The following is a 72,089-nucleotide window of genomic DNA, read 5'->3' as shown; positions in this document are numbered from 1 at the left end:
ATCAATTTTTTAACGGACGAGCTTGACCTCAGACCTTAATGTCTGAATGTTTATAAGCATGCAGCGTGCTTCATATGATGGAAGAGGAAATACTGTCCAACCTAGTTTCCGAAGAGCATATAATAGAAATTGTTTTTGTACTGATTCTATCCTGTCGATGTGCGTTATTCTGAAAGGGGACCAGATAACGCTGCAATATTCCAGAATTGACCTCACATAAGAAATGTACAGAGTTTTTATTTTATACGGGTCTTCAAAATTGTAGCTGAAGCGTTTTATAAACCCAAGCATATTATTTGCTCTATGGATGATCGTATTGTAATGGTCTGTGAAAGCTAGTTTAGAATCCAAAATAACTCCTAGATCCCTAACTCTTTCACACGTTTCTACTTCTTGGTTTCCTAGAGTAATTGCGCTAGTAGGTGTACTTAGTTTTCTGCTAAAAGTTATTAAATTACACTTTTTAACATTCAGCTCCAATAAGCTTTTAGAGCACCATTTGTAAAAAATATGAATTTCCTTCTGAAATATACTTATATCTTGGTTATTCCTGATATCCAAAAAGAGCTTCATGTCATCAGCATAGATAAGTAATTTGACTTTTTCAAGAATGAAGGAAATGTCATTTACGTACAGTATGAATAAAAGGGGACCTAGATGGGAACCTTGAGGAACTCCAGATGTGACTTGAATTGGATTAGATTGTTTTCCATTGAATTTTATTATTTGTTCTCGGTTCGTGAGATACGACTCAAGCCACTTTAGAAGCCCGAGTTCTATTCCATTTTTCTGCAATTTGAAGAGTAACCATGGAATATCAATCCCATCGAAAGCTTTACTAAAGTCGGTGTATAGAGCTTCTACGTGGTTGCCATTATTCATGGCATTCAACGTGTAGTTAATGAATTCTATAAGGTTTGTAGCAGTAGAACGTCCCTTAAAGAATCCATGCTGCTTATCTGTAATTCTGTGTTTTAATTGAATAAATATTTTTTCGTTAATTATTGCTTCAAACAGCTTAGGAATGCAAGAAATAATGGCTATTCCACGATAATTACGTACCGTAATCCGGGGTATCATTGATCAGCGGGGTAACATTGATCGGCTTGACCCACCTCATGAAATGTTCAAACAAGCATTTTACATTGAATCAGTTTCTACTATGGAATGGTATATCGTAATCTGCTATCATTTAGCTATTAAATGACATGCAATTAATGAATATTGAATTTCATAAACATTGAATTAAATCGATTTTTCCATAACTGTGTTTCGTAACGCAATGAGATACACTGTCAAACATTCATGCTTGGCGTGAATAATAGATATAATATGAGGTTCGAAATCACTGTATTACTTCAATATGATATCCTAGAGTTGGATTTAATAAACGAAACTTTTATGAAAATGCTATTTTTCAGTAAAATTTACGATTTATTAAAAGTCGACTATCAATTCCTTAAGCCATTGCCTACCTTTAGGCGTTATTCGTGGTTTAGAGGATTTTAATCCTAAAATAACTTAAAAAGTACATTATTTGTAAGAATTTAGACAACATATTCGAAATCAGCGACCTTGAATTTAGTAAGTAAGGGTATTTTCAACACAAATGAACATTGATCACTGACATGATCAATGTTACCCCAAATCAACACAATCAAAAAATTAGATTTAAAAACCCTTTTAAACATGTTTAAAAGTTTTACAATACTTTTTCGAGTAGCTTAACACAAACTCAGAGGGCCAGTACTTCTTTTAAAAATATAAAACATGTAACATTTGCTTTGACAAGAGAATTATTCAAGAAAGATAGAAAATTCTGATCAATGTTACCCCGGATTACGGTACGTCTGATTTTTTTCCTGATTTAAAGATGGGCACTAAATATGAATTCTTCCATGCTTTTGGAAAGGTGCGGGACTCAATAGATATTTCAATGAGCCAGAATAATGGAGCAGTAAGCTCAGTCGCTAGAGTTTTCATAAATATTGGCGGGATTCCGTCAGGTCCAGCACCTTTAGAAGCATCTAATTTTTGTAGGCCGTGTAGTATTTCGTGTACCTTGACGTGATTGACACCTACATCCGCTGGGTATTCAGGTATGTATTCAAAAAAATCACGGTCACGAACCTCTTCGGAATAAGAAGTATATATTTCCTGGAAAAATGATGCGACGAGATTACAAATATCTTCCGAGTTATTGCCAACGCATTGGTCCAAATACATTGAAGATGGAAAATTATTAGATTTAAGTTTCGTAATTAAAGTACGTAATTAAAGAAGTTCTTCGGACACAACTTTATCTCTTTTTCAGTGTTCGTGTTGTACTCTTCAAATGCAACGTCGATGGCTAAGTTGAGTTGATCGCAGATGTCTAGATATTTTTCCAAATTTTCGTTAGTTTGGTTATTTTTGTAATTCTTATGTGCTTTCTGTTTTCGGTTTTTTTAAATTTTTTATTTGTCTATTGTACCAAGCTGGAAATTTTGAGTTGCGGTTCCGTCTTTTTTTCTTGACAGGTACCTCTTCAAGAATAATTCTAAAAATAATGTTGTAAAATAATTCAACTGCAGCATCGACGCATCCTTCATTCTTTAACAATAAAGCCTGTATCCGCAATAATCGGGACACCGAAATACACCTGTAACTCTTCAATAGATACATTGAAATTGCTCAAATTTGGCCTCATAACATCTTGAGATGTGTTCATTTCACCTACAAAATTTCATGTGGATCGTTGCAGTACTTTTTGTTGTAGCGATGAAAGGGTAGAATGTGCGCCATTGAATTTTGTACAGACTCTAGTTTTGCTTTCCAGCGCTGTAACTTTTGAATTTGGCGAAGAAAATGGCTGAAATTTTGAACACAAACCTCTCAATCTACATTTGTTGCATAGGCAAAATTTCAAGAAAATCGATGCACTATCAACAATTTCATAGTCGAAACATGTATTGGGACTGAACGTGATTTTAGCCCCTCAGACATCAATCAGTCAGCACCCTTTATTGTTTCGATTGTACTATTGAAAGTACTATACCAATAATCATCAAATTTTGCAGGCATAATGTACACGTAATCAACTATCTTCTGTAAAAATTTCATGAAAATTGTCAGAGAAATTCAAAAGTTTTGAATAGGCAAACATCACACATGAAAAACACGAAAAATTTTCACTAACACTCACCCCTATCAACACCAGTACGTTTCAAACCAATTGATCAAAGTTGATGAAATTTTGCAAGAAAGTGTCTCTATAAGTATCATAACTGCTAACGAAATTTTATTATTATCATCACAGAACTTTGATTTGTAGCGTAAAAGAACCATCTATTATGCGAATGAAAATTGGTCATGATTGTACAAAATGCTTAAAACCACGTCTGTTTGTTTTTCATCCACAGTTAAAAGTAATGCGTCGATTTTTATGAAATTTGGCACACATAATAAACATACACCAAAGAGTTCTCGGTCAATGATTTGGCCAATTTTACCGATTCATTACAGAGCTACAGCCATACTTCTGTGTCCCGATTATTGCGGATACAGGCTTTAGTTGCCAATTTATACTATTAAGTTTATGTCTAATGTTATCGTAGTTTGCTTTATGGTATTCAAAGACTTCCTCGTACTCACAATCGTTGGGTCTATGATTTTCATGAACAAACAATGAGTATTCGATTGCTGTGTGAAATGCTTCATTCTTCCATAGAGGTTGTAATAAAGCAGCAACACAGAAATCTTCCTGAATATTCGTGAGAAGAAAATCAAGATAGCAATTTTGTTGATTTTTTATATGATTAATTTGATTCAAAGATAAAGCAGCAGATCTGTCAAAAATTAATTGCAATGTTTCGTTTTCACCAACGATTGGAAGTAGAATTTGGTCATGGATAAAATCGGCGTTGCGTTGGTTAAAGTCCCCATAAATGTGAACTTTAACCTCCGGTGGATGTTCTGATAATATTTTTTCAGCAATTTCAAAGAAATTTTCATAACTGCTTTTGTTAGTGCGGTCTGGGGGAAAATATACAGAGGCAAAAACATGAGTTTCACCTGCAATGTATGTTTTCACCCAAACATGTTCAAATGCATTATTTTTTGTAGAGTGTAGAAGTTCAGAATTAAATTTTGTCGAAATAGCAACAAGAACTTCACCTCCAGACTTTTTTCCAGACTCGAGAGAGTCTCGGTCATCTCTGTATACATTAAAGCTATTTCCGAAAATTTCTTCGCTTCTCACGCTTTCATCCCAGCTAGTTTCAGTTGCCAAAAGTATAGAAAAGGATGAGCTAATAATTTTTTTTCATGTATTTCCTTCATTTTTGCTGGGCTTTTCATGCGGTTGAAATTATGACAGTACACCAAAATTTCATATGCATTCTGTTTGAACTGCGAAGAGATTTCCGGAAGAATGTTGGTTGGGGAATTAAAGCCATTTTCTTCCGAAGAAGAAGGCGTCCTTACTTCGGAAAATTTCGTCCAGTAGAGGGGGAATAGAACTTGTTAGCACTCTCCCGTAATTGTTGCAATCGGTGCGTGCGTTCGCTGGAGAGATATTGTCGATACGACAATAAGTCCGATGCGGCTTCAGCTGGACCAACTCCGTACTCCTGATGAACATCGTTGAAGATACGTAGAAGGTGCGTAGGATCCGTAGGTAAACCTTCAGAAGCTAGCAGTATGCGAATACTAGTGGTTGTCATCCCATCAATACAGACAGTTGCTGGTTGATCTTTCATATATGCAAGCAACAACCGAACAACCCTCATAATACCAGGATCACGTAGCCTTGCCTTTAAGAAGCGACCGTCTCCCTCAGCAGATTGTTCAGTAAGGCGGACGATGGGTGGGCGCATTGGGTCGAGCTGCATTTCACTATCATGTTGCTGTTGAACTTGTTGCTGCTGCTGTTGTTGTTGCAAGATTGTTGTAAGAAGATAGGTTATCCAGATCGCCAATGTTGCATGGCGGCCATCTTCGATTTTTTTGTTGTTGCAACACAACGCTGCCCGTTGTTGGGTTGCGGTGTTGTGGTGTTGTGGCACTTTTCACGTTGTGATATTGTTAGCGTTGCCGGGTTGCAACACTAAAACAACACCAAACAACACCAAAAAAACGCCAAACAACACCAAATAATACCAAAACAACACCAAACGTCACCTAAACACCACCAAACAACACTAAACAACACCGAACAACTCCAACAACATCTAACAACACCAAGCAACAACAACAAACAACAGCAACAACCTACCTCCCCTACCACCCTCCCCCGCGCGTCCCTCGCCTATAAAATGACCAACTCATACACCCTATATTCTTACAACAATCTTGTTGCAACCCGGCATCGCTAACAATATCACAACGTGAAAAGTGCCACAACACCACAACACCGCAACCCAACAACGGGCAGCGTTGTGTTGCAACAACAAAAAAATCGAAGATGGCCGCCATGCAACATTGGCGATCTGGATAACCTATCTTCTTACAACAATCTTGGTTTTTGGTTCTGTTGTTGTTGGTTGTTTTGGGGTTGAAGTTGAGCATGATTTGGTATGTTTTGCTGCAGTTGTTGTGTTTGTTGGATTCGATAAGGGTTGATCGTTTCACCTTTTTTAAAAGTGATGAAACTTGATTTTGCAGCAGTCGTTGAAAGTCCTGCAATTGGATGCTCAGTAGATTCCGGTGGGCCAGAGAATTGATTTTTTGCCATTACTAAAAGTTGTTTATCTGTAGGTTTGTTGGTCGCATTGTTATTGTAGTCTTGGTGTACATTTTGCCTTCGATGCTTTTTATTTCGTGTCACCTTCTTAGTTGTGTTTCCGAGGGTGGCATCATATTTCGACCAACTTTGACACCAACGCCATTTATTGACTAAAAATCGCCAACCAGGAGAATAGTGATGTTTTAGTTGTTCGCGTTGCTTGCCAGTCGATTCTGCTTGTTCAGCTAATTCTTCAGCTAAGGTAAGGTTCTTTCCTGGAGGGTAATTTTTTGTCTTGCTGGTAATGTTCGAAACCGCATCTGCAACCGATTTGATCTCTACGAATATTTCCTCCAGCATTTTTGTATTGGGGGTGGCTGAGTTTGGTTCCGTTATTGGAGTCAACTGAGATAGCTCATTTTTAAGGCCCAACAGTTGTTTGTTTAGTGATTCAGCACTTGTTGTATTTGCATCGTTAACGTCTTTTACAGCTTGGTTGAAGATTTTTTCGCATGATTGCATGTGCTGGACTAAATCTTTCTGAAGTTTGTAATTTTTCGCGGAGTTGGCAATTAACGATTGCTCCGTCTTGACAAGAAGATGATCTAAATTATCAACGATGTCGCCTACCATTGACATCTTTTTTAGACCGTCAGCAATTCTATGGTATGCATCCGTTTGTTTTTGGATTGATTCCAATAGACTTTCCTGCTTGCAAAGCAGCTTCCGCGTGTCGATTCCAGCGTTTAAATGTTCTTGACAGTTGTCACATAGTGGTACCATGAATGCTCTAATAAAGTGTAACCGATCGCGTAGCGAAGCCATTGAAGTAATTCAAAGCTTTCAGTTTGATATGCTTCATAATTCAATATGGATTAGGCAAGCGTTACACCACGTAACGTTTCAATTAGTCTGACTGAAATTCTAGCCCGGACAAGAACCAAACCACGTGAAACGTATAAATTTAGATTTGAGCACAAAAAATCCACTCTCAAATTTCTCTGATATTAAATAACTGGATTAACCAATCAGGAGGTGACACATGTTGGCGCAATTTCCACCCAACAGTTCGAGGGTCTTGATGCCTCAAATGTGCAAGACAGATGATTCCCAAATTGATCTTAAAGTGAGACAGTTCGTTAGCCAAAGTTAAGCCGAAAGATTAACTACCAAGTAGTGAGAGAAGTTCGCAGTGAAAGATTGTTAAACCACAACGTGTCGTAATTGCTAAGTTGAACGAAAAGCGAAGCCAAATCTAGTTGCCCCAAAAAGCTGTGTAATACAGGTCAAAGCCTTCGAACGAAGGTTTTAATTGCGGGCAGATTTGTAGTGGCCATAACCGTGGCAAAACGGCGTGCAAACCACCGCAGCCTTTGTGTTCCATCGACCGGCCTACGTGATCGCCGCCCTCCCACGTGCTTGGTGGTAAACGCCTATTGTTGAAGAACAATACCCACTCGGATCATCACGAGTGCAGCGCGTCCTTCGTAAGCGCCCGTGCAAACGCCCTGAGCAACTGAAGCCCGCTGCGCAATAGTGTTCTTCTTTGAGCGCCGTCAAATCATCCCAAGGTTCACCACACGTGACTAGCCCGACGCGAGCATTCACCGGCGCCTTCGCGCTAGCCCCACTGCAAACAGTCGTGCAGTGAGAAGTGTGAATCACAGCGTTCTATTTTTCGTCGCTGGGCCATCCTAGTCCGGTTCAACAACCAAACCGCTGAAACACACTGCGCACACGTGTTCTACCCCGATTGCCAAAAGCAAACCGCCGTAAGTTTCATCACACGTGACTGGCCCGACGCGATCATTCACCGGCGCCCTCGCGCTAGCCCCGCTGCCAACAGGTGTGCAGTGTGACGTGTGAATCACAGCTTTCCGTCTCCGTTGCTGGGCCGCTCTAGCCTGGTTCGTCGACAACACCAGCTTGCCGCCAGACATCCAGTTCACGTGCACGTTCATCATCCTTCGGTTCACCGATCCGAATCCACGATCATTCGCCACGCCTTCATCGTCGACGATCGTCAAGTCGTTCTCCAGCATCACCAAACCTTCTGAGTTGAAGATCAAGGTCAGACCTCTTAGCTTGTAATCTAAAACCATTGTACACACACTACTAACCTCCTAACGCCAATATTCCGGATAAATTATATTATCCAACCATTTTGCAAACCATGCAACCTATTGTAGTAAGTGAAGTACTGTAAAGATTTGGTGACGTCAGTTAGTTTGATATTTTGAGATTTTTGAGTTTGGTTCCGCGATCGGTAGACCCGCCCTGGGGAGTTAGCTGGGCATCCTTGAAACGCGCATTTCCGCATCACGCTGTAAAGCGTGTTGGCGCTTAAGCGGATTTGTTACTTCCATCTCTTAGGGTATTGGTCAATCTCGTCCGTTACAGAAGATCAGTCTTCGGTAAGTTGAGTTCCATTTCGTCTGAAAGCTGAGAACCGCTTCACTTCTGCTATCGAACCCGGTGATCAGGATACCTACGGCACAGGCGTACCGAAACATAAGGTTCCGTATCGTATCGTTTAGTTTTGACGTTTCGGTTGGTCTGCCCCGTAAGTATCTTGTTACATATTGGCGCCCAACTCAAAAGCTCGCTCCCGATCTTTGGTATCGAAGTTATATGCATGGTCAAATCCAATCAATTGAAATAAGATTTTAAGCTCCTATTTTTTTGTAATTTTTTTTCTTCACAAATTAGAAATCAAATAGCTTAAATTTCATTTCCATCCTCTCAATCATAGAAGTCTATCAGTCATTATTATTTTTTCTGCTACAGCCGCTCGTAAACTAATCACTTCAGCATGGGCATGTACAATTGGCTTCTTTAGTGGTGTTGAGATAATTCCATATTCTGAATCTGCATGCCAAACTGAGCCGAAATCCAAATTTTCATCAATTTTGGAGCCCGGGAACCTATTTAAAAATCAATTTGAAATTTGTATGGGAGCGATTTGTCGAATCACCCCTCGTCGCATTTTGTACTGAGCGGAGCTGTCAAGCAGTTGCCCAGCTGTCAAAAGGTGATTTAAAAAAATCTCTTTGAAATTGATTTTAGATACCAAAATAAAGTTCTAAAAATCTGAAAAAAATCATAGCGGCTCAGAAAAAGGTGCTCTTTTGTTTAAAAATAAAAAATCAGTGAATTTTTCTTAATTTAAAAACCCAATTACCATGCCGACGATCTAGAAGAAGACGAAGTAGATTATGAACTCGGAATTCGCGGTATCGTGTCCGACGAAAATATAGAAAACAAACGCCGCGAACTTAGATTATTAATCAACGATGATAGGAAGAATCCGAAATTATATACGACCACTGTCACACTCGAACAAGAAGCGGAATGGATTGCCGGTAGAATTCGATCGATTCAAGATGAATTGAAACGTAAAATATCATTGAAGGCTCAATCAAGATTAATTAGTTTGAGAAATAGGGTACTCAGGGCACCATCTTCGGATGCACTCACAATTACATTGCACATCATATGGAATCTGGTGTTTTCCTATGCCTCAGCTAAGCTTAGGAAGCGCAAAATCACCTGAAAATACATTCAGGTTACATTACACATCATATAGAATCTAGAGCAATCCTAAGCCTGAGCTATGCTTAGGAAGCGAAAAATCACTCGAAAATACATTCGGGTTACATTGCGCATCATATGGAATCTAGAGCAATCCTAAGCCTGAGCTAAGCTTAGGAAGCGCAAAATCACCCGAAAATGCATTCAGGTTACATTGCGCATCAAATGGAATCTAGAGCAATTCTTAGCCTGAGCTAAGCTCAGGAAGCGCAAAATCACCCGAAAATACATTCAGGTTATATTTCGCATCATATGGAATCTAGAGCAATTCTTAGCCTCAGCTAAGCTCAGGAAGCGCAAAATCACCCGAAAATGCATTCAGGTTACATTGTGCATCATATGAAATCTGATGTTTTCCTAAGCCTGAGCTATGCTTAGGAAGCGCAAAATCACCCGAAAATATATTCCAGTTACAATTGCGCATAATATGGAATCTAGATTCAATATGATGCGCAATGTATTCTGAATGCATTTTCGGGTGATTTTGCGCTTCCTAAGCATAGCTCAGGCTTAGGAAAACCATATGATGCGCAATGTAACCTGAATGCATTTTCGGGTGATTTTGCGCTTCTTGAGCTTAGCTCAGGCTAAGAATTGCTCTAGATTCCATACGATGCGCAATATAACCTGAATGCATTTTCGGGTGATTTTGCGCTTCCTGAGCTTAGCTCAGGCTAAGAATTGCTCTAGATTCCATATGATGCGCAATGTAACCTGAATGCATTTTCGGGTGATTTTGCGCTTCCTAAGCTTAGCTCAGGCATATTATATCGAATCTGGTGTTTTCCTAAGCCTGAGCTAAGCTTAGGAATCGCAAAATCACCTGAAAATGCATTCAGGTTACATTGCACATCATATAGAATCTAGGGCAATCCCAAGCCTAAGCTATGCTTAGGAAACGCAAAATCACCCGCAAATACATTCAGGTTACATTGCACATCATATGGAATCTGGTGTTTTCCTAAGCCTCAGCTAAGCTTAGGAAGCGCAAAATCACCTGAAAATGCATTCAGGTTACATTGCGCATCATATAGAATCTAGAGCAATCCTAAGCCTGAGCTAAGCTTAGGAAGCGCAAAATCACCTGAAAATACATTCAGGTTACACTGCCCATCATATCGAATTTAGTGTTTTCCTAAGCCTGGGATAAGCTTAGGAAGCGCAAAATCACACGAAAATGCATTCAGGTTACATTGCGCATCATATGGATTCAAGAGCAATTCTTAGCCTGAGCTAAGCTCAGGAAGCGCAAAATCACCCGAAAATGCATTCAGGTTATATTTCGCATCATATGGAATCTGGTGTTTTCCTAAGCCTGAGCTAAGCTTAGGAAGCGCAAAATCACCCGAAAATGCATTTAGGTTATATTGCGCATCATATGGAATCTAGAGCAATCCTAAGCCTGAGCTAAGCTTAGGAAGCGCAAAATCACCTGGAAATGCATTCAGGTTACATTGCACATCATATAGAATCTAGGACAATCCCAAGCCTGAGCTATGCTAAGGAAACGCAAAATCACCCGCAAATACATTCAGGTTACATTGCACATCATATGGAATCTGGTGTTTTCCTAAGCCTCAGCTAAGCTTAGGAAGCGCAAAATCACCTGAAAATACATTCAGGTTACATTGCACATCATTTAGAATCTAGAGCAATTCTAAGCCTGAGCTATGCTTAGGAAGCGAAAAATCACCCGAAAATACATTCGGGTTACATTGCGCATCATATGGAATCTAGAGCTATCCTAAGCCTGAGCTAAGCTTAGGAAGCGCAAAATCACCCGAAAATGCATTCAGGTTATATTTCGCATCATATGGAATCCAGAGCAATTCTTAGCCTCAGCTAAGCTCAGGAAGCGCAAAATCATCCGAAAATGCATTCAGGTTACATTGTGCATCACATGAAATCTGATGTTTTCCTAAGCCTGAGCTATGCTTAGGAAGCGCAAAATCACCCGAAAATACATTCCAGTTACAATTGCGCATAATATGGAATCTAGATTCAATATGATGCGCAATGTATTCTGAATGCATTTTCAGGTGATTTTGCGCTTCCTAAGCATAGCTCAGGCTTAGGAAAACCATATGATGCGCAATGTAACCTGAATGCATTTTCGGGTGATTTTGCGCTTCTTGAGCTTAGCTGAGTCTTAGAATTGCTCTAGATTCCATATGATGCGCAATATAACCTGAATGCATTTTCGGGTGATTTTGCGCTTCCGGAGCTTAGCTCAGGCTAAGAATTGCTCTAGATTCCATATGATGCGCAATGTAACCTGAATGCATTTTCGGGTGATTTTGCGCTTCCTAAGCTTAGCTCAGGCACATTATATCGAATCTGGTGTTTTCCTAAGCCTGAACTAAGCTTAGGAAGCGCAAAATCATCTGAAAATGCATTCAGGTTACATTGCACATCATATAGAATCTAGGGCAATCCCAAGCCTGAGCTATGCTTAGGAAACGCAAAATCACCCGCAAATACATTCAGGTTACATTGCACATCATATGGAATCTGGTGTTTTCCTAAGCCTCAGCTAAGCTTAGGAAGCGTAAAATCACCTGAAAATGCATTCAGGTTACATTGCACATCATATAGAATCTAAGCCTGAGCTAAGCTTAGGAAGCGCAAAATCACCCGAAAATACATTCGGGTTATATTGCGCATCATATGGAATCTAGAGCAATCCTAAGCCTGAGCTAAGCTTAGGAAGCACAAAATCACCTGAAAATACATTCAGGTTACACTGCACATCATATCGAGTTTGGTTTTTTCCTAAGCCTGAGCTAAGCTTAGGAAGCGCAAAATCACCTGAAAATGCATTCAGGTTACATTGCGCATCATATGGAATCTAGAGCAATTCTTAGCCTGAGCTAAACTTAGAAAGCGCAAAATCACCTGAAAATGCATTCAGAATACATTGCGCATCATATTGAATCTAGATTCCATATGATGCGCAATTGTAACTGGAATGTATCTTCGGGTGATTTTGCGCTTCCTAAGCATAGCTCAGGCTTAGGAAAACACCAGATACCATATGATGCACAATGTAACCTGAATGCATTTTCGGTTGATTCAGCGCTTCCTGAGCTTAACTAAGGCTAAGAATTGCTCTAGATTCCATATTGTGCGTTCAGCACTAAATTGATTTCCGAAAAATCTTCATTGACTTCCGCTGCCTTTACTATGCGTTAAACATAACGTCGGAAGTAGTGCGCTGTACAGTAGATCTGAATTTCTATACAGCGCACTACTTCCGACGTTATGTTTAACGCATAGGAAAAGCAGCGGAAGTCAATGAAGTTTTTTCGGAAATCAATTTAGTGCTAAACGCACAATATGATGTGCAATTCTAAATTGTATCTCATCGTGGTGTGATAGGGAAGGATTGAATGTAAATCCTTCAAAAACTACTATTGTACCATTTACAAAGAGGTATAAATAATTTATACCTGAAAGGCATATCTATAGATCTTTCAAATACAGTCAAGTACCTCGGAGTAGTCCTTGACAGCAAACTGAATTGGAATTCACACCTAGAGCAGATAATCACAAAAGCGACAAATGCTCTTTGGATAAGCAAAAAAACATTTGGTAAGCAGTGGGGATTGAAACCGAAAATGATTTATTGGATCTTTTCGGCAATCGTGAGACCCAGGATCACCTATGCCTCACTGGTCTGGTGGCAGAAAACCACAGAATCCGTCGCTCAGAGAAAACTAGGAAGATTACAAAGACTAGCGACTCTCTCAATAACTGGAGCATTGAGAAGCACTCCTTCATTGGCATTGGATGCTTTATTACACATGCTTCCATTACATCAATTTATACAATTTGAAGCTGAAAAGAGCGCTCTAAGAATCAAAAGATCTACGAACCTCTTGGAAGGTGACCTTAATGGGCATCTTAGTATTCTAAAAACTTTTGGCATAAACTCCATAGTTATGAACAACGAAGACTGGATGGAGAAAAAGTACAATTTTGACCGTATGTTTAAAGTTTATGACCCTGATCGAAGTTCGTGGCGAGTCGGTGGTCCAGAATTTCGACCAGGATCGATTATTTTTTATACAGACGGTTCAAAATTGAACAACAAAGCGGGAGCAGGAGTAACTGGCCCAGGGATAAACCTGTCGATACCCATGGGAAAGTATCAAACTGTATTCCAGCCAGAAATTCAAGCAATTTTAGAATGCTCTAATATATGTTTGCAAAGAAACTATAGGCATTCAAATATATGCATATTGTCTGACAGTCAAGCAGCACTAAATGCTTTGAAGTCAGTGGTATGTACATCAAAACATGTTTGGGAGTGCATTAAATCACTTCAAGATCTGTCCTGTCGTAATCAGGTCAACTTATATTGGGTTCCTGGCCATTGTGGAATTGATGAAAATGAAAGAGCCGATGAATTAGCAAGGCTTGGATCATCTCTTCAGTTCATAGGACCCGAACCTTTTTGTGGGCTATCTGCCTGTGCTTTGCGAATGGAGCTCAAAATAAGAGAACATTCGAAAGTGACGAACAATTGGAAAACACTTGTATTGCAAGACAAGCAAAGCGATTTATTATTCCAAATGTTTCTAAGACTTGTAAAATACTGGATCTTTCCAAAAAAGATCTAAGCGTATATACTGGGCTTATAACAGGTCATTGTCCGAGCCGATATCACTTGAAGCTTATGGGAAAACTTCAAGATGATATGTGTCGCTTTTGCGGCACAGATAAAGAAGACTCGGAACATCTACTGTGCCACTGTCCGGCACTCTTTACAACAAGACGTAAGTTCTTCGTCAAAGGGCTGTTAGAACCCTCTGACATTTGGAGAATAACACCCAGTACGGTAGTGCAGTTCATTCGAAATGTCGAACCGTGCTGGGTTAATGCTATTAATCAAACGATGGCGATCACTCACAATAGTGGTACGTCATCTTGATATCCATAGCTATAATAAAACTTATCAGGGGCATATGTCACAATAGATCAAAAAACTGGTCGCAGTGATGGAAATACCCGACACGGATTAAAAAAAAAAAACAAACAATGATGTGCAATGTAACCTGAATGCATTTTCGGGTGATTTTGCGCTTCCTAAGCTTAGCTCAGGCCTAGAAAAACACCAAATTCGATATGATGTGCAATGTAACCTGAATGTATTTTCAGGTGATTTTGCGCTTCCTAAGCTTAGCTCAGGCTTAGGATTGCTCTAGATTCCATATGATGCGCAATATAACCTGAATGTATTTTCGGGTGAATTTGCGCTTCCTAAGCATAGCTCAGGCTTAGGATTGCTCTAGATTCCATATGATGCACAATGTAACCTGAATGCATTTTGGGTGATTTTCCACTTCCTGAGCTTAGCTCGGCTAAGAATTGCTCTGAATTCCATATGATGCGCAATGTATCCTGAATGCATTTTCGTGTGATTTTGCGCTTCCTAAGCTTAGCTCAGGCTAATGCGCAATATAACCTGAATGTATTTTCGGGTGATTTTGCGCTTCCTAAGCATAGCTCAGGCTTAGGATTGCTCTAGTTTCTATGTGATGTGCAATGTAACCTGAATGCATTTTTAGGTGATTTTGCGCTTCCTAAGCTTAGCTCAGGCTTAGGAAAACACCAGATTCGATATGATTCCATAACCTGATTGTATTTGCGGGTGATTTTGCGTATCCTAAGCATAGCTCAGGCTTAGGATTGCTCTAGATTCCATATGATGCGCAATATAACCTGAATGTATTTTCGGGTGATTTTGCGCTTCCTAAGCAAAGCTCAGGCTTAGGAAAACACCAGATTCCATATAATGTGCAATGTAACCTGAATGTATTTTCAGGTGATTTTGCGCTTCTTAAGCTTAGCTCAATCTTAGGATTGCTCTAGATTCCATATGATGCGCAATATAACCTGAATGTATTTTCGGGTGAATTTGCGCTTCCCAAGCATAGCTCAGGCTTAGGATTGCTCTAGATTCCATATGATGCGCAATATAACCTGAATGTATTTTCGGGTGATTTTGCGCTTCCTAAGCAAAGCTCAGGCTTAGGAAAACACCAGATTCCATAAAATGTGCAATGTAACCTGAATGTATTTGCGGGTGATTTTGCGCTTCCTGAGCTTAGCTAAGGCTAAGAATTGCTCTAGATTCCATATGATGCACAATGTAACCTGAATGCATTTTCGGGTGATTTTGCGCTTTCTGAGCTTAGCTGAGGCTAAGAATTGCTCTAGATTCAATATGATGCGAAAGCGAAAAATCAGCCGAAAATACATTCAGGTTATATTGCGCATCATAGGAAATCTAGAGCAATCCTAAGCCTGAGCTAAGCTCAGGAAGCGCAAAATCACCCGAAAATGCATTCAGATTATATTTCGCATCATATGGAATCTAGAGCAATTCTTAGCCTCAGCTAAGCTCAGGAAGCGCAAAATCACCCGAAAATGCATTCAGGTTGATTTTGCGCTTCCTAAGTGTAGCTCAGGCTAAGAATTGCTCTAGATTCCGTTGCGCAATGTAACCTGAATGCATTTTCGGGTGATTTTGCGCTTCCTGAGCTAATCTGAGTCTAAGATTTGCTCTAGATTCCATATGATGCGCAATATACCTGAATGCATTTTCGGGTGATTTTGCGCTTCCTGAGCTTAGCTCAGGCTAAGAACTGTTAAGAATATGATGCGCAATGTAACCTGAATGCATTTTCGGGTGATTTTGCGCTTCCTAAGCTTAGCTCAGGCTTAGGAAAACACCAAATTCGATATGATGTGCAATGTAACCTGAATGTATTTTCAGGTGATTTTGCGCTTCCTAAGCTTAGCTCAGGCTTAGGATTGCTCTAGATTCCATATGATGCGCAATATAACCTGAATGTATTTTCGAGTAATTTTGCGCTTACTAAGCATAGCTCAGGTTAAGGAAAACACCAAATTCCATATGATGCACAATGTAACCTGAATGCATTTTCGGGTGATTTTGCGCTTCCTGAGCTTAGCTGAGTCTAAGAATTGCTCTAGATTCCATATGATGCGCAATATAACCTGAATGCATTTTCGGGTGATTTTGCGCTTCCTGAGCTTAGCTCAGGATAAGAATTGCTCTAGATTCTATATGATGCGCAATGTAACCTGAATGCATTTTCGGGTGATTTTGCGCTTCCTAAGCTTAGCTCAGGCCTAGAAAAACACCAAATTCGATATGATGTGCAATGTAATCTGAATATATTTTCAGGTGATTTTGCGCTTCCTAAGCTTAGCTCAGGTTTAGGATTGCTATAGATTCCATATGATGCGCAATATAACCTGAATGTATTTTCGGGTGATTTTTCGCTTCCTAAGCATAGCTCAGGCTTAGGATTGCTCTAGATTCTATATGATGTGCAATGTAACCTGAATGCATTTTTAGGTGATTTTGCGCTTCCTAAGCTTAGCTGAGGCTTAGGGAAACACCAGATTTCATATGATTCCATAACCTGAATGTATTTGCGGGCTGATTTTGCGTTTCCTAAGCATAGCTCAGGCTTAATATCGCTCTAGATTCTATATGATGTGCAATGTAACCTGAATGTATTTTCAGGTGATTTTGCGCTTCCTAAGCTTAGCTCAGGCTTAGGAAAACACCAGATTCGATATAATGGGCAATGTAACCTGAATATATTTTCAGGTGATTTTGCGCTTCCTAAGCTTAGCTCAGGCTTAGGAAAACACCAGATTCGATATAAATGTGCAATGTAACCTGAATGTATTTTCAGGTGATTTTGCGCTTCCTAAGCTTAGCTCAGGCTTAGGATTGCTCTAGATTCCATATGATGCGCAATATAACCTGAATGTATTTTCGGGTGATTTTGCGCTTCCTAAGCATAGCTCTGGCTTGAGATTGCTCTAGATTCCATATGATGCGCAATGTAACCTGAATGTATTTTCGGATGATTTTGCGCATCATATGGAATCTAGAGAAATTCTTAGCCTGAGCTAAGCTTAGGAAGCGCAAAATCACCCGAAAATGCATTCGCATAATATTGAATCTAGAGCAATTCTTAGCCTCAGCTAAGCTCAGGAAGCGCGAAATCACCAGAAAATGCATTCAGGTTACATTGTGCATAATATGGAATCTGGGTTTCGCATCATATGGAATCTAGAGCAATTCTTAGCCTCAGCTAAGCTCAGGAAGCGCAAAATCACCCGAAAATGCTTTCAGGTTACATTGTGCACCATATGGAATCTTTTGTTTTCCTAAGCCTGAGCTATGCTTAGGAAGCGCAAAATTACCCGAAAATGCATTCCAGTTACAATTGCGCATCATATGTAATCTAGATTCAATATGATGCGCAATGTATTCTGAATGCATTTTCGGATGATTTTGCGCTTCCTAAGTGTAGCTCAGGCTAAGAATTGCTCTAGATTCCATATGATGCGCAATGTAACCTGAATGCATTTTCGGGTGATTTTGCGCTTCCTAAGCTTAGCTCAGGCTTAGGAAAACCATATGATGCGCAATGTAACCTGAATGCATTTTCGGGTGATTTTGCGCTTCCTGAGCTTAGCTGAGTCTAAGAATTGCTCTAGATTCCATATGATGTGCAATATAACCTGAATGTATTTTCGGGTGATTTTGCGCTTCCTAAGCATAGCACAGGCTTAGGATTGCTCTAGATTCCATATGATGCGCAATATAACCTGAATGTATTTTCGGGTAATTTTGCGCATCATATGGAATCTAGAGAAATTCGTAGCCTGAGCTAAGCTTAGGAAGCGCAAAATCACCCGAAAATATATTCGCATCATATGGAATCTAGAGGATTTCTTAGCCTCAGCTAAGCTCAGGAAGCGCAAAATCACCCGAAAATGCATTCAGGTTACATTGTGCATCATATGGAAACTGGTGTTTTACTAAGCCTGAGCTATGCTTAGGAAGCGCAAATTCACCCGAAAATACATTCAGGCTATATTGCGCATCATATGGAATCTAGAGCAATCCTAAGTCTGAGCTAAGCTTAGGAAGCGCAAAATCACCTGAAAATACGTTCATGTTACATTGCACATCAAATCGAATTTGGTGTTTTCCTAAGCCTGAGCTAAGCTTAGGAAGCGCAAAATCACCCGAAAATGCATTCATATAGAATCTAGAGCAATCCCAAGCCTGAGCTATGCTTAGGAAGCGCAAAATCACCCGCAAATACGTTCAGGTTACATTGCACATTATATGGAATCTGGTGTTTTCCTAAGCTTGAGCTATGCTTATTAAGCGCAAAATCACCCGCAAATACATTCAGGTTATATTGCGCATCATATGGAATCTAGAGCAATCCTAAGTCTGAGCTAAGCTTAGGAAGCGCAAAATCACCCGAAAATGCATTCAGGTTACATTGCGCATCATATTGCATTCAGGTTACATTGCGCATCATATTGCATTCAGGTTACATTGCGCATCATATGGAATCTGGTGTTTTCCTAAGCCTGAGCTATGCTTAGGAAGCGCAAAATCACCCGAAAATATATTCAGGTTATATTGCGCATCATATGGAATCTAGAGCAATCCTAAGCCTGAGCTATGCTTAGGAAGCGCCAAATCACCCGCAAATACATTCAGGTTCAGTATAGCAGAATATGCCACCGCAAGCGAAAAATAGGCAACAAAGAAGGCACGGCAACAACGCTTTGTTTTTTCGTTAGCAGATAATGAAAAAATCGCTCCCGAGTTTGTTCACAACAAAAACGGTAAGAATATTTGTCTCGTTCTATTCACATCGGGATTTTCGCATTTTTTTACAACTGAAACTCGACACTCAGGTTTGCAAGAGTCTTATTTCGTCCAAATGCTTATGAATTCGATAATGTGGGCCGAAAATTTCAGCAGAAAAGTCGCAATATCAGCACACGCACGGCAAGCGATGTTTGTTTTATTGCTCTCATCGCCTGACATGCGTTTGTTGCGGAGCGCCTTTGTTACCAACATGCACCGCTTAGGACAAAGCGTTTGTTTTTCGGCGTGATCCGTTTTTCGTACCCTGAATCAGGTTACATTGCACATCATAAGCTTGGGAAGCGCAAAATCACCTGAAAATACATTCAGGTTACATTGCACATCATATCGAATTTAGTGTGTTCCTAAGCCTGAGCTAAGCTTAGGAAGCGTAAAATCACCTGAAAATGTATTCAGGTTACATTGCACATCATATAGAATCTAGAGCAATCCCAAGCCTGAGCTAAGCTTAGGAAGCGCAAAATCACCCGCAAATACATTCAGGTTACATTGCACATTATATGGAATCTGGTGTTTTCCTAAGCCTGAGCTATGCTTAGGAAGCGCAAAATCACCCGAAAATACATTCAGGTTATATTGCGCATCATATGGAATCTAGAGCAATTCTTAGCCAGAGCTAAGCTCAGGAAACGCAAAATCTCCCGAAAATGCATTCGGGTTATATTTCGCATCATATGGAATCTAGATCAATTCTAAGCCTCAACTAAGCTTAGGAAGCGCAAAATCACCCGAAACGCATCATATGGAATCAAGAGCAATCCTAAGCTTGAGCTAAGCATAGGAAGCGGAAAATCACCCGAAAATGCATTCAGGTTACATTGTGCATCATATGGAATCTGGTGTTTTCCTAAGCCTGAGCTTAGTTTAGGAAGCGCAATTCATAGCCTGAGCTAAGCTTAGGCAGCGCAAAATCACCCGAAAATGCATTCGCATCATATGGAATCTAGAGCAATTCTTAGCCTCAGCTAAGCTCAGGAAGCACAAAATCACCCGAAAATGCATTCAGGTTACATTGTGCATCATATGGAATCTGGTGTTTTCCTAAGCCTGAGCTTAGTTTAGGAAGCGCAATTCTTAGCCTGAGCTAAGCTTAGGAAGCGCAAAATCACCCGAAAATGCATTCGCATCATATGGAATCTATAGCAATTCTTAGCCTCATCTAAGCTCAGGAAGCGCAAAATCATCCGAAAATACATTCAGGTTATATTGCGCATCATATGGAATCTAGAGCAATCCTAAGCCTGAGCTAAGCTTATGAAGCGCAAAATCACCTGAAAATACATTCAGGTTACATTGCACATCATATCGAATTTGGTGTTTTCCTAAGCCTGAGCTCAGCTAAGGAAGCGCAAAATCACCCGAAAATGCATTCAGGTTACATTGCGCATCATATGGAATCTAGAGCAATTTTTAGCCTCAGCTAAACTTAGGAAGCGCAAAATCAACACCAGATTCGATATAATGTGCAATGTAACCTGAATGTATTTTCAGGTGATTTTGCGCTTCCTAAGCTTAGCTCAGGCTTAGGATTGCTCTAGATTCCATATGATGCACAATGTAACCTGAATGCATTTTCGGGTGATTTTGCGCTTCCTGAGCATAGCTGAGGCTAAGAATTGCTCTAGATTCCATATGATGCGCAAAATCAACCGAAAATACATTCAGGTTATATTGCGCATCATATGGAATCTAGAGCAATCCTAAGCCTGAGCTAAGTTTAAGAAGCGCAAAATCACCTGAAAATACATTCAGGTTACATTGCACATTATATCGAATCTGGTGTTGATTTTGCGCTTCCTAAGTTTATTCGATATAATATCTGGTGTTTTCCTAAGCCTGAGCTAAGCTTAGGAAGCGCAAAATCACCTGAAAATGCATTCAGGTTACATTGCACATCATATAGAATCTAGAGCAATCCTTAGCCTGAGCTATGGTTAGGAAACGCAAAATCACCCGCAAGTACATTCAGGTTACATTGCGCATTATTTGGAATCTATACTTAGGAAACGCAAAATCACCCGCAAATGCATTCAGGTTACATTGCGCATCATATGGAATCTGGTGTTTTCCTAAGCCTGAGCTATGCTTAGGAAGCGCAAAATCACCCGAAAATGTATTCAGGTTACATTGCGCATCATAAGGAATCAAGAGCGATCCTAAGCCTGAGCTAAGCTTAGGAAACGCAAAATCACCCGCAAGTAACCCGCAGGTTACATTGCGCATCATAAGGAATCTATGCTTAGGAAACGCAAAATCACCCGCAAATGCATTCAGGTTACATTGCGCATCATATGGAATCTGGTGTTTTCCTAAGCCTGAGCTATGCTTAGGAAGCGCAAAATCACCCGAAAATTCATTCAGGTTATATTGCGCATCATAAGGAATCAAGAGCAATCCTAAGCCTGAGCTAAGCTTAGGAAGCGCAAAATCTCCCGAAAATGCATTCAGGTTACATTGCGCATCATATGGAATCTAGAGCAATTCTTAGCCACAGCTAAGCTCAGGAAGCGCAAAATCACCCGAAAATGCTTTCAGGTTACATTGTGCATCATATGGAATCTGGTGTTTTCCTTAGCCTGCACACTCAATCCTGAATTGCCTGTTCGGTACTCTTTTGACGAAAATAGAACAGCAGAACGTTTTCGGTAGCTACGGTAATCGGTTTTACTGAGGCTCAGTACACCAACTGTCAAAAACGGGTGCAAAAGTTAAACAATCCGTTATTGATGTATTCAGCTGTTCTATTTTCGTCAAAAATTTGCCGAACACGGTATTCAAAATTAAGTGTGTGAGCTATGCTTAGGAAGCGCAAAATCACCCGAAGATACATTCCAGTTACAATTGCGCATCATTCCTTGCTGAGCGCTTGAACGAGTCGGTCAACACAGTCCCGTGGCACTTTTGCAAGGTGTTTTTTGGTCTTTTTCCCCCACCACCCGAGTGGGTTTTTGATCAGTTAGTTTTAACTAGTAGCCAAATAGTGCAATCAGTGCCCAAGGTGATTATTGCGCTTCGTGAAGGAAGCGAATTAGCTGATTAAATCAGTCTAATATCGTGCCACCGTTATCATCGTCGTCACAAACAGCCATCAGTGAACGATAATCTTCCGCATCTGTATAGCAGCAGAGCAGTAGGAGACACGGTTGCTGTATACCTACCTAAAGTGCGGTCGGCTAACAGCTGCAGTCGAATCGAGGATAGAAGGCTAAGTAGCATTGTTTTGTTCGTACCTTTTCCCCACTGCATTGTAATAATTTATTTTGCTCCGCCGAACCAAAGTTGTTTTTTTTTACTTCACTTCTGTCTCTCTCCCGGTGTGCCCCGTAGAAAGGGGTATAAATCAGTTTGAAATAAAAGTACCCGTGGGATTTACTTTTTGTTTTTTTTTTCTCTCTATAACGCTTCACACAGGGTGCGTCAAATTTGAAATTAATTTTTGAGTTGAATTGCAACCGTTTTTTTTTTTTGTTTTCTCTACTTTTGGTATATATTTTTTTTGTCTACTCTTTGAGGATTGAATTGGATCCCTTATGGGGGAATCCAATGGAGGCGAATCGCCTCCTAAAGATATTATTGCTCGAAGGCGGTTTTACCAGCCATCTTCGCCTGAGCCTTGGGTTGTCTATTTCCGGCGCGAATGCAAACCTTTGAATGTGCTCTCAATTTCTCGAGAGCTGACGCGTAAGTATCCCGGGACTGTTATTCACCAAGTGAAACAGTCCAAGCTGCGTGTAACCGCACCTAGTTACAAAGCAGCAAATGAAATTGTCCAGCACGAGTTGTTTTCATGTGAATACGCCCTATACATAAATGCACGAGAAGTGGAGGTGGAGGGGAAGATCCTCGACGAAACGCTGACCTGCGACGACATCAAGACCGGTGTAGGCCGGTTCAATAATAGGTCGATCGCTGATGTGAGTATTCTTGATTGCAAACCTCTTCAAAAGGCATCCATGGAAGGTGACAAGAAAGTTTACTCACCGTCAGGGTCTTTTCGAGTGACATTCCCAGGCTCCGTCCTCCCGGAATTTGTTGTAATTGATAATGCTTTTTACGCCCGCTAATATGTCTGAGTCAGCTGTCCCAGTTGAAAATCCCTATCAGGAGCTGTCTTCCGATGATCAGGACGATTGCGAAACTGATGAGGGTGGATCCTTTTCGGAGGTACACGCATCCGGAAAAAGGAAGTCACCATCTTCCCCGGGATTGCGCCGAAAGGTTTTCTTAAAGTCTTCCCTCATAAGTTTGACAACTACTAAAGGAGGCGGAGGGAATTTAAAAACTCCGAAGAAGCAGGTCTCTGATGGTGCAGTTCCTGATGGTGCAAGGACCTAGAACCTCCGCCTCCAACTGTTAAGTATACTTCAAAAAGAAATACTCGACAAGGTGGCAAGAAAAAAGCCACAAAAGCTCCTCGAATTTCAGCAAAATCTATCAAGCCCAATCGAGGACTGTTCACTTTTAGGGCCCTTGTGGATCGCTTATATGATGCCCTCGGACTTTCCGACTCCTTCAGAGGCATACTAGACATTTTTCTCCAAGCAGTAGAAGAGTATCTTCGGAATTTGACACAATCATGGCCCCTCCTTGCTTCGATCATATCTTTTGATGGATAATTCATCAATCGAGGTTCAAGATATGATCACTGTTCTACAGTGGAACTGTCATAGTTTAAAACCTAAATTGGACCTGTTTAAATTTTTGGTTCACAACTCTGATTGTGATATATTTGCACTTTGTGAAACATGGCTTTCTTCTGAAGACGAACTCAACTTCCACGATTTCAACATTATTCGCCAGGACCGAGATGATCATTATGTACGGGTACTTTTTGGGATAAAAAAAAGTTACGCATTTTATAAAATTCCAATCCCAACTCATCTTGGCGTAGAAATCGTCGCTTGCCAAATAAACGTAAAGGGTAAAGATCTTTGCGTAGCTTCCGTTTACATTCCTCCAAGAATTTCAATTAACCGCCGTCATCTTTGGAATGCGGTTTCTTCACTATCACATCCAGTTTTAATTCTGGGTAATATGAACGCACATGGTACAGGGTGGGGCGAACCATATGACGATAATAGAGCGGTCATTTTCTATGATTTGTGCGACGATTTCAATTTGAACATTTTAAATACAGGTGAAGTGACACGTATTGCATCTGAACGGCAAAGAAAGTCGTCTTGACCTATCACTGGGATCAAGTTCACTATCATTCGATTGCTTGTGGAAGGTAATCGAGGATCCTCATGGTAGTGATCACTTGCCCATTATAACCACCATAAAGCATAATAGTGAAAGGTCAGACCAACCAATTCAGGTTCCTTTTGACCTCACTAGGAATATCGATTGGCAAAAATATGCAGAAGCGGTATCTTTTGGCATCAAATCATTCGATCCCCTCCCACCTTTGGATGAATATCGATTCCTGTCAGAACTGATATACAAGAGTGCATTAGAATCACAAAAACGACGAGTTCCAAGTGCAACCTTCAAAAGAAGACCAGCCACACTAGGCTGGGATGATGATTGCACCCAGTTGTATCTTAAAAAATCTGATGCTTTCAAAGCTTTTCGTAGGTATGGTCCTTCAGATCTTTATCAAGAGTATGCTAAGCTCGAAAGACAGCTGAAGAACCTGCTGAAAGCGAAGAAGCGTAGTTATTGGCGACACTTCATTGAGGGTCTCTCTAGAGAAACTTCAATGACAACGCTTTGGAGAGTGGCTCGCAACATGCGAAAACGCTCTTCTTCTAATGAGAGTGACGAATACTCCAACCGTTGGATATTTAGCTTCGCGAAAAAGGTCTGCCCAGACTCAGTCCCAGCACAACCGATTTCTTGGGAAACATCCTCAGGAGACGGTTCTCTGGACAGACCCTTCACTATGCTGGAATTTTCTATGGCTCTTCTTTCATCAAACAATTCCGCTCCGGGACGCGATATGATCAAGTTCAATCTTCTAAAAAACCTCCCAGATATCGCGAAAAGACGATTACTGGACCTGTTCAACTCATTGATGGAGAATAACATTGTTCCGCCAGAATGGAGACAGGTCAAAGTAATAGCTACTCAAAAGCCTAGTAAACCAGCGTCTGATCATAATTCATACCGCCCAATTGCTATGTTATCATGTTTAAGGAAATTGTTAGAAAAAATGATCCTATCACGACTCGACCATTGGGTTGAATCGAATGATTTGCTTTCAAATACACAGTTCGGGTTTCGCAAGGGCAAAGGAACAAACGATTGTCTAGCGTTGCTTTCAACAGATATTCAACTGGCCTTTGCGGAAAAGGAGCAACTGGCTTCAGTTTTCTTGGATATTAAGGGCGCCTTTGATTTAGTTTCCATAGGAATATTGTCAGAAAAACTGCACAATAGTGGACTTCCAGGAATTTTAAATAATTTCTTGTATAATTTGTTGTCAGAAAAACATATGAGCTTCAATCTCGGACAACTGACAACTTCCAGAATTAGTTACATGGGCCTACCCCAAGGCTCATGTTTAAGTCCTTTGCTTTATAATTTTACGTGAAAGACATTGATAGTTGCTTGGAAGGACAATGCACGCTAAGACAACTTGCAGATGATGCTGTGGTTTCTCTAAAAGGCCCACATGCAGAAATGTTGCAAAGACCATTGCAAAATTCTCTAAATAATCTGTCAATCTGGGCAAGAGATTTGGGGATCGAGTTTGCTCCGCAAAAAACTCAATTGGTTGTGTTTTCAAAAAAACGGAACCCAGCCCAACTGAAACTCAATCTTTTGGGAATGGAAATCGACCAATCTTTGACTTCGAAATACTTTGGGATCTGGTTTGATTCAAAAGGCACTTGGGGTACCCAAATCAAGTATTTGGTGCAAAAATGTCAACAAAGGATCAATTTTCTACGCACAATTACCGGAACATGGTAGGGTGGTCACCCGGAAGACCTCATAAAACTTTACAAAACGACTATTCTCTCTGTTATTGAGTATGGCTCTTTCTGCTTCCACTCAGCAGCAAACTGTCACCTAATAAAGCTGGAACGAATTCAATACCGTTGTTAGCGTATTGCCCTCGGCTGTATGCACTCAACTCATAATGCGAGCCTAGAGGTCCTGGCAGGGGTGAAACCTCTCCAGAACCGCTTCTGGGAGCTCTCGCTAAGGTTACTTATCAAGTGTGGAGTGAGCAACACACTTGTTATTGAAAACTTCGAAGAAATGCTCAGTCTGAACGCTCAGTCAAAATTCATGAGAATCTATCTATTCTACATGTCATCTGATATAAGCCTCCCAGGTTATAATCCTCCTCGTGTACACTTCACCAATGACAGTCCCTTTTTTTTCCTTCTAAACCATAGGGGGATAAATCTGCTCATCAAACACCCTAACAGGAAGGTTAGGGTAGTGTGGGGTTAAGGCCGTCTTCTACAATGCCGGTAGAAGCCAGGACTACTCTCTCCTCGACCCACTAAAACACATTCCTATGGTCGCCAAACCCTACGTCTCTCCGGAACCACCAAGAAGGTATTGCTTCAGAGAGGGGCTAGTGCATATCGCACCCTCAAGGTTAGCTGCCGTAGCCTAGCAGCAACGAACATCGATGACTCGCTCTGGAGAGTCCATCACGGTAGCGTGCTGGCGCTTAGCCAGTTTCCCGAGTGGTCCTCGCCACTCCCTTTGTCCTCGGAAGGCGGGCAGGGTCAACCCCGCCCGCGCCCTACTGCTGAGCGGACATCAAGAACTGATGCCCACATGCAACCCGATCTGACCTGCCCGCAAAGGAAGGGTATTACTACCCTTCAGGCCCTATCAGATGCATCCGTAGGTTGCAGACAGCAGGGTCTCACCTACCCCGACCCTTGCCGGGGACCCCTTTCCAACCGCGGGCTCAGATCCAACCCAGTTGACTGACGCCACGACAGCACCGCTACCGGGACTTCCTCTCCGCGGCCACTTAATCGCTGTAAGGGTCGATCTCGACCGCAGGGCACCGGTATGACCTACGAAGCCGACTTCGAACCCCTGGACCACCTCTTATACTGCATCTGGGCTAGCCATTCTCCGAGTCCACGCGCCACCTCCTCTGTAGCTCCCAGACGATATGGGTGATAGCCGTTGAAACGGCATTCCAGCTAATCTCATCCCTACACATTCTCTGGACCAAGTTGTCCGGAGTTGTGTCCTCCCCGCATGTGGCAAGCATGCGGTCACGCATTGTGCGAAAACGCGGGCACACGAACAAAACGTGTTCCGCCGTTTCCTCTAAACCATTGCACACTGGGCATTCGGGAGAATCCGCATGCCCGAAACGGTGTAGATACTGTCGGAAGCAACCATGACCTGTAAGGACCTGTGTCAGGTGGAATGAAACTTCCCCATGGCGCCTATCAATCCAACTATCTACCCTCGGTATCAGCCTATGGGTCCACCTTCCTTTGGTGGAACTGTCCCACGCGCGCTGCCATTTGACCATAGAGGCCATCCTGACAGTCTTGCGTATGCCTCTTGTGCCGCGCATTTCGAAGCACTCCATGTCCTCACTGATAAGAATGCTGATAGGCACCATACCAGTAATGACACAGAGAGCGTCGTGTGACACGGTACGTTACGCGCTTGCAACCCTCAGACACATAAGCCTGTAAGTACTTTCCAGCTTCCGTCGGTAGCATTCAGTACTTAGCGCGGTACCCCACGCCGGGCCGCCATACCTAAGTATGGACGTAGCAACACTAGCCAGAAGCTTGCGCTTACTGGCGTACACCGCTGAGCTATTGGACATCATCCGGGACAGTGCCGCAATAGCTGTGGAGGCTCTTTTACAGGCATAATCGACGTGGCTACCGAAGGTAAGCTTATCGTCGATCATCACGCCCAAGTGCTTGACAGAGCGCTTTGACAGGATAGTGCACTCTCCTACACTGATCTCCGTCTGCTGCGCCGACTGCATGTTGTTAACAACCGTCACCTCTGTCTTGTGGTGAGCTAGCTCCAGTTTCCTGGATCGCATCCACGCCTCCACAACCTTGATCGAGTGGTTGGTAGTCAACTTTACCTCCTCGATCGTTTCACCGTAGACTTCGAGCGTAATATCGTCGGCAAATCCGACAATCACCACTCCCACTGGGTACTCTAACCTCAATACCTCGTCGTACATGACATTCCATAACACCGGACCCAGGATGGAACCTTGCGGGACTCCTGAGGTTATGTGAAAGCACTTCCGACCCACCTCCGTGTCGTAAACTAGTACGCGATTCTGGAAGTAGCTTCCGAGAATCTTGTACAAGTACTCCGGTATCCCCAGACACAAGAGCGCATCGGCAATAGCAGCCCTGGCGCTATTAAATGCATTCCTTACATCCAGAGTCACTACCCCGCAGAAGCGAATTCCCCTCCTCTTATGCTCGAGTGCTTTCTCGGCGGTTTTTGTAACCGACAAGATAGCGTCTACGGTGGACCTCCCCTTCCGGAAGCCATACTGGTTGCTCGAAAGACCATTTACGCCCTCAGTGAACCTCAACATTCTATTGAGGATGATCTTTTCGAGCACCTTCCCCGCCGTGTCAATCAAGCATATTGGTCTATATGCCGACGGGTCTCCGGGTGGTTTCCCCGCCTTTGGCAATAGTACCAGGCTCTGCCTCTTCCAAGCTTCTGGGAAAACTCCCTCGTCCAGGTATTTCTGCATAGCAGACCTGAACATCTCGGGAGCCTCTGCAATAGCTACTTTTAAGGCCAGGTTCGGAACTCCGTCCGGACCTGGGGCCTTACCTACGCTAAGGGACTTAGCTATCCCCGCAAGTTCCACATCGGTGACCCTTTCCTCATCGCCAGCCTCAGTCCCCGGCTGTCCTACGAAAGGAGGCCAAGGACTAGGATCATGACGCGGAAAAAGTCCTCCAATGATCCCCTCCAACATCTCTGGAGATTGCTCTGTAGGAGTCATCACACCTCTCGTCTTGGCCATAAAAATCCTGTAGGCGTCACCCCACGGGTTCGTATTGGCACTCTGACAGAGACCCTCAAAGCAGGCCTTTTTGCTTGCTCTTATCTCGGTCTTGAGCGCGGCTTTTGCAGTGGCGAACACCACCCGCCGTTCGTTTCGCTCTTCCTCTGATCGTGCTCGCTGCATCCGCCGCCTAGCCCGTAGGCAGGCGCGGCGCAGGTCCGGAATCGCGTCGGTCCACCAGTAAGCCGGTGGCCTCCCATTTCTAGGGTGGACTCACCTAGGCATGGTCGCATCACACGCACGTGAGAGCACCGCTACCAGCTCGTCGCCGTCTAAACCGATTAAGTTTCGCTCACGGCGGAGCGCTTCCCTAAATACCTCTTCGTCGAAGTATGATGTCTTCTACCTACGAGGGCTTGGCCTTGGCCTAGCCGCCTCTTCTTCTATCCGCTGTCTGCTGTTGTTGTAGTCGATACTATAGCGAACCGCCAGGTGGTCGCTGTGAGTGTAGCCATCATCTACTCTCCAGTTCGAACTACTTGTTAGGCCAGGACTACAAAAGGTCACGTAAATAATTGACTCCGCTCCATTTCGACTATAGGTACTCTTGGTACCGACGTTAGCCAAGTCGACATCTAAGATGGCCAGTGTTTCTAGCAGGATCTGACCCCGCTGGTTCGTGAAACGGCTTCCGCATTCCACAGCCCAAGCATTAAAGTCACCCGCTATTACCACCGGCCTTCGCCCTGTTAGCACGGTCGTTAAGCGGTTCAGCATTTGCGTGAACCGCTCGATCGGCCACCACGGAGGCGCATAACAGCTACAGAAGAAGACCCCGTTTACTTTGGCGACCACGAAGCCCTCGTGGGTAGTAGACACCAACTCCTGCACGGGGTATTTACCCGTTGTCCATATCGCCGCCATTTTCCTGGTCCCATCCGAGGCCCAGTTGCCGTTGCCGGCGGGTACTCGGTATGGGTCCGAAATGATGGCGATATCCGTCTCCCACTCAGAAACCGCCTGACAAAGCAGTTGCTGAGCCGCATCACAGTGGTTCAGGTTCAGCTGCGTTACCTGCACTGTAATTTGTTGTTCACTGCGGCTTTCTTAAAGGCCGGGCACCCTGGACCACCCGTTGGATGTCTGTTTTTCGAGGTTTTCCCGGTACAGATCATGCAGATGGGCGGACTCGTGCAGCTTTGGACCTTATGACCTTCAGCGCCGCATCGCCTACACAGTTTGCGCCTGTCGGGGCCTTTGCAGTCCCACGACTTGTGTCCTGGTTCCAGACACCTAAAGCAAACCTCAGGTGGCTCGTGGAATGTCAGGTGACATACACACCAGCCCACCTTTATACTCCCTACTTTAACGGACTTTTTAACGGCTTTAGGACATTTGGTCGAATGACATTTGGTCGAATGACGTTTGGTCGAATGAAATTTGGTCGAAAGTACATTTGGTCGAACGGACATTTGGTCGAATGGACATTTGGTCGAAATCCATTTTTTGGAAGCAGAAGCATATGACATTTAGTCGAATGGACAATTCGTCGAATGGACATTTGGTCGAAAGGCACTAACTGATGAAGAGCTTTGAATGGAAAATAATTTTATTGATTTCGGTATAATAATTTATATGTTACTGAACTTATTCGGTTGAAAGTACGTTTGGTCGAATGGACGCTAAGTCGTATAGCAATTTGGCCGTGTTTAGTTATATCAAACATAAAAAAGAAAACATTGTAGTGCAGTGTAGGTTTCGGCTCTTCTTTCCAGTTTCACAATTTCATTGCGTTTTTGTGTATAACATACTGGCTTTTCCATCAAATATTTTTCCTTCTTTTCAACATACTCTGTTCTTTCAAGTGTATTAGGGAATGTCCATAAATTACGTCACGCTTTGAAGGGGGAGGGGGGGGGGGGGGGTTTAGCAAAGTGTGACGACTCATACAAAAATTTTAGAGGTCCCATACAAAAAGTGTGACTAGGGGGGGAGGGGGGGGTTGAAAATGGTCAATTTTTGCGTGACGTAATTTATGGACGTTCCCTTATTTGTGCTGAGAGTGAAGAGTGGACATTATGGTTGTGATTTTTTCATCTATGTTTTTCCTTCTTTTGAACATAGGCTATTCTTTCAAAATTCGTATTTGTACTATGTTTGCTGTCATTTTATCATGAATTTTTCCTTCTTTGAAACATAGGCTATTCTTTCACGTTTATTTATTTCATTGCGTTTTCCTGTACCAACTACTGAATGTTTCAGAAGCAATTTCTCCTTTTAAATACAAGCTGTTCTTCCGTTTGATATTTGGATGTTATTGCTGCAGACTTTTTCATCGGATATTTTTCCTTCTTTTAAGGACAGATTGGTTAGGATCTAAAACTCGCGACTTCGAGCGTACACATCTCTTCGTAAACAAAACCAATGCACCTGATCTTCTTGTTTCAAGCTTATTATAAGTGAGCGAAAACAGCATTATACAATGCACTGTTGTTTGAAGCTTGCTTCTTGAGAATTGTGCGTCTGAAGTTCTGATGCACTGTTGAAGTGGGATTTCAAGACGTTTGTCCTTAAGGCTTTTTACGGCATCATCAGCATCGGCAGCCATGTTGGATATGAGCCTGAAAATTTCAAAGTGATAATTCTCTGCCACCAAAGCGAATATTTGTATGAAAAAGTATCATCAAATATGCTCACTCGCAGTGATTGCGATGATACTTTTTCTGCTGCGTTGCTGCAGAATTGACAGTTTTTTATCACTTCAAAAATGCGAGGCAAACAATCATTGAAAAGCAAAAAGTCAATGAATCGTTTGAAAACTTAGTGATGCAGTAAGACACTTTAAACATAGGCTATTCTTTGACGCAGTGTTGCATATGAACTGAACGCGAGCCAAAATGGTCATTTATGCAACAAGTTGCAAAATGATGATTTTTTTTCAGCACGAGTCGTACATTTATTCAACGAGGCTTGCTTGTTCAATAACATATAAAAAATTATGATACCGAAATCCACATCTCTTTTCATCAGTTAGTGCCTTTCGACCAAATATCCATTCGACGAATCGTCCATTCGACTAAATGTCATATGCTTCTTTTTCCAAAAAATGGCTTTCGACCAAATGTCCATTCGACCAAATGTCCGTTCGACCAAATGTACTTTCGACTAAATGTCATTCGACCAAACGTCATTCGACTAAATGTCTTTCGACCAAATGTCATAGATTCGCGGCGGCCACTTACACATCGCACTGTTGCCGCAGCGCCGTGACGAGCTCTTCCACTTCGGTGATCTCGTCGATGTCTTTGACCTTCAGAGTCGCCTCATGTGTCAGAGCCCTCGCCTGCACACCTTCACCAAGGACCTCTTCTGCCAGCCTTTTGTAGGCGGCGCCCTTGTGTTCCTTCTGGCGCTTCAGCTCCAGGATCATCTCGCCCGTACGAGTACGTCTAATACTGCGTACGTCGGCTTCAAGACCCTCAAGCTTGGCATCGCTTCGCATCGTCTTCAAGACGTCCGAGTACCTGGACTGTTCCGTCTTGATGACGATAGCGTCGCCTTTCTCGCGCCTGGCACCTGCCCTCCTACGCCTTGGCTTGGCGTCCTGCACTTCTACCTGCGGATTCACCTTCTTCTTCCTCTTCCGCTCTACCTTTGTACAAGGAGGGTCCTCTCCTTGGATTGCCCTGCTCTGTGGCTGCTGAGGGCCCACCATTGGTCGCAACCACTTGTTCCCACCATTCCGGGACGGGCCAGCCTTTTCAGGCCCACCCTTCACAGCTTTCCGGGAACCCTGGCTGGGGTCCGACTTTCCGGCGTTACCACCGGCTATCGGGGTTATTATACGCCTGGCCTTGCGGGCGCCGCCAGACAGCTCCTCACCTGACGGCTGCCTCGCCCGCTTCTGCGAATGCTTGTCACGTTTGTCACGAGCATTCGCTTCCACACTCCTCGGACTACCTGCGAAGGAGAAGGCCGCCGTTTGTGTAAACTTCGACACATTCTCCTTTGCGGGTTCCGCTGCTGCAGCAGCCAGCAACGCGACCGCGTGCTCCTGCTTGGCCTCATCGACCGACACTCTAAGTCTAAGCAAGGCCGTTTTCAGGTCCTTGCTTATATTCGACTTAGTTGTCGCAAAGTCGATGATTTTGCCAAGCTGGTGCTCAGCAACCTCTAATGCGGGCCGTCCTTTTCCTACTACTTGGCTGATGGCCCTCAGCAGCCACGCTCCGTCCATGACCTCCACCGGCTGGCTTGCCGTGGAGTGGACAGGAGGTCCCACGCTTGAGCTACGTAAGCAGCTTCCAGCACCTGACTCCTCGCTTCTCCTTGTCGGAGACCTCATCAACCCGCTTCTTGCGAAGGGGTTGATCGCACCACTACTTCCACCTATGTTATTATTTTTTGAATTTTTGCTCATACTTATTCCCACGAGTTGCACGAGAAAGAATGTCCACCACGCCAGAGCTCTGCATTAACGCGGTAAGGGACAGCTTACTGTGGGGGTGCCCAGGTACCCCACAGGTTCCGTTAAAGATCGAGCATCTTTTTCACCCCCTCGATCACTCATTCCTCGGCACGGGTCGCTTGACACCTTGAATTGGGGTTAGTAGTCCTATTCTTAGCCGGCAACTACGCGGTTGACTCGCAAGCGGGGGGGGGGGGGGATGCGTCAGGCCCCCAGGACATCCGTCCCTGCTGACAGTTCCTCTGTTAAATACGATCTGTCCATGAAACAAGCTGTTCAGGGAATACCAGATCAACTTCGATGTATATCTATTCCTCGCATTTTTAACGAAAAGTACCAAAATGTCAATTCCTGTAAGAGATTCTTCACTTATGGGTCTCGCATAAATGGATCCACTGGTTTCGGTGTCTTCAATGAAAACTCCACCGCCTTCCGCAAACTTCAGGAACCTTGTTCGGTTTATGTTGCTGAGCTGGCAGCAATCGGCTTCGCCTTGGGGATGATCTCAAACATGCCCGCAGACCATTTCTTCATCTTCTCGGATAGTCTTAGTTCTATTGAAGCACTCCGGTTGTTAATCTGAAGTTCAATATTTCCAATAATTTTTCAGCTAGCATTCAATCACTTTCACCGTGAATCATCACATTTCTCTTCGTTGTCATCTCCAACGTTGACGTTAACAGCATTCATCGCTGTATCTCGTAACGCCGTGTTGCCAAATAAATCGAAGTATTGGAACACGGAGCGAAGACCGGTTGATGAAACCTGTAAGGCATTCATCTTACTTTCTTACAAAAATAAGGGAGCAGATGGGTGCACTGGTCGAAAGATCATACAAGATTACCTTTGTATGGGTCCCCTCACATTGCTCAATTTATGGCAATGAGAAGGCGGACTCTCTCGCAAAGGTGGGCGCACAGGAAGGCGAGACCTATGATAGAAGAATTTCACACGATGAATTTTTCCATTTAGTTCGTCAGAGTTCTCTTCAAAGTTGGCAACGTGATTGGCGAGATGGTCAACTGGGACGGTGGTTACATTCCATTATTCCTAATGTTTCTTTGCGAGCGTGGCATTACGGTTTGGACGTAGGCCGAGACTTCATACGCGTGATGTCAAGACTCATGTCCAACCATTACTCGCTAGGCGCGCATTTGCATAGAATAAACCTCGCGCTCGACAAGCTTTGTACTAAATGCGGTTCCGGTTATGATGACATCGACCACGTAGTTTGGCAATGCCCGGATAACGACGCCTCCAGAGCGCTACTATTGGATACCCTTGAGGCCCGAGGTAGACAACCCTTTGTTCCAGTAAGAGATGTGTTGGGAACCCGCGATCTAATATATATGCGGTCCATTTATGAGTTTCTTCGCATGTGTTGTATAAAGGTATAATCTTCTGTTTTTTTTCGCTTCAGTTTTTTTTTCTTTGTGTTTTGTCTTTTTTGTGTTATGTTCCTGGCCACCCGGCAGACGAAAACCCGTGACAAGCCCGTGCAAACACCAGAGGTGACGCCAAAAGCCAAGATACCTCCCGGATGTGCTACAGAGAACCCTGAAACCTTATCCTCACCATGCCTTTCCTTAAAATGGTGTGACCCGCTAACCTCGAGAAGCCACGAGTACCCTGGCCTCCTCTCAGTACTAACCTCGAGTACCTAAGAAAGTCAGAAAATTGTATGTAACTGAATACAAATAATGAATTGCGGCTCCGTAAAGCGTTACACGCGATTGAGCCATAAATAAATGAACTAGACAAAAAAACAATTGCGCATCATATGGAATCTGGATTCAATATGATGGGCAATGTATTCTGAATGCATTCTCAGGATATTTTGCGCTTTCTAAGTTTAGCTCAGGCTAAGAATTACTCTAGATTCCATATGATGCGCAATGTAACCTGAATGCATTTTCAGGTGATTTTGCGCTTCCTAAGCTTAGCTCAGGCTTAGGAAAACATCAGATTCCATATGATGCGCAATATAACCTGAATGCATTTTCGGGTGATTTTGCGCTTCCTAAGCTTAGCCCAGGCTTAGGAAAACACCAGATTCCATTTGATGTGCAATGTAACCTGAATGCATTTTCAGGTGATTTTGCGCTTTCTGAGCTTAGCTCAGGCTAAGAATTGCTCTAGATTCCATATGATGCGCAATGTAACCTGAATGCATTTTCGGGTGATTTTGCGCTTCCTAAGCTTAGCTCAGGCTTAGGAAAACGCCAAATTCGATATGATGTGCAGTGTAACCTGAATGTATTTTCAGGTGATTTTGCGCTTCCTAAGCTTAGCTCAGGCTTAGGATTGCTCTAGATTCCATATGATGCGCAATATAACCCGAATGTATTTTCGGGTGATTTTGCGCTTCATAAGCATAGCTCAGGCTTAGGATTGCTCTAGATTCTATATGATGTGCAATATAACCTGAATGCATTTTCAGGTGATTTTGCGCTTCCTAAGCTAAGCTCAGGCTTAAGAAAACTCTAAATTCGATATGATGTGCAATGTAACCTGAATGTATTTTCAGGTGATTTTGCGATTCGAAGAATTCATACAGGTATTCCTGGATAAATTACTTACGAAGTTTCTGGAGGAATCCTTGAAGGAATTTCTGGAGGAGTTCCTGGAAGAATTTCTGGCGGATTACTAGAGGCATTCCTGGAGGAACTTTAAGGGTAATTCTGGAGAAATTCCTAGAAGAATTCCTGCACGAAATTTTGCTGGAACTCCTGGAGGAATCCGTGAAAGAATCCATGTAGAAATCCGTAAAGAAATTGCTGGAGGAATCCTTTGCGAAATTCCTAGAGAATTTCCTAAAGGAATATTTAAGGAAATTCTGGAGGAATTCCTGGAGGAAGTTTTGCAGGAATTCCTGGAGGAAATTCTGCAGGAATTCCTGGACTAAACCCTGGAGAAAAAAATCTCATAGAATCCCTGGAGAAATTCTTGGAGGAATCTCTAGAGGTATTCCGGGGGAAGCTTTCAGTTGAATTCTGGAGGAATCCCTAGACGTATTTCTGGAGAAAATTTTGCAGGAATTCCTGGAGAAAATTCTTCAGGAATTCCTGTAGTAATCCCTAAAGAAATTGCTGGTCCTTTGGAGTCCTTTGAGAAATTCTTGGAGGAATCCCTAGAGGAATCTCTGGAGAAGTTTCTGGAGGATTCTCTGGAGGAAATCTGGAACAATCTCCGAAGTTATTTTAGAGGTATCTCTGAAGGAATTCCTGTAGCAATCTTTTGAAGGAATTCCTGAAAGAATTTCCGGAGAAACTCCTGTGGGAATTCCTCCAAAGAAGCTAATAAAATTATTTTTGTAGATACTTTCGGGGAAACTTCTGCAGAATTTATCAAATGATTTCAGGATAAATTTTCTTAAAACTCTTAAAAAACAATTCCGAAGGATGTTCTGCAAGAAATTCCTAATTCCTTCTACATGAATTCACAGATGAACATCCAACTGATTTTCCTGAAAAATGTTCTCAGAAAAGAAACCCTGACTAAACTTCAAATGGACTCACGGAATAATTCTTTGTGGAATCTCTAAAAACCCCTTATAAAAATTCCTAAGTAATTTTTGGATGAATTCTCGAAGAAACTGCTGAAGAAATCGTTGAAGGAACTCCTGTTAGAATTACTGAAAGATCCCATACAGAAATTTCCAACCATTAGCTACCTCAATTGCGACTGTGAATACTTGAGCGAGGTCTAAACAGATGTTCGCAGAGCAGCTCATGAATAAGTTTGGTAAACACTCTCAGACTATGATCTGCACAAATTCTTCTGAAAGAAATCGAGAAATTTCTGGAGGCACTTCATTTAAAACAACCAAAATCAGTAATTTTCCACTTCGAGTTTCTCGAAGTACTCCCAAAATCTTAATTTCATTCCGAAATCCTAAATGAGCATTGCTTAGTTGTTTTTGAAACTTGACCAAAACTTTAAGGTCCCGAGTAGAGAAGGAGCACAAATTGCTGCGAATATTCATCATGTTTAATGAGATAGATTGAACATGATCGAAGATGCTACATCCTGCTCTTACCTGTTTGTTTGACGAATGAGTTAGAGCAGGAAGCAGCAACTTCGATCAAGATCAACCTACTTCATCAAAAAGGAGTATTGTGAAACGAATAAATTACGGCAGACTTCAGTGGGCTGGGAACGTAGTGCGAATGTCAAAAGAAAAAATAATAACGAAAACAATATTCAACATGGAACCAGGTAATGGTCGGTGACTACATGGACGTCTGCGACCGTGCTGGCTACACGTGGTTGAAGAAGATCTGAGAATTATTAAATGTTCGGGGAAACAGGAGCAACAGAGTCCAAGACCGACGAAGATTGTGCTGTACTATGCGCTCATTGCTGGAGTACAGTTACAGGTATTGCCAACAACAGATTTATTCTGATGTTTCTCATCCTCCAAAAGGATGCTGGAATAATAACACAGCCTAACCAAGCCTCTCAGTTACTGTCTATCAAAATCCAACACTCGTCCCGAAATTATCATGAGCTTCCCAGAATCATCGGGACTACAAAAACCATTCAACTGATTCAACTGAACACCTTGCCGAACACACAGCGGCGTCGTTCTTTTCACTCATGCGCCAGCGCGCCATGCTGTTGTTGTTCGGCGCGGGGAATCAAGTAGCCGTGTGCGGGAAGTAAACATGACGCTAGTTTCGCTGCCACAGTGGGGTCAAGAGAGCTAAATTCTGATGCACTTGCTGAAGCAAATTTATGATGCAAAACTGTGCATTCAAATCAAAATTGCGGGGAAACGCCAAGAGTTAGGAGTTTGGTGTCAAAGAACGAATTGTAGGGCATTTCAAGGCGCTCAACTTTGTCTAAGGAAAAAAATAAGTTATTTACGCATTTTTTAGAGTAAATCGACAAAAACAGTTGAAAATTCACTTACTTTTCACTTATTTGCTCTTAAAAAGTGAGTAAGTAACAAAAACTTGCATGTTCGAAGATGACGTTCAATAGCAAATTTCATAATCTTTCGAACGGCGCTGAGAGATCTTGAATAAGTTAAACCGTTTTCATGTTATTGTCGTTTTATTTAAAGCATTGTCAAAATCGTGAAAAGTTCAATAACTCCGTAATGGTTGAGATTTGACCATATGCGTAGAACATTTTTTTTTCATCAAATATCATCCTTAATCACCTCCTGAAATATTCTGGGTAAGGAACCCAACACCCTGTATACCAACGCAGCAGAAGAGAAAAAAAATGACACTCCCGGCTAAATCCAGTGGATGCACGCGAATGAGAGAACAATAGAGCAGGGTATCAACAAATGCCGTCCTGGCAGGTTGGGTGCGTTTGGTAGCTGCTGAATAACCTAGTTGTTATGAAAATGATTTCGTGCTGTTCGAGCAAGTTGCTCGAATACTCCATCGATGATTAGCAGCAATGCATTGATTTGCATTCATTACACTGCATTTATTGCATGAATTTGCATGAAGAACTTAATAAAAAATTAAGAGAAAGTGAACTAAATCTTCACAATACTTAAACAAAATACAAACAAATTTAATTTTTTTTTATTAAAATTCATATAACTTCATCGAAGTACATAGAGAAAATAAAAACTGCTCGAAAGCTCTATAGTCGTCTGTAAGTGTCAATTCTTAGGAAGGCTCCAAATTTCTTAAGAATCTTTTAAGCCATGCCCGGCGATTCTGGAAGGATCGGAGAATATTTCTTGATTTTTAGGAAAAATTCCTGAAGAATATTTGAGTTTTCTATGAAAATATTTGAAACATTTGTAAAAATTTCTTAGTTTTCTTATGTGGTTCGAAGGTTTTTGAAAAGTCAAGGAATAATGTTTGATTTTTAGAAATACTAGAAATTCCTCGCCCACATCTGGGTCGGCTAAGGTTTATTTGAGAACATTCAAAAAGTCTAGGGAAAATCCTTGATTTTTTTAAATACTTGGAATTCCTTGTCCACATCAAGGTCCGCTAAGGTAGCTCGAGGATTTCCGAAGAATCTATGTGAAATTTTTGAGTTTCAGACATAGTAGGAATTTCTTGTCCACATCTGGGTCCGCTCAGGTCGTTTTCACTCAGCAGTGATCCATTTGTTTTATTACAAATTTATAACAGTTCTAAAAATTTGGAACGGCTCAGTTCCACCGGTGATTGTCTCATACACGATGTTTTGAAAGTGAAGGAGTTTGTCCTCGTAAATAAATCGAATTCACGAAGATCCTCTTGAAGACCATCGTGAAGATAGCTAATGGTTATGGAAAGAATTTAGGGATTCTGGAAAAAGAAATTCCTTCAAACGTTACCCCTGGAGTTTCTTTAGAAGTTTTCTAGGAGGCTTTCTAAGAGTTCCTCTAGGCTGTCCTCCAAGAGTTCTTCCAGGAATCCTTTTAGAAGTTTCTTCAAGAATTCGTCAGGAGTTCCTCCGGGAATTTCTCTAGAAGTTCCTGCAGGAATTCCTCTAGGGAGTCCTCCAGGAATTCCTTGAGAAGTTCCTCCGGAAATTCCTCAAGAAGTTCCTCAAAAAAATCCTCTAGGATCTCCTCTAGGAGTTCTTCTAGAAGTTCCTCCGGGGATCTCTCTAGGCGGTCCTTTGGGGATCCTCTGGGAGTAGTTTTATTGGGAATTTTCCTATGGGATTTTTTTCTACAAGTTCCTCCGGGAAATCCTCTAAGAGTTCCTCCAAAAAATCCTCCAGAAGAACCCCCGGGTATTTCTCTAGAGGTGCCTTCAGGAATTTCTTTAGTAGCCCCTCCGGACATTTCTCTAGAAGTTTCAAAGGATTTTTTTTCTAGGTGTTCCTCTATGATGTCCTCCAGGAGTTCCCCTCAGAATTCTTTCAGAAGTTCCTCTACAAATTCCTCTAGCAGTTCCCCTGGGAATTCCTCTTAGAATTCCTTCAGGAATTTCTTCAGGAGTTCCTCTAGAAGTTACTACGGGAACTATCGTAGGATTTCCAATGGGATTTTTTCCTTGGAGTTCCTCCAGGAATTCATTTAGTTCTAATGGAATTGTGGGGAACCAGAGAAACGCCGTTGAATCTTGTGTAGCGAATGCTTCAAGCTAAAAGGATTGTATTTATTATAAGTATCGGTATGAATTCTGAGGCAAAGGACTTACAATTTCAGTTAGGCTATTGTAGCTCTGTTCCCGAACAAACAGTTTCAAAGTGCCCCTAAATCGCCTATTAATAAAGGTTATTTTATTTGTATATCTAATTCACTGTGGTATTATTACTCACTTCACGTGTAATGAATGAACTCTTCTATCTCACGTAGCAGGGGATAAACAAAAATCAATCGTAGGTGTTATCTACTCTATGGAAATGAGGAAAAGGATCATCTTTAATTACCTAGCACAGGGAAAATTATTCACTCCTAAAGCCCATACTTATCGAAAAATGGTACAAATTGGTTTCATCTAATAAACACGCGTTATTGATTCAGGCATATGATGAGGCACCTTTGTTCTTCTACTGCATGACGTTGTTTTCGTCGTTCTGCCGTTTCGATGTCATTTTACGAGTCATTGTTTGATCTGGCGGGGTTGCCAGTTTAGCAACATCCTCCCCCCTGGTGGAACCCACGATGTTCTCGGTTCCAGCAACCTTCGATACATCCAGGACCGCCAGTTTCGAAACAGGTTTCCTAGTCAGAGCGCTTCCTGCAGTCTGGACCATAGCTTGACGTACACGTCCGTCCGCTGCAGTCAATACTTCTAGCACCCGTCCACGTATCCACCCGTTTCGCTTAGTATCATCGATTATCAGTACCAGGTCGCCGGGTTTGACAGGTTTTACATCGCCGAACCATTTCGTGCGTTTCGTTAGAGTAGGGAGATATTCCCTAGTCCACCGTTTCCAGAATGCATCTAGGTATCTTTGAATGGCTGTCCACGAACCTTTCATAAGAGAAACTTCGTTGACTGTTGGCACAACTGGCAAACGAACCCCCGACGAACTGCCCAATAAAAAGTGGTTTGGGGTTAGTGCCTCCTGTTCCACCGAATCCAGAGGCAGATATGTTAGTGGTCTGCTGTTGACAATACCTTCCGCTTCCGCTAAAAAGGTCACCAAAGATTCGTCGTCCAGTTTTTGGCTTCCGTCCTGGATTGCGGCCAGAGCAACCTTAATCGACCTGACGAGTCTCTCCCAGGCTCTCCCCATGTGCGGAGTGCCTGGGGGAATGAACTTCCACTCGGTTTGCGTGCTTGTAAACTCCGCAGCAAGTCCTTTGTTGATCTGCTCTCTCAAAAGACGGTCTGCCCCGTGGAAACTGGTATTCTATTAGGAGTTCCTTCGAGAATTCCTAAATATGTTCCTCCGGAAATCCCTCTATGAGTTCTTCCAGGAATTTCTCTAGAAATTCTTCAAGGAGTTCCTTGGTGAATTCTTCTAGGAGTTTCAATAAAAAAATTTCTAGGATTCCTCCGGGAATTTCTCGAGGAGTTCCTCCTGACATTCCTGTAGGAGTTCCTCCAAAGATTCCTCAAGGAGTTCCTCCGGAAATTTCTTGAGAAGTTCCTCCGAGAATTCCACAAAGGGTACCCGCTGGAACTTCTCTAGGAGTTTCTCCAGAAAATCCTCTTGGAGTTCCTCCAGAAATTTCTCTAGTAGTTTCTCTAGTAGTGTCCCCCAGGAACTTCTCTTGTACTGTCTCCGGGAATTTCTTTAGGGTTTCCTCTGAAAAATCTTCTTGGAGAACCTCCGGGAATACCTCTAGGAGTACCTACAGGTTATTATTTATTTATTCACTTATTTACTTATATACTTATTTTTTTCTTATTTTTTTATTTATTTGTTTGTTTATTTATTTATTTATTTAGTTATTTAATTATTTAGTTATTTAGTTATTTAGTTATTTAGTTATTTAGTTATTTAGTTATTTAGTTATTTAGTTATTTAGTTATTTAGTTATTTAGTTATCTAGTTATTTAGTTATTTAGTTATTTAGTTATTTAGTTATTTAGTTATTTAGTTATTTAGTTATTTAGTTATTTAGTTATTTAGTTATTTAGTTATTTAGTTATTTAGTTATTTAGTTATTTAGTTATTTAGTTATTTAGTTATTTAGTTATTTAGTTATTTAGTTACTTAGTTATTTAGTTATTTAGTTATTTAGTTATTTAGTTATTTAGTTATTTAATTATTTAGTTATTTAGTTATTTAGTTATTTAGTTATTTAGTTATTTAGTTATTTAGTTATTTAGTTATTTAGTTATTTAGTTATTTAGTTATTTAGTTATTTAGTTATTTAGTTATTTAGTTATTTAGTTATTTAGTTATTTAGTTATTTAGTTATTTAGTTATTTAGTTATTTAGTTATTTAGTTATTTAGTTATTTAGTTATTTAGTTATTCAGTTATTTAGTTATTTAGTTATTTAGTTATTTAGTTATTTAGGAACTCCTGTTAGAATTACTGAAAGATCCCATACAGAAATTTCCAACCATTAGCTACCTCAATTGCGACTGTGAATACTTGAGCGAGGTCTAAACAGATGTTCGCAGAGCAGCTCATGAATAAGTTTGGTAAACACTCTCAGACTATGATCTGCACAAATTCTTCTGAAAGAAATCGAGAAATTTCTGGAGGCACTTCATTTAAAACAACCAAAATCAGTAATTTTCCACTTCGAGTTTCTCGAAGTACTCCCAAAATCTTAATTTCATTCCGAAATCCTAAATGAGCATTGCTTAGTTGTTTTTGAAACTTGACCAAAACTTTAAGGTCCCGAGTAGAGAAGGAGCACAAATTGCTGCGAATATTCATCATGTTTAATGAGATAGATTGAACATGATCGAAGATGCTACATCCTGCTCTTACCTGTTTGTTTGACGAATGAGTTAGAGCAGGAAGCAGCAACTTCGATCAAGATCAACCTACTTCATCAAAAAGGAGTATTGTGAAACGAATAAATTACGGCAGACTTCAGTGGGCTGGGAACGTAGTGCGAATGTCAAAAGAAAAAATAATAACGAAAACAATATTCAACATGGAACCAGGTAATGGTCGGTGACTACATGGACGTCTGCGACCGTGCTGGCTACACGTGGTTGAAGAAGATCTGAGAATTATTAAATGTTCGGGGAAACAGGAGCAACAGCGTCCAAGACCGACGAAGATTGTGCTGTACTATGCGCTCATTGCTGGAGTACAGTTACAGGTATTGCCAACAACAGATTTATTCTGATGTTTCTCATCCTCCAAAAGGATGCTGGAATAATAACACAGCCTAACCAAGCCTCTCAGTTACTGTCTATCAAAATCCAACACTCGTCCCGAAATTATCATGAGCTTCCCAGAATCATCGGGACTACAAAAACCATTCAACTGATTCAACTGAACACCTTGCCGAACACACAGCGGCGTCGTTCTTTTCACTCATGCGCCAGCGCGCCATGCTGTTGTTGTTCGGCGCGGGGAATCAAGTAGCCGTGTGCGGGAAGTAAACATGACGCTAGTTTCGCTGCCACAGTGGGGTCAAGAGAGCTAAATTCTGATGCACTTGCTGAAGCAAATTTATGATGCAAAACTGTGCATTCAAATCAAAATTGCGGGGAAACGCCAAGAGTTAGGAGTTTGGTGTCAAAGAACGAATTGTAGGGCATTTCAAGGCGCTCAACTTTGTCTAAGGAAAAAAATAAGTTATTTACGCATTTTTTAGAGTAAATCGACAAAAACAGTTGAAAATTCACTTACTTTTCACTTATTTGCTCTTAAAAAGTGAGTAAGTAACAAAAACTTGCATGTTCGAAGATGACGTTCAATAGCAAATTTCATAATCTTTTTATTTATTCACTTATTTACTTATATACTTATTTTTTTCTTATTTTTTTTATTTATTTGTTTGTTTATTTATTTATTTATTTAGTTATTTAGTTATTTAGTTATTTAGTTATTTAGTTATTTAGTTATTTAGTTATTTAGTTATTTAGTTATTTAGTTATTTAGTTATTTAGTTATTTAGTTATTTAGTTATTTAGTTATTTAGTTATTTAGTTATTTAGTTATTTAGTTATTTAGTTATTTAGTTATTTAGTTATTTAGTTATTTAGTTATTTAGTTATTTAGTTATTTAGTTATTTAGTTATTTAGTTATTTAGTTATTTAGTTATTTAGTTATTTAGTTATTTAGTTATTAAGTTATTCAGTTATTTAGTTATTTAGTTATTTAGTTATTTAGTTATTTAGTTATTTAGTTATTTAGTTATTTAGTTATTTAGTTATTTAGTTATTTAGTTATTTAGTTATTTAGTTATTTAGTTATTTAGTTATTTAGTTATTTAGTTATTTAGTTATTTAGTTATTTAGTTATTTAGTTATTTAGTTATTTAGTTATTTAGTTATTTAGTTATTTAGTTATTTAGTTATTTAGTTATTTAGTTATTTAGTTATTTAGTTATTTAGTTATTTAGTTATTTAGTTATTTAGTTATTTAGTTATTTAGTTATTTAGTTATTTAGTTATTTAGTTATTTAGTTATTTAGTTATTTAGTTATTTAGTTATTTAGTTATTCAGTTATTTAGTTATTCAGTTATTTAGTTATTTAGTTGTTTAGTTATTTAGTTATTTAGTTATTTAGTTATTTAGTTATTTAGTTATTTAGTTATTTAGTTATTTAGTTATTTAGTTATTTAGTTATTTAGTTATTTAGTTATTTAGTTATTTAGTTATTTAGTTATTTAGTTATTTAGTTATTTAGTTATTTAGTTATTTAGTTATTTAGTTATTTAGTTATTTAGTTATTTAGTTATTTAGTTATTTAGTTATTTAGTTATTTAGTTATTTAGTTATTTAGTTATTTAGTTATTTAGTTATTTAGTTATTTAGTTATTTAGTTATTTAGTTATTTAGTTATTTAGTTATCTAGTTATTTAGTTATTTAGTTATTTAGTTATTTAGTTATTTAGTTATTTAGTTATTTAGTTATTTAGTTATTTAGTTATTTAGTTATTTAGTTATTTAGTTATTTAGTTATTTAGTTATTTAGTTATTTAGTTATTTAGTTATTTAGTTATTTAGTTATTTAGTTATTTAGTTATTTAGTTATTTAGTTATTTAGTTATTTAGTTATTTAGTTATTTAGTTATTTAGTTATTTAGTTATTTAGTTATTTAGTTATTTAGTTATTTAGTTATTTAGTTATTTAGTTATTTAGTTATTTAGTTATTTAGTTATTTAGTTATTTAGTTATTCAGTTATTTAGTTATTCAGTTATTTAGTTATTTAGTTATTTAGTTATTTAGTTATTTAGTTATTTAGTTATTTAGTTATTTAGTTATTTAGTTATTTAGTTATTTAGTTATTTAGTTATTTAGTTATTTAGTTATTTAGTTATTTGGTTATTTAGTTATTTAGTTATTTAGTTATTTAGTTAGTTTTTCTTGGAGTTCCTCCAGGAATTCTTCTAGGAGTTCCTCCGGGAATTTCTCTAGGCTCTCTTCTGATACTTTCTCAAGGAGTTCCTCCAGGAAATTCCTCTATGAGTTCTTCCGCAAATAGCTCTACGAGTTCCAAAGAGATTGCTTTCTAGGTGTTCTTCCGGAATCATCTTCGGGGAGTTCTCCCGGGAATTTCTCTAGGTGGTTCTCCGCGATTTCCTCTAAAAGTTTCAATGGCATTTTTCTAGGAGTTCCTGCAGAAATTCCTAGAGGAGTTCTCCCGGGATTTCCTATAGGAGTTCTTCCAGGAACAGAGAGGAGTTCTCCTGGGAATTCCTATAGGAGTTCTTCCAGGAAATTCTCTAGCAGTTCCTCCGAGAATTCCTGGAGGAGTTCCTCCGGAATTTCTTCTAGACGTTCATCCGAAAATTCTTTTTGAAAGTTCTTCCAAGAATTCTCCAGTTCCTCCAGGAATTACTCTAGGAGTTTCAATGGGATTTCTCAGACCTTCGGAAAATTCTCTAGGAGTCCCTTTGGGTAATCTATTAGAAATGTCTTTGAGAATTCCTGAAGGAGTTCCACCCAAGGTTCCTCCGGAAATTCCTCTTAGAGTTCTTCCAGAAGTTCTTCTAAGAGTAGTGTTCCTCCGGAAATTAATCCAGGAGTTTCTCCGCTGGAAATGCCTCTAGGAATTCCTCCAGAAATACATTTAGGGATACCCCCAGGAATTTCGCTAAGAGTTCCTCCGGGATTTCCTTGAGGAGTTTCTCCGGGAATTCCTCGACGAGTTTCTCCGGAAATTCCTCTAGGAGTACCAAAAGGATTTTTTCCTGTTATTCTTCTAGGAATTTATCCGGGAAACTCTCTAGGAATTCTTCCGGGAATTTTACTATGAGTTCCTCCGGAAATTTCTGTAGGGGTTTCTTCTTCTTTTTGGCGTAACGTCCTCACTGGGACAAAGCCTGCTTCTCAAGTGTTCTATGAGCACTTCCACAGTTATTAACTGAGAGCTTCCTCTGCCAATGACCATTTTGCATGTGTATATCGTGTGGCAGGCACGAAGATACTCTATGCCCAAGGAAGTCAAGGAAATTTCCTTTACGGAAAGATCCTGGACCGACCAGGAATCGAACCCATCACCCTCAGCATGGTCATGCTGAATACCCGTGCGTTTACAGCCTCGGCTATATGGGCCCTTATTGAATTTTTCAAGGAGTTTCTTTAGCAAACTCTCTGGAAGTTCCTCCAAGTTCAATTATTCTATGAGTTCCTCTCAAAATTCCTTTTCAAGTTTCTCCCGAAATTCATTTTGGAGTTGCTCCACTCCAATTCCTCTAGGAGTACCTCCAAAAGTTTCTCTTGGAGTGCCTCCAGGAATTCTTTTTTTTCTAGGAATTTCCTCCGAGAAATACTTTCGGAGTTTCTCCAATAATTTTTCAGGAGTTCCTCTGGGAATCGCCGTAGTTCCTCCGGAAATCACTCTACGGGTTGCAATGGGATTTCTTTCTAGGAGTTCCTCTGGGAATTCCTCGAGCAGTTCCTCCGGGAATTCCTCTGGAAGTTCCTTTATGAGTACCTCCAATTATTCTCCAGGAGTTCCTCCGAGAATTCCTCTAGGAGTTCCTCCGAAAATTGCTCTAGGAGATTCAATGGGATTTCTTAGATTCTACGAAAAATCCTTCAGAAGTTCGTTTGGGTATTCTATTAGGAGAATTTGAGAAGTCGATAATTCCTCAAGAGTTCCTCCGGGAATTCCTCTAGGAGTATGTTCAGGAATTTCTTTACGAGTTCTTCCAGGAATTCCTCTTGAAGTTTCAAAAATATTTTTTTTATGAGTTCCTCCATGATTTCCCCGAGGACATAAGAATTTTTTCCTACAAGCTTCAAAAATCCTCAAATAACTTTGGCTTACCCAGATGAGGACAAGGAATTCCTAGTGTTTCTAAAAGTCGAAGATTCTACATAGATTCTTCAAAAATTCTTGAATTACTTTAGCAGACCAAGATGTGGACAAGGAGTTCCTTGTATTTCTTAGCCAAGAATTTTACAAGGATTCTTTAAACATCTTCGAACTACATTGGGGAATCCAGATGTGGATAAGGAATTTCTAGTATGTATTTCTTAAAATCAAGAATTTAACATAGATTCTTCAAAAATCCTTGAACCACTTTAGCGGACCCAGATGTGGGCAAGCAATTTCTAGTATTACAAAAAAATAAGGAATTTTCTCGGGACTCAAATAGCTTCCACTGACCCAGATGGGGACAAGGAAATCCTAGTATTTCTAAGAATCAAGAGTATTGCTTAAATTCCTTGTAAACCCTCGAACTACCTGATATTTTAAGAAATAAAGAATTTCTCCTAGACACTTAGAAAATCCTGAAAAAACCTTAGCGAACCCAGATGTGCACAAGGAGTTCCTAGTATTTCTCAAAGTCTAGAATTTCGCATAGATTCTTCAAAAATTCTCGAACTACCTTAGCGGACCTAGCTATAGACAACAAATACAATCAGATATCATATTAGACGCTGCCAACTTTACGCCCACCGCGTTTTGCAAGCTGTTTTCTAACCAATTTAGTTTATATTTTGTTTGTGATTAGTCAATAGAAAGCAATAACTGCACTAAAAAAATCAGGTGGATTAGATGCAAGACCGCTGAGAAATTGCGGTTGGCGTAAGCGACTGTAGTTGGTATTTCTAAAAGTCAAGAATTATTCCCAGACTCTTGGGAAATTCCTCAAATAACCTTAGCGGACCCAGATATGGGCAAGGAATTCCTAGTCTTTCTAAAAGTCTAGGTGGTCTAGAATGGTGGTCAGTCCCCCTTCGAGCCCGAGTTCGAGTCATAAAATGTTCGTTAGGGAAATGTTCTCTACATTCGTGTGCTCCGTGTATGTTCGTGACTACCAACGATATACAAGAGCAGCTTGATCATTGGCAGAGAAATGTCAAAGTTTATTACTATGGATGAAAAGACAATTACACCGTCTTCGACCTTGCGGCCTCTACAGACTGAAAACAGTACAAACATTCGACAACGGACAACACATATAACACCCAGTGGCCCAGTGGGGAATTTTCCGTTTGACGAAAAGTTTTCCCCGACTGGAGCGGGAATCGAACCCACACTCCGAGGCTGACGAGACACCTAAACGACTGACGCCGCTAACCGCTCGGCCACGCAGCCCACAGGATGAGTTCTTGGACTTATGCACGTTTTCACTAATTAGACGTTGGAGCATCCCCCCGTTTTTCTTTTATTTATTAACACAACAGCAATGAAACAGAAGAATTGAAACAGTATTTCACTGTCATTTGTTACAAATTTAATAAAATAAAATGACTCACTTGAAGTGCAAATTTTCGGTAATACCAATCCGTGTGGTCAAATTATGAAATTGTGTTGGCAATGTTTTGGGACTGGTCCTTACCTGCCTTCCGATGTGGACTGTATTGGGCTGTCTTGTGTAGACTCCTGGGCTTGTGGTGGCGGTCACGCTCAACGGTTGACTTAAACCGATGACGGGTGGGTTACTTGGCGATATTGGAGTAGTTTTCGAGTTTATTACAAATACAACACAACATTCACAATCTTTCACCATTTATTCTATGCTCATTACACATTCTTCACTGGTAAAACATTTATTAGCACACAAACTTAACTCAACGTACATATGTACAGATGGGTAAATTATTGGTTAAATTGGGAAAAAATCCACAGCTCAGGTGAGATTTGAACTCACGACCCTTATTCGCTAGACAAGTGCTTTACCAACTAAGCTACCGAGCCAATTAATGACCCGGCAACTTAGTTGTCATAAGGTTCAATTCTAATCTCATCGATCTATATCATCTTCCCCTAAACCGCAAATATAACCATCTCTGTTGTACATATGTACGAAGAGCGAAAGCGATTTATTTATTGTTTGAAACTGTTTGCCTATCGTACAGGCAACGCTTCCTCAACCACTTGTAGAGGAAGAACAATGCTACCTGGAAGGCGATCAAACGCGTCGTTCGCATTCTATTTGATACGACGGATAACTACGTAGAGGTAGATGCTCGAAAACGACTCACTTGAAGTGCAAATTTTCGGTAATTCTTCATTACACCAACGAACCTAACCTCAAAATGACTGACAATTCTCACGTCATTTTGACAGATGTAACATGAGCATGAAAAGGACGGCAACAATATCGATAAAGTAGAATATATGATCCGTCTTTTTCGTGCATGTGTGTGGTCTGTCAAAATGACGTGAGAATTGTCAAACATTTTCATGGCTAGCTTTGTTGGTGTAATGAAGAATACCAATCCGTGTGGTCAAATTATGAAATTCAAATAACTCAACGTACATATGTACAGATGGGTAAATTACACAGCGTAACAAAAAATAACTTTTTGTCTGTCTCAAGAGCAAACTTATGTGTCTCAGAAGGATTTTGGGCCGCTGAATCCAAATCCGGGCTCAGATTTGCTCTAACACGTCACAATTTTGAGCTATACCTCAATTTATAGGGCAAAATATGCGATTTTGGGCTTTTTTGACTGCAAGCCATTAAGCTTGGAAAATTTTTTTTTAAGCAATCAAAAGGTTAACTGGTCAATTAACATCTAAACTAACGACTCATGCAAAATATTTCGTTTTACCAAATTGAATTTGATAGTTTCAAGCGATTTATGTTAGGTACGATATTTCCCATACAAGTCACCCTCCAAAAGTTGCATGCAAGTTTTCATACTAACATAAAATGCTTAAATCTATCAAACTTGATTAGGTAAAACGAAATATTTTGCATGAGTCGTTAATTTAGATGTTAATTGACCAATTAACCTTTTGATTGTTTAAAAAAAATATTTCCAAGCTTAATGGCTTGCAGTCAAAAAAGCCCAAAATCGCATATTTTGCCCTAAAGATTGAGGTATAGCTCAAAATTGTGACGTGTTAGAACAAATCTGAGCCCGGATTCAGATTCAGCGGCCCAAAAACCTTCGGAGACACATAAGTTTGCTCTTGAGACAAAAAAATGTTGCGCTGTGTAACCAATAACACAGCGCAACAAAAATCCACAGCGGGAAAAAATCCACAGCTCAGGTGAGATTTGAACTCACGACCCTTATTCGCTAGACAAGTGCTTTACCAACTAAGCTACCGAGCCAATTAATGACCCGGCAACTTAGTTGTCATAAGGTTCAATTCTAATCTCATCGATCTATATCATCTTCCCCTAAACCGCAAATATAACCATCTCTGTTGTACATATGTACGAAGAGCGAAAGCGATTTATTTATTGTTTGAAACTGTTTGCCTATCGTACAGGCAACGCTTCCTCAACCACTTGTAGAGGAAGAACAATGCTACCTGGAAGGCGATCAAACGCGTCGTTCGCATTCTATTTAATACGACGGATAACTACGTAGAGGTAGATGCTCGAAAACGACTCACTTGAAGTGCAAATGTTCGGTAATACCAATCCATGTGGTCAAATTATGAAATTCAAATAACTCAACGTACATATGTACAGATGGGTAAATTATTGGTTAAATTGGGAAAAAATCCACAGCTCAGATGAGATTTGAACTCACGACCCTTATTCGCTAGACAAGTGCTTTACCAACTAAGCTACCGAGCCAATTAATGACCCGGCAACTTAGTTGTCATAAGGTTCAATTCTAATCTCATCGATCTATATCATCTTCCCCTAAACCGCAAATACAACCATCTCTGTTGTACATATGTACGAAGAGCGAAAGCGATTTATTTATTGTTTGAAACTGTTTGCCTATCGTACAGGCAACGCTTCCTCAACCACTTGTAGAGGAAGAACAATGCTACCTGGAAGGCGATCAAACGCGTCGTTCGCATTCTATTTGATACGACGGATAACTACGTAGAGGTAGAATTCCTCCAAGGATTGTAACAGGGATTATTCCATGAATTCCTCCAGAGACTCCTGCAGAGTTAGCTCCAGGGTCTGCTTCAAGATTTTTTCCTGGAATTACAAATGTTCTTCCACGCATTATTCCAAAGATTCCTAAAAAAATCCTCTAGGAATTATGTTATCTATTTCGCCAGAGGCTCTTCTAGGAATTTCACCAGGGATTTTTTTTTCAGGGATTCCTCCATGGATTTCTCCAGAGATTCGTCCAGGGATTCCTCCAAGCATTTCGCCAGAGATTCGTCCAGGGATTCCTTCTAATATTTTTCTAGGGAAATTTTCAGACATTCCTTCTGAGTTTCCTTCAGAAGTTTTTTCAGGGATTCTTCCAGAAAGTGCTTTAGAGATTACTAGATTACTTCGGTTATTCCTCCAGAAGAGATTCTTCCAGGAATTCCTTCAAAGAGTCCTCCAGAGTTTCCTCCAGAGATAACTCAAAGAACTTCTCTTGGTATTTCTCCAGGAATTATTTCAGGGATAACTGTGGAAATATGATTTGGAGAAATTCCTCATTGAATCCCTGGAGGAATTCCTAGAAGATTTCCTTGAGAGATCCATGGAAAAATTAGTGAAGGATCCTTGATGGAGGAATTTCCGTAGAAATCTGGAGAAATTCTAAGAGAAATTCCCATAGCAATCGTCAAAGAATTCCTGAGTGAACTCCTGAAGTAACCCCTAGGAGAGTTGCTGGAGAAATCATTTAAGGAATTTTCAGAAGAATGCTTGGAAGAGTTACTGACAAAATCTCTGGAGCAATCTCTGGACGAATACCTCGAAGTATCACTGTAGAAATTGATGTAGGAATTGCTGAAAAATCACTGTTAAATTTCTGGGGCAATCCTTGCAGGAGCCTTTAGAGAAATTTTCAATGGATTCCTGGGAAGGGAATTTCTTGAAAAATTCGTGCAGGTATTCCTGGAGGAATCTCTTGTACTCACTGGAGGAATCCTCGAAGGAATTCCTGGAAGAGTTCCTAGAGGCATTCCTGGAGGAACTTTAAGGGGAATTCTGGAAGTATCCCTAGAAAAATCTCCAAAGAAATTACTAGAGGAATGCTTGGAGGAATTCCTTAGAGGCATTCCTGAAAGAGCTTTTAGACTATTTATGGAGGAATATGTAGACGTATTTTCGGAGGAAATTCTGCAGGAATTCCTGGAAAAAAATCTGCAGGAATTCCTGGAGAGGAAATTCTGCAGGAATTAAAAGAACAATTTCTGCAGGAATTCCTGTTGTAATTTCTGTAGACATTGCTCCTTTGGAGTTCTTCGGAGTTTTCTCTAGGGATTATGTAAAGAATCCCTGTAGGAATTTCTGTGTAATCACTGGCGAAATGCCTGGAGAAACCCTTGAAGGAATACCTGGAGAATTCCCCGGAATTCTTAGAAGAATCCATGGAGGAATCGGTGGAGGAAACCCAGATGGTATTCCTGGAGAAATTCGTGAAGAAAGCCTTGGGAGAATTTGTGGAGGAAACTTTGGAATTCCTGTTGGAATTCCTAAAGGAATCTCAGGAGGCATCCTTGGTGTAATTTCTGGAGGAATCCCTGGACGAATTATTCGAAAAACTCGTGAGGAAATCTCTGGACGAATTACTGGAGAAACTCCTAAAGATATGAATCAAGGAATCTAGGGAGGAAACTTGGAGAAATCTCTGGAGCACTTTCTGTAGGAATCCCTGAAGAAATTCTTGAAGAAATTACTGGAGGAATTTGTAAACGAAACTTTGGAGGAATTTCTGGAGGAATCCCAGGAGAAGTGTACTGTACTTCGCGAACATTAATGGAGAAGGCGCACGGGTCTGTCATCAGGACACGATGTATACACTTTGCTTGTTGGACATTGAATGAATGATTTTTATTAGTTAGAAAAGTTACACATTACCTGAGGAAAGAATAAAGCATGTTCACACGAATTAACGCTGCGTGGTCAATTCGAGCCGCGCATGGGGTGTTAGATGACATCGGCCGGTCAGGTAACCAAAAGTCGGCACGTTGTCGTTAAGCTAAGCATAATTCATTATTTCTCGTGGGAAATAATAAATTTGCGATGCAGAAAAAGATGTTGTGGAAAATTCCACTACACCTTCCCCCTAAAAGAAAATTATGGTATACAATAATAAATTTTCCGTTTATGCTTTGTTCTTACCTTTACAAATAATTTTCAGTATACAAATCATTTTTGTTTTGAGGGCTCTCTTCCCCTTTTTTTTAAGGAACGATAATTTTGAGTGTAATAAACAATGTATTTGTTGTCATTATCTTTTTTGTTCTAAAGGTTTAAATTTCGTAAGGCGCGTTTTATGAACTTGAAGTTTTTGTTGATTATTCTGGTTAAAGATTACTGCATTACAGTCCATTAGTTCTTTTATTGTGAATGGTCCGGAGTTCACTGCATCTAGTTTTTGTCTATTTTCATTTCTTAGATAAACTGTATCGCCAATTTGTAAATCTGTATTTTCAATTTTAGCGTTGAGTTGTGTAGTTCTTTTTGTTTTTGCTCGTACAATTGCTTCACGTATTCTTAAATGTGTGGTTTGAAGTTTGAATTTCAATTCTTTCTCATAAGCTTCGTAGTTATACAAAGGATCTGGTTTAATACAATAAGCTATATCAAATAAATTGCATGTTTTTCCAAATACTAATTGAAATGGCGTATATCCATTAGGCCTGTCCAGCTTTTCAAAAATGTTCTCTGATTCTCAAGTCCACCCCCATATTTTGATTGACATCCTAAAAGAAGTAACTGGTCAAAATTTCAGCCAAATCCATTAAAATTAAGAGGTGCATCAAATCAATTTTGTGTTTTTCGACTATTTTTGAACTTCAAAAAATCATAACTACACTAAAACATGTCAAAACTTAATTCTTTCGGCAGAAATTGAAAGCTATACTTGTTTGCTACAACTTCTTCGAACAACGTGTGCCAATAAAATTGAAGAAAACATGTGTAATTATCACATTTGTAATCAGAAAAACCTTAAAAAGTTGATTTTTTGATAGATTTTGTTCTGGAATACCCTAATATACGTAATAAGTTGGATTTTTCAAGACGGCATCATATTCTCCAATGTTTTTTGGTTATTTGCTTCTTTGGCACCAATGCTGTAGGAGTTGAGCAAAAATTACTAAAATTCGTGAAAGTCAAATGTGGCCTAAAAACTTGCTTTTTGGAGGCAATGGTCCAACTGTATCAATTGAAAGTATATCAAATGATTTTGTAGGGGTAGTAGTTTGAACAAATTTTGTTTGAACTTGAGAATAATGTTTGTTTGTTTTACATAGTGTGCATGCTTTTACATACTCAGCTATGCGTTTTTTCATGTGGGGCCATGAGTATAACGGTCTAAGCTTTCTGTACAATCGATTTGTACCTAAATGTCCTCCGATAGGAGTTTCATGATGTAGATTAAGAATTCTCAATATATCATCTTCATGTGTCACTAGTTTTGGTCTTTCGTATATCAATATGGTGGCATCCCTAAGGATGTTATTACCAATGCACAATGGTCCCAGGTCCGAATCTAGCTAGACAAAATTATTTACGGCGAAACTATTGATTTTAGCTATATGGTGTCTTTGGGAAAGTTTTTCCAAAATTTGTGTCCTATTTAGTCAATAAATTGAAATTAGGGTGGTCCAAATGGTTTAAAAGATTTGTATATCAACTTTTTTGTTTTTCCAAATACACCTATACAATGTTCTACAAAGTTTTAGAACAATTAATTTGGAGCAACTTTGCCGAAGAAACCAACCTCCTAACTATTACGGTTGACGAGTTATGATTTTTTGAAGCTTGGATGTTAGGGTGGATCTTAAAAAATCAGTTTTTTGCTTATAACTTTTCATAGGGACATTTCTCGCAAAAACGTTGTTCCGAGCACTTTTAGATCTTTTGATTTTACACTTTTTCTCCGAAGAGGGCAATGTTATATCTCTTGAAATAAGAAAGTTATGCAAGATTTTCTCTTAAAAAATCGCTTTTCTTACATGTAAATATTTCAGAATGGCGCAAACCGATTTTCAATCTTTTAAATCCATTCAAAAGATCTCACTTTCATTGTTCGATGGTGAAAAAATAAAAGAAGTGTTTTTTGTTTAAAGCGCTTAATTAATTTTTGAAAATATGTCATTTTTCATCAAAAAATGGCCATAACTTCAAGAATATACAAAATACAGGTATGATGTCTTCGGCAAAAAGGTGCGCAATTGAATGCTTTAAAATTGTCTAGAACTAAGTTTTTTTGAAGAATCAACACATAAAAACATATTTAAAAAAAATTGGATTTTTAACTAAAAAATAAACACTATCAACGTTTCAAAGAACCTTCTGTCAATGCTACCCTAATGAAAGGTTCCATACTTTTCTTTCTATGTTGGATTTCTAAAAACAATCGATTAGTATGCATATACTTAATATTTTGGTTTATTGAGCTTAGAACAAATAAAAATTAAAACTACATATCTTTTCAATTCAATTCAAAATAACAAGTTCTTGAGCTTTGGCTGGAAGAGAGTTTAAAGGAGAATCGCTGCTTTTCCTATTCATCAAGGAAATCACTGGATCGGATGTTAGAAGCAAACGTTGGAAGACGTCTTCGATGTTTGCCGTTCTGCTGAATTTCCTGGAGTGGAATTCTCGGAACTTTCTGATAGACTTGTTCCGGGTCTCCAGTGCTTCCTCGCTCAACATTCCAACAGGAACAGTACTGTGCTTCGCGATGGCACCGCCGTGGACCAAAATTTTGTGGAGAGTTGGAGACAGCGGATACCAACCATATAGGCTAGAATAAATTATTATTATTATCCAATTCCATTATTATTAGTTTTATTATTATTATATGTCAAACTACATCTTACCTGATATAAAGTTTCCTAGTCGTTTCCAAGTAGTTTTGGAATACTTCCACGTTGATATCACTCTTACAGTTGATAATAACTAGAATGATGTACATTCTCTCCAGTAGATCTTCATTCAACCCCGTAATTTCGCAGATTGTACGCCATTCTTTGAAGAACTTTCGTGAGGTATTACCATCATTGCTGTTGCCACCGCTCGGTAACGGTTCGCTAATTCTGAGCCCTAGTCTTCGTTTTATTTCGGCTCGAATGGTGGCTTCTCGTTGACGGACAGCTTCGTTAGACTTCGCTACGCGCCATGTCGGTTTTTCCATTTCTAGTCGATATGCTACCTTAAGAAACAGTTCCATTGTAGATCAAAGTAGACTAGATCAAAGTAGCCTAGTTCAAAGAAGCCTAGTCAGCAGAGCATGATTTTCTGCATGCATGCTGTTGAATTTTGGTTAGTGCGTTATCGTTCCACAGAAAAAAGCAAGATGTCAGTTGGTAAGTTACAGAATTTCTCAACTTTTGAAGTAGATTCCCTAACTAAATTTTCCACCAGGTCTTAAAGTCGCCTTCCATGAATTGGCTGAACAATTCATTACCGATAGTTCTACAACATCCTTGTGTCAGTACGTTATTGACAAGTTCCAGGGCAAAACAATTGATACTGCAGAACTTCAAAAGAAAATTAGCTTTTTCGCACTCAAATTCACAACAGCATGGAAAAAGAGCAACCGGAAAAGAGCGTTTCTTTGAGCGCAACAAAATTTGGTTGAGTGGGTTTGAAACTTTCAAAGAACTTCCGATGTCGAACACCAAGAGAGGGCGTCCGCGTAAATCATTTGAAACCTCAAGCACAAAATCGAAGCAGCGAAAAGTTCATGATATCAGCGTCGAAGTTCCGTATCAGGAGTTGATGTTTGCAGCGGCAACAAGAGCCACAAGTTCCGGACATAGAGATGCGGCAAAGATCATCAAAAATATTTCTGAATTTCCAGAAACCGCCACTAGCTTGAAGCAATCTATGAAGTCTTGTGATGCCGGAGTGGAGCAGTATTCACCGACTGAAGCTTTGGCATTCATTTGTAAGAACGGATTTTCCAAGAGTCAATACAATGACATTCGTGCATCGGATTTGAAGAAAGGGTGTGATTTGTATCCGTCCTACAATCGGGTTTTGGAGGAAAAGAAGCTGACGTATCCTGAAGGTAATTTCTATTTCATTAGATAGGGCCCATTCATACACTATAAAGGCATCACAAAACATCTTTTCTATTATCTAACATGATCGAAATGAATCTATGTTGCTTATGGACAGATAATTATGGGAATGCAAAAATAGTCATGAGATATTCATAATTTTCAGGTATTACGATAAAACCATCAGCAGCCGAAGTTCCCCTCCAATCCCTAGTTGACCACACAAACAAACGCTTAATAGAAAGCCATAGAAGTATTCTTGCTGGTTCGGCTTGTAATACGTTTGAGATTAACTATAAGTGGGGCTGCGATGGCAGTAGCAATCACTCTCGCTATAAGCAAAACTTTGTTGAAACGGATGAAGACGGTGAATTACGAGAGTACAATGATTCACACATATTTTCGATGGCTCTTGTTCCTCTCCAATTAATTGGAAGAATCTCAGAGCACGAACGAGATATTTTTTGGAAAAATGATCTACCTTCTTCCGTTTCGTTGTGCAGACCGATCAAGCTAATTTTTTTGAAGGAATCTGCTCAGCTAACGCGAAATGAAGTTGAGAAAGTGCGAGATCAAATAAAAAATCTGAGGCCAACTGAAATTCTTCAAGACGGTCGGACAATTACTGTATATTCTTCGTTAATTCTAAGTATGATGGATACTAAGGTAGTAAACGACCTCACAGAAACAAACTCGCAATCCTGCTCATTTTGTGGGAAAAGCGGAAAGAATCTGAATGACGCAACCAACGATCTGAACGAGACCAACGCTGAAAAGTTCTCTCGTGGATTCTCCCCTCTCCATTGCTATATTCGGACAATGGAACTGTTTCTTAAGGTAGCATATCGACTAGAAATGGAAAAACCGACATGGCGCGTAGCGAAGTCTAACGAAGCTGTCCGTCAACGAGAAGCCACCATTCGAGCCGAAATAAAACGAAGACTAGGGCTCAGAATTAGCGAACCGTTACCGAGCGGTGGCAACAGCAATGATGGTAATACCTCACGAAAGTTCTTCAAAGAATGGCGTACAATCTGCGAAATTACGGGGTTGAATGAAGATCTACTGGAGAGAATGTACATCATTCTAGTTATTATCAACTGTAAGAGTGATATCAACGTGGAAGTATTCCAAAACTACTTGGAAACGACTAGGAAACTTTATATCAGGTAAGATGTAGTTTGACATATAATAATAATAAAACTAATAATAATGGAATTGGATAATAATAATAATTTATTCTAGCCTATATGGTTGGTATCCGCTGTCTCCAACTCTCCACAAAATTTTGGTCCACGGCGGTGCCATCGCGAAGCACAGTACTGTTCCTGTTGGAATGTTGAGCGAGGAAGCACTGGAGACCCGGAACAAGTCTATCAGAAAGTTCCGAGAATTCCACTCCAGGAAATTCAGCAGAACGGCAAACATCGAAGACGTCTTCCAACGTTTGCTTCTAACATCCGATCCAGTGATTTCCTTGATGAATAGGAAAAGCAGCGATTCTCCTTTAAACTCTCTTCCAGCCAAAGCTCAAGAACTTGTTATTTTGAATTGAATTGAAAAGATATGTAGTTTTAATTTTTATTTGTTCTAAGCTCAATAAACCAAAATATTAAGTATATGCATACTAATCGATTGTTTTTAGAAATCCAACATAGAAAGAAAAGTATGGAACCTTTCATTAGGGTAGCATTGACAGAAGGTTCTTTGAAACGTTGATAGTGTTTATTTTTTAGTTAAAAATCCAATTTTTTTTAAATATGTTTTTATGTGTTGATTCTTCAAAAAAACTTAGTTCTAGACAATTTTAAAGCATTCAATTGCGCACCTTTTTGCCGAAGACATCATACCTGTATTTTGTATATTCTTGAAGTTATGGCCATTTTTTGATGAAAAATGACATATTTTCAAAAATTAATTAAGCGCTTTAAACAAAAAACACTTCTTTTATTTTTTCACCATCGAACAATGAAAGTGAGATCTTTTGAATGGATTTAAAAGATTGAAAATCGGTTTGCGCCATTCTGAAATATTTACATGTAAGAAAAGCGATTTTTTAAGAGAAAATCTTGCATAACTTTCTTATTTCAAGAGATATAACATTGCCCTCTTCGGAGAAAAAGTGTAAAATCAAAAGATCTAAAAGTGCTCGGAACAACGTTTTTGCGAGAAATGTCCCTATGAAAAGTTATAAGCAAAAAACTGATTTTTTAAGGTCCACCCTAACATCCAAGCTTCAAAAAATCATAACTCGTCAACCGTAATAGTTAGGAGGTTGGTTTCTTCGGCAAAGTTGCTCCAAATTAATTGTTCTAAAACTTTGTAGAACATTGTATAGGTGTATTTGGAAAAACAAAAAAGTTGATATACAAATCTTTTAAACCATTTGGACCACCCTAATTTCAATTTATTGACTAAATAGGACACAAATTTTGGAAAAACTTTCCCAAAGACACCATATAGCTAAAATCAATAGTTTCGCCGTAAATAATTTTGTCTAGCTAGATTCGGACCTGGGACCATTGTGCAATGTCTTTAAATGAGTTTATATCAATATGTTGGAATATTGTATCGTTCTTTGCGATTGCTATCATTTTACTCAAAAATCCTTTTTGATTCTCATTTGTTTTATGGCTGGCCAGCCTTGTATTTGTGGATTTCTGGATTTTATTCTCCAATATTTTAAAAATTTGCTTCAAAGCTTCTTCCTTTTCATGTTCTGTTGTTAATTTGAGATCTAACGCTAGAGTTAGTCTCGGATTATAATTCTTCTTTGACAGCACCATCGATAGTTTTGATGACTGTGGATATTTAATGAATGATAGTTTAGATAGTTTGAAAGCATCTGAATTATTGAGCGCTTCATATACATGAAGTTGATCAGGCTTCTGCATCTGAGACTCATTAATTGGTTGGCTTGATATATTTCTTGTCATTGATCGTGTAATGACATACATCTGTTTTAACTCATCCATGTCAAGCGGGACGCGAGAAAATGCGTCTGCTACGATGTTTGATTTACCCTCTATATATTCAATGGAAAAATCATATTCTTCTAAATCTCATCTCATCCTAATGAGCTTTGATGATGGGTTCTTCATTGAAAAAAGGTAAATTAACGGACGGTGATCCGTTTTAATTACAAATTTTCGTCCATATAAGTACGGGCGAAAATATGAAACAGCCCAGTGAATTGCTGTTAATTCTTGTTCAATCGTTGATTTATGTGATTCGCCTTTTGTGAATGCTTTGCTGGCAAACGCAATTGGCTTCTCTACACCATCGTGTAATTGAGCAAGAACAGCACCACATGCAACTTTTGATGCATCAGTTGTTAATATGAACTGCTTTTGGAAGCCTGGAAATTGTAGAACGTTTGGTGATAATAAACTTTTTTTTAACATTTCAAAAGCGTTTTGGCACTCTGCGCTCCAAATAAATGTTTCATTTTTTCTTAGAAGTTTGTTTAATGGATTGCAAATATTAGCAAAGTTTGGAATGAACCGACGATAGTAGTTGCAGAAGGCAACAAATCGACGTGTTTCATCAGGGGTTTTTGGCACAGGATATTTTTCTATAATTGAATATTTTGCTTTATCTGGTTGTATCCCCTTGTTAGATATATGATGTCCTAAATAGGTTACATCACTTTTGAAGAAATGACATTTTGGCAGATTCAGTTTGAGATTATATTTTCTCAAGCATAAAAATACTTCACGGAGATTAGATAAATGATGATTTATCGAACAACCGATGACGATGATATCATCGATATATAAAAACGCACATTGAGGAGGAAGTCCGCATAGAGCGATCGACATCATCCTCTGAAAACTGTTTGGACTGATATTCAATCCAAACGGTAATCTATTAAACTCAAAGTGTCCTTTACTTGAAGAAAAAGCAGTAAATTTTTTGCTTGCATCTGTCAGCGGAATCTGATGAAATCCTGACATTAGGTCGAGCGTTGAAAAATATTTTGCTCGTCCCAACTGGTCGAGAATCTCATCGATTCTAGGTAATGGGAATTTATCTGGGGAAATGTTTTTATTTAGTTGGCGAAAATCTATAACCAACCGCCATTTTTTATCAGTTTCTGATTTTTTGGGTACTAATAATATAGGGTTGTTGTAGGGCGAAGTGGAAGGTTGAATTATACCATCGTTTAGCATTTTGTTGATTTGGTTATCTATTTCTTCTTTTTGAGACTCAGGGGTCCGATAATTTTTTATATATACTGGTCGTGAATCGTTGAGGCATATTTCTTGTTTATAGAAATTGTTCACGGATAAAACATCATTTTTAAGTGCGAAAATATCTTTGAACTCCTCACACAGTCGTTCAAGTTTTTCTTTAATTTTTGGATCAATCTTCGGATCCATATTTAATTCCTTCAATACTAGCTTACTACGTTCTTTAACTTTATTCCATGGTTTTTCTAATGAATTTATTTTATATTCATTTAAAGGAACCATTTTTGGTACAAACTTAGAACATATTTTTTTCGTTTCATTAGTAGTATTAATAATTTTCATATAAGCATTTTTATTACTTATAATACCATTTGCACAAAACACACCTGGCTGTATTTCTTCTGCAATGGTAACGTCGTCTACAATATTGTGTACATTGATTCGTCTTATCACCTCACATCGAGGTGGAATTATAAAATTACCTTCCAATTCATTGGTGATTGGTACTTGAATAACATTATTATTTATTTTAACAGACAATAAAAAGGAATCGTAATCTATGTTACACCTATATTTACAGAAAAAATCTCTTCCCAAAATCCCGTCTGTGGGAATTGGAAAGTTGTCCTCCACAATTTGGAAATTTTGTGGTAGTGGCGTATCATCTATTACTATATTTGTAATAGTATCACCTAAAGTAGATATTTTTCCACTTCCAATTCCTGTTATTTCACATTTATTATTTGGGAAATAAATTTGGGATGGTTTAATTTTATGTGCTTTGATGACTGAAATTTCAGATCCACAATCTACCATTAACGAGCACTGTGTACCAGATGCTTCAATCATCAAGCATACAAAGTTAGAAGCTGATACACTTATTGCGTACGCTCCCCGAACGGTTGTCCTAAAAAATGTTGTACATTATTTTGACCTTGAATCTGTGGAGCGACTAAAGGGTCTGCCTGTTGATGTACGTGCCCAGTTGAAATGACCCTGACCTGTTCATGTTGCTGTGGAGGAAACTCAGTAGCATAAAACACTCTTGAGCTACCATTTAACTGATTATTTGAGTTGTTTGGACCATAATTTCTGTAAAACTGATTTTGGCCATTACGAAAACCACCTCTGCGATGAAATCCTCTACCGCGGGAAGTGAATCTTCCGCGATTTCCATAGAAATTTGTTGGCCGGTTGTTTGGTGTCCTATATCCATAATTTTGTTGATAACCACGACCATTGTTGGGGTATCGGTGATTTTTCCTTTCATTAACATAAGCATGCAAAATTGATGCTGTAGATCCTTGGCTTGTTTGCTCATTTTCCACCATAACATTCAGGGCTTCTTGTACCGTGGTAAATTTGCCAACTTTTAACATTATTTTAGTTTCAGAATTGTGTGAATTTGAAATTAGCGTCTGTATCGCTTGCTTTTGGGCCAATTTCTTAGCTACATCTCCTGGAACTTGCTCTCGAATGTACGCTTGAGCAAGGTTTTCACAAAGATTTTCGACATCTTTTGAAAAATTTACCATATCATCAGTTTTCTTTAATTTTAAATTTTTCAAATTGGCTGCGGCTAAATCGCATGATCCGGTTTCGCTACAATTATCCTTAATTTTCTGGATAATTTCATCTAAAGTTGCAGGAGCTACAGAGAATAAATCTCTTGCTCTTCCTGTCAATTTCGTAAGTACCAATTGTATTGCACTCGCGTGGTTTGCCTCTGCCACTATCGTTTTAGTTAATTCCACCGCATCTATAAATGATTTTGATCCTGACGGCTTACCGTCGAATGCTGGAACCAACTGCGCTAGCTGCGCAGCAGTAGCAATATTGAAGGCCATTGCTGTGTTTGGAGCGATGGTCAAAGGCTGTGTAGAATTTGAACGTTTCTTATGTTTAGAATGATGATGAGGGGATTTGTGTAGATTCTTTCTTCTTGTGCCTAACAGCAACTGCGAACACAATACCGTAGTCTTAGCAACGCGTTTCAAACTGTGTCTACTGGACGAATTTAAATTATTTTGTATTTTGTTTTCAGCAATTTTTTGATTAACAATTTGTTGTATTTCGTAATTAAAGAGACGCGAGTTTTTACATATATTAGTAAAAACTGTTTCCTCCAAAATCGCACAATTTTCCTTTAAAAATGCTTCTATTTCGTTGTACAACGCAGTGCTTATGTCAAGTTTTGCTTGCAAGGTTTTGTCAGAAATTTTATTATGTATGGATTTTTTCAAGTTTGAATGAAGTTTTTTTAACTTTTCGAACTGATTCATTGATAATATTATTCAAATTATAAGAAACTGACGATTGCTTTTCAAATTATTAGAAAGGAAAATCCATTACCTGAATGTAAACTTGAATGGTATCACAACGCACAATTTTTAAATTTTTGAACTATTTCATTTATAATGGTACTTAGCTTTACTGTCAGCTGGAACGGCATCCCGTGGTGCATGAGCTGCAAACAACTATCATCCAAGTTGCCATTTGTGCCCCCTGCACACTGCTTCGGTTTTACTGCTGAGATCGGATCCACACGAAATTGTAGTAACATATCCACTGCACTCAATTGTTGTGTCTGTACTCGATGTAGCAGCGACTCAAAATATAAACATCACTGATCATCTGGAATCCAAGGTTTCACTTGTTCATGCTGCAGTAACACATTTGCGACACCCAACTGTTGTGTTTATACACCTAGTTTGAATTGTCCATCAGCGACTCAAAATATAAACATAACTGATTCTCTGGAATCCTGGTTTCGTTACTGTTCATCTCACGTTATCAACTGGAATTTAACGTTGATAATTGACTTGGCGTAATCTAAAACGATGCACTTGCTTAAATATCTTCACCTAGGTTCACCGCGAAAGTCGTTTTTCGAATTCGCTGGGGCTTATTAGTTCCTTTTTGCACTTTAGTCTTTCTGAACTGTAACCATGCTTCACTAATTCACTAATCACGGAGAAGGCGCGGGTCAACGGTCAGCCATGTACTGTACTTCGCGAACATTAATGGAGAAGGCGCACGGGTCTGTCATCAGGACACGATGTATACACTTTGCTTGTTGGACATTGAATGAATGATTTTTATTAGTTAGAAAAGTTACACATTACCTGAGGAAAGAATAAAGCATGTTCACACGAATTAATGCTGCGTGGTCAATTCGAGCCGCGCATGGGGTGTTAGATGACATCGGCCGGTCAGGTAACCAAAAGTCGGCACGTTGTCGTTAAGCTTAGCATAATTCATTATTTCTCGTGGGAAATAATAAATTTGCGATGCAGAAAAAGATGTTGTGGAAAATTCCACTACAGAAGTTCTCTGAGGTATTCCTGTAGGAAACTCCGGACAAGTTCCTAAAGGAAGCTCTGAAAGAATTCTTAGAATAATTTCTGTTGGTAAAAAGCTGAAGTAATCTCTGGAGCAGCTCGTGGAAAAATCTCTGGAGGAACTCCTGAACGAAATTTAGGAATTTTGAAGTCTTTGAGAAATTACTGAAGCAATTTCTGGATTAAACTTTGAAAAAATCCCTAGAGAAATCTTTGGGAAAACTTTTGATAGAATCCCTGAAGGAAATCCTGGAGAAATCTCTGGTAAATTCCTGGAAAATCTCTAAAGCAATTGCTGAAGGAATCTCTGGAGGAAATCCTGGAGATTGCTTTGTGGAATCCATGGAATACTAGTGAAGGAATCTCTTGGAGGCATTCCTGATGAAATCCCTGGAGGAAGAATTTTCGTGGGAATCCCTGGAGGAATTCCCGGAGGAATCCCTGGATAAATTTCTGAAAGAAATTCTGAAGGAATTCCTTAAGCAATCCAAGAATTCCTGGAGTATTTTTTTAGAGAAATTCCTATAGAAATCATCAGAGGAATTTCTGAGCGAACTCCTGAAGTAATCCCTGGAAGAGTTCCTAGAGATATTTTTAAAGGAATTACTTGAAAAATGCCTGCATCAATTAATGACTAAACCTCTGGAGCAATCCCTGGAGAAATAACTGGAGGCATCATTGGAGAAATTGATGTAGGAATTGCTGAAAAAATACTGTTGAATTTCTGGAGCAATCCTTGCAGAAGTCCTTAGAGAAATTTCTGAAGAATTCATACAGGTATTCCTGGATAAATTACTTACGAAGTTTCTGGAGGAATCCTTGAAGGAATTTCTGGAGGAGTTCCTGGAAGAATTTCTGGCGGATTACTAGAGGCATTCCTGGAGGAACTTTAAGGGGAATTCTGGAGAAATCCCTAGAAGAATTCCTGCACGAAATTTTGCTGGAACTCCTGGAGGAATCCGTGAAAGAATCCATGTAGTAATCCCTAAAGAAATTGCTGGAGGAATCATTTGCGGAATTCCTAGAGAATTTCCTAAAGGAATCTTTAAGGAAATTCTGGAGGAATTCCTGGAGGAAGTTTTGCAGGAATTCCTGGAGGAAATTCTGCAGGAATTCCTGGACTAAACCCTGGAGAAAAAAATCTCATAGAATCCCTGGAGAAATTCTTGGAGGAATCTCTAGAGGTATTCCGGGGGAAGCTTTCAGTGGAATTCTGGAGGAATCCCTAGACGTATTTCTGGAGAAAATTTTGCAGGAATTCCTGGAGAAAATTCTTCAGGAATTCCTGTAGTAATCCCTAAAGAAATTGCTGGTCCTTTGGAGTCCTTTGAGAAATTCTTGGAGGAATCCCTAGAGGAATCTCTGGAGAAGTTTCTGGAGGATTCTCTGGAGGAAATCTGGAACAATCTCCGAAGTTATTTTAGAGGAATCTCTGAAGGAATTCCTGTAGCAATCTTTTGAAGGAATTCCTGAATGAATTTCCGGAGAAACTCCTGTGGGAATTCCTCCAAAGAAGCTAATAAAATTATTTTTGTAGATACTTTCGGGGAAACTTCTGCAGAATTTATCAAATGAATTCAGGATAAATTTTCTAAAAACTCTTAAAAAACAAATCCGAAGGATGTTCTGCAAGAAATTCCTAATTCCTTCTACATGAATTCACAGATGAACATCCAAATGATTTTCCTGAAAAATGTTCTCAGAAAAGAAACCCTGACTAAACTTCAAATGGACTCACGGAATAATTCTTTGTGGAATCTCTAAAACCCCTTACAAAAATTCCTAAGTAATTTTTGGATGAATTCTCGAAGAAACTGCTGAAGAAATCGTTGAAGGAACTCCTGTTAGAATTACTGAAAGATCCCATACAGAAATTTCCAACCATTAGCTACCTCAATTGCGACTGTGAATACTTGAGCGAGGTCTTAACAGATGTTCGCAGAGCAGCTCATGAATAAGTTTGGTAAACACTCTCAGACTATGATCTGCACAAATTCTTCTGAAAGAAATCGAGAAATTTCTGGAGGCACTTCATTTAAAACAACCAAAATCAGTAATTTTCCACTTCGAGTTTCTCGAAGTACTCCCAAAATCTTAATTTCATTCCGAAATCCTAAATGAGCATTGCTTAGTTGTTTTTGAAACTTGACCAAAACTTTAAGGTCCCGAGTAGAGAAAGAGCACAAATTGCTGCGAATATTCATCATGTTTAATGAGATAGATTGAACATGATCGAAGATGCTACATCCTGCTCTTACCTGTTTGTTTGACGAATGAGTTAGAGCAGGAAGCAGCAACTTCGATCAAGATCAACCTACTTCATCAAAAAGGAGTATTGTGAAACGAATAAATTACGACAGACTTCAGTGGGCTGGGCACGTAGTGCGAATGTCAAAAGAAAAAATAATAACGAAAACAATATTCAACATGGAACCAGGTAATGGTCGGTGACTACATGGACGTCTGCGACCGTGCTGACTACACGTGGTTGAAGAAGACCTGAGCATTATTAAATGTTCGGGGAAACAGGAGCAACAGCGTCCAAGACCGACGAAGATTGTGCTGTACTATGCGCTCATTGCTGGAGTACAGTTACTTTATAACTAACAAGGTTCCTTCCGGGATCACCAGCTCACTATTAAAATCATCGCGAACCTCCAGGTATTGCCAACAACAGATTTATTCTGATGTTTCTCATCCTCCAAAAGGATGCTGGAATAATAACACAGCCTAACCAAGCCTCTCAGTTACTGTCTATCAAAATCCAACACTCGTCCCGAAATTATCATGAGCTTCCCAGAATCATCGGGACTACAAAAACCATTCAACAGATTCAACTGAACACCTTGCCGAACACACAGCGGCGTCGTTCTTTTCACTCATGCGCCAGCGCGCCATGCTGTTGTTGTTCGGCGCGGGGAATCAAGTGGCCGTGTTTTTTTTTTTTTCTTTATTAACGTGGCTTTTCGCCCTAGGCGAGTTCGCCACGGAAAAGGAAAAGACTAGCCAGATGGGCTAGCTTCAATCTTACAGAGTAGTTTTACAAAGAATTTATATTGACGTAGAAACATAATTACATTTATGTAAATAGTTACTTCGGTGTATCGCGTGTATCGGTATCTCTTGTGGTGGAAACTGTGCTATCGGCCGCTAGATGGCTGTTCGTATGTTGTATGCTAGGATGTTGTATGCTATTGTATGTCAGTTTCATTTTTGCGTTGTTCCTTACGCAATTTGCCACGCAGTTGACATTTATTTCGGCTTCCGCAATGTTTCATACTTGAAAGTTTGAAAATTACTATTTTTGTTCCTCCTTGGCATGTAGGCCCAACTAAATTTCCGAAAAAAATCGAGTGGGAGTCAATCGTAAGCTTCGGAAACATTGGTGAGGTGTCCGACAGCGCGCCAGGAGGGTTGTAGATCGGATTTTTGGAGCTCGATGACGACGGCGGATGATTTTTAGTTGCTGTTCCTCTGGCATTCTTCAGCAGACCGCTGGGCCGGCGTAGGAGTCGCACAATGATGAAGAGTATGTATGGGACATCGTTCGAGTGGCAAGAGCATAAAGGCGGTGACTACGGTGGTGCTGTTTTTTCCCCACGTCGAGGATTATCCGGTTCTGGAAACTGTTCCCTTGGTTCAAACAGAACGGGTTGTGTTGGGAATGCAATCGTTCGAGTGCTCAAAATAGTAGCTGAAGATACTTTGGTTGGTGCTGGGCCTTGTTGTTCCGATCGTGGATTTACCGCGCCTGGGTTGTGCAGGGAGGTTTTGTTTGGGGGTACCGGTAAAAATTGTTTATCACAGGGACAGCATTGGGACTTACAACCCGGATTGAAGTGCCCGGGATGCCCAGACGCCACACAGAGAGTGTCGTTTATCAGCTCGGATGCTCTTTCCTCAAATTTCATTGAAGAGATTTGCATATTTTAGGAAGCAGAGAAGGGTGTCTTCCCTTGTTTGGTCGCGTTGGAGTATCATTTGCACGCTTTCCAGGCCATGTTGCTTCCGGAGGTTTTCCAGCTTAGGACAGCTATACAAAAAGTGTTCAACCGAATTGTGTTCTTGGCATGTCTCACACTGTCTCCTGAAACTAGGGCCTCCTCCCATTGAGTGGGAGACCCTGGTGTGTCCTGTTCTTAGACGCGAAAGGACGATCTGTTCTCTGCTGTTTTTCCTGTCCTCTTGTTTTTCGGTGGACCCTATCACCTTTCTCGTAAATAAGTGTCGTTCACGATTCCACATTCTGCTCCAGGCTTCCTCAGTTTTTCTCTTTAGCCATAACTTGATGTCGGTACAGGGGATTTTGGCTGAGAGTTGTACGCCCTCTCTACCGGCGCTTGCGCAACGGTCGGCCTCCTCATTACCAGCGATACTACAATGACCGGGAATCCACATCAATGTCGTACTTGGGTTTCGCTCTAGGGCAGCTTGAATGACTTGGATCCACGGGTGGTAATTTGTTTCAGATTGAACAGCCGAGATTGTGCTGGCAGAATCCGTGGCTATCAGGACTGGTCCTATGGAGTCTGTCGGTTGAATAATGGCCTGGTAGATTGCCGCGGCCTCCGCGGAAAAAACGGAATACTGCTCCGGCAAACTTCTTGGTTCCCAGAAACCGTCACCGCACCAACCAATTCCTACTTTTCCAAGGCCCTTTGAGCCATCGGTGTATCGGATGTTGTAGATTCTGAACTTTGTTCGGACACGGTCGAGAAAGTGGGCTTGTGCTTCTCTGTTGTTGCATCCTCGTTTAATTCTTTCTTTGATGTAGGTGTCGATTAGCACTTTTGCGGCGGACCAGCTCCTAGCTCCGTTTCGAAGGCGTCCGAGGACGGGAGGTAAAACAGTACCAATCACAGATCTGAGTATTTCGTTGGTCTGATTTTCTAGTGTACTATCTGACCCTTCGTCACTTGTTCTTTCAAGAAAGCTGACCGTCATGTTGCCAACCGCAGCGGCAGCCTGGTAGCGGAACGGTAATACTCCAGCTTCTACGCAAGCCGAGTCTGCAGGCGTGGATGGTAGATGTCCAGATATCGTTCTTACTGCATTGTTATATGTGGCCGCAAGAGTCGCGACAATCTCTTCAAAGTTGCGACACGTCAATTCCAGTCCGTAGAATAGTCGGCTACAAATGATTGCATCCGCTACTCGTAGTCGCGATGCTCTGTCACTTCTTGTTCGTTTTCCAGGTATCATCTTCAGAAGATTCAGTCGAGTTTTACATGCATTTTTGACGTTGTTTAGGTGCGGGCGGAAAGAAAAATTCCGATCAAGCGTAACGCCTAGGACTTTCCACGTTAATTTCAGTGGTATTGGGTTGCCATGAACGCGGATGGGCGCTTTAGGCGGTTGGTGTCTACCGAGGCAGATATGCAGCCTGACACACTTACTGGCAGAAATTTCGAAGCTCACGTTGTCCGCCCACTTTGAGACAGCGTTGACCGCCGCTTGGAGTTTACGCCGTACCAGCTTTGGGTGCTTTCCAGTTACGATTAAAAGTATATCGTCCGCATAAACGAGTATGAAAATACCTTTTGGGAGGACGTCGAAGACACTGTTCATCCCAATCAGGAAAAGGGTGACAGCAATCACCGACCCTTGCGGTATGCCCGTTTCCTCCACGACATCTTTCGATCGATGGTTTCCAATCGCAACTTGAAAACTTCGGTTGGTTAGAAAGTTTTTTGTAAACTGGGCAAGGTTGCCTACTACTCCCCAATCCACAAGACGGCGCAGAATTCCTGGCGTCCATGCGCGATTGTATGCCTTGGCCAAGTCCAGTGAGGCTATTTCTGCATGTTCCCCTCTTTCTATTGCGCTGTTCAAGATGTCGCTGAGTGCTGCAAAATAGGTTCCGGTACCAAAGCCGGACCGGAAGGCATGTTGGCGGTTGTCTAGTAGGCAGTTCTTCTCGATGTGCTCCATCAATCTCCTATTGACCATCCGCTCCATAAGCTTCGCCAGACAGCTTGTCAAGGCAATTGGCCTGTACCCACTTGTTTCTGAGGCCGAGCCGGTAGCTTTTGGGATTGGTACTACCAGACTACGTTTCCAGCTGCTCGGTAATGAACCAGACGTCCATGCTTGATTGATGTGGTTAAGGATTGTCTTCTTTCCCATCGGAGGTAATTTTGTCAGCATTGGGTAGCCGATTTCGTCTGGCCCAGCGGATTTACCTTTTGCTTTGCCAAGGGCAAAATCGAGCTCAGCAAGCGTAAATGGTTGATTGTAAGGCTGTCCAGTGTCCGGTGGGATTGGGATGTCTACAAGTTCTGTGTGGACGGCACTATGCTTTTTCGTAAACTCGGGTGAGTATCGTTGAAAGGATGATAGCTCGGCAAAATAGTCTGCTAATAAGTCAGCTATTTCTGTTGGATCTCTGGTGGTACGCCCATCGACCTTAAGCGCGATGCCCTTGGCTCGTCGTTTCCCTTTAATTGCATTCACTCTGCTCCATAACTCTGCCGATGATTGTTGATCGTTTATCTCGTCCAGAAAATCGGTCAATGATTTCTCCTTCGCCTCTCGAATGATTTGTCGACACTTGTTGTTTTCCATCCTGTATCGCTCCATCGCTGGTTCTCTATCAGGGTGTCCCAAAGGTAGACGCCTGGCCGCCCGCAGGGCTTTCCTCCTCGCTTTGATTGCTGTTTTTGTCTCATCGGTCCACCAGTGCAACGCCCGGCGGCCTGGGGTCGAGCTTGTCCTGGGGATGGTAGCTAGTGCTGCTTCAAAGATGGTGTT

The 72,089-nt window shown here is 40.3% G+C and overlaps 3 protein-coding genes across 3 annotated transcripts; 1 reads left to right on the top strand and 2 right to left on the bottom strand.

Moving 5' to 3' along the window:
* Positions 1-40,912: 40,912 nt before the first annotated feature.
* On the bottom strand, positions 40,913-41,605 carry LOC134289973 (uncharacterized). The gene has a single exon (XM_062856853.1). The coding sequence runs from the start codon at positions 41,603-41,605 to the stop codon at positions 40,913-40,915; it is 693 nt and encodes a 230-aa protein (XP_062712837.1).
* Positions 41,606-55,867: 14,262 nt separating this feature from the next.
* Positions 55,868-56,954, bottom strand: LOC134285318 (uncharacterized). The gene is made up of 2 exons (XM_062845888.1): positions 56,621-56,954; positions 55,868-56,544 (listed from the first exon to the last, which is right to left on the bottom strand). The coding sequence occupies exons 1-2, from the start codon at positions 56,932-56,934 to the stop codon at positions 56,235-56,237; spliced, it is 624 nt and encodes a 207-aa protein (XP_062701872.1). The 5' UTR covers positions 56,935-56,954; the 3' UTR covers positions 55,868-56,234.
* A 10-nt stretch (positions 56,955-56,964) lies between these two features.
* On the top strand, positions 56,965-63,511 carry LOC134285317 (uncharacterized). Its single transcript, XM_062845887.1, has 2 exons — positions 56,965-58,974; positions 59,051-63,511. The coding sequence occupies exons 1-2, from the start codon at positions 58,211-58,213 to the stop codon at positions 59,358-59,360; spliced, it is 1,074 nt and encodes a 357-aa protein (XP_062701871.1). The 5' UTR covers positions 56,965-58,210; the 3' UTR covers positions 59,361-63,511.
* Positions 63,512-72,089: the final 8,578 nt, after the last annotated feature.

The sequence above is a fragment of the Aedes albopictus genome, chromosome 1, assembly GCF_035046485.1.
Source record: "Aedes albopictus strain Foshan chromosome 1, AalbF5, whole genome shotgun sequence".
Lineage (NCBI taxonomy): Eukaryota > Metazoa > Arthropoda > Insecta > Diptera > Culicidae > Aedes > Aedes albopictus.
Note: the sequence above shows the minus strand (reverse complement) of the source record. Positions and strands in the feature narration are given on the sequence as shown.

Coding starts and splice junctions, on each gene's coding strand:
- LOC134289973 (XM_062856853.1), bottom strand. CDS start 41,605: ATGGGGAGAGCCTGGGAGAGACTCGTCAGGTCGATTAAGGTTGCTCTG.
- LOC134285318 (XM_062845888.1), bottom strand. CDS start 56,934: ATGGAAAAACCGACATGGCGCGTAGCGAAGTCTAACGAAGCTGTCCGT. Junction 56,545..56,620: donor ACTAGGAAACTTTATATCAG/GTAAGATGTAGT, acceptor AATTTATTCTAG/CCTATATGGTTGGTATCCGC.
- LOC134285317 (XM_062845887.1), top strand. CDS start 58,211: ATGGCTCTTGTTCCTCTCCAATTAATTGGAAGAATCTCAGAGCACGAA. Junction 58,975..59,050: donor ACTAGGAAACTTTATATCAG/GTAAGATGTAGT, acceptor AATTTATTCTAG/CCTATATGGTTGGTATCCGC.